This window comes from Hibiscus syriacus, unplaced genomic scaffold (genome assembly GCF_006381635.1).
Source record: "Hibiscus syriacus cultivar Baekdansim isolate YM2019G1 unplaced genomic scaffold, ASM638163v2 tig00112281_pilon, whole genome shotgun sequence".
Taxonomy (NCBI): domain Eukaryota; kingdom Viridiplantae; phylum Streptophyta; class Magnoliopsida; order Malvales; family Malvaceae; genus Hibiscus; species Hibiscus syriacus.
In genome coordinates, this window is record NW_024063292.1 from 2,614,632 (window position 1) to 2,686,720 (window position 72,089).

General features: G+C 34.8%; 3 protein-coding genes, 2 long non-coding RNA genes and 1 pseudogene across 6 annotated transcripts; 2 read left to right on the top strand and 4 right to left on the bottom strand.

Moving 5' to 3' along the window:
- Window positions 1–9,958: 9,958 nt before the first annotated feature.
- Window positions 9,959–14,855, bottom strand: LOC120177083. Of its 2 annotated transcripts, none has more exons than XM_039183328.1 (8): window positions 13,919–14,855; window positions 12,515–12,811; window positions 12,044–12,133; window positions 11,607–11,687; window positions 11,034–11,091; window positions 10,886–10,953; window positions 10,714–10,795; window positions 9,959–10,233 (listed from the first exon to the last, which is right to left on the bottom strand). In XM_039183328.1, the coding sequence occupies exons 1-5, from the start codon at window positions 14,733–14,735 to the stop codon at window positions 11,063–11,065; spliced, it is 1,314 nt and encodes a 437-aa protein (XP_039039259.1). In that variant the 5' UTR covers window positions 14,736–14,855; the 3' UTR covers window positions 9,959–10,233; window positions 10,714–10,795; window positions 10,886–10,953; window positions 11,034–11,062. The 2 variants fall into 2 exon arrangements, with proteins under 2 accessions (XP_039039259.1, XP_039039258.1); XM_039183327.1 differs by having other exon boundaries at window positions 10,882–10,953.
- Window positions 14,856–18,131: 3,276 nt separating this feature from the next.
- Window positions 18,132–18,613, bottom strand: LOC120177103. The gene is made up of 2 exons (XR_005521374.1): window positions 18,501–18,613; window positions 18,132–18,301 (listed from the first exon to the last, which is right to left on the bottom strand). It is a non-coding gene; the product is annotated as an uncharacterized LOC120177103 (long non-coding RNA).
- A 29-nt stretch (window positions 18,614–18,642) lies between these two features.
- Window positions 18,643–46,319, bottom strand: LOC120177067. Its single transcript, XM_039183312.1, has 5 exons — window positions 46,243–46,319; window positions 19,466–19,554; window positions 19,270–19,384; window positions 18,919–19,076; window positions 18,643–18,828 (listed from the first exon to the last, which is right to left on the bottom strand). The coding sequence occupies exons 3-5, from the start codon at window positions 19,379–19,381 to the stop codon at window positions 18,643–18,645; spliced, it is 456 nt and encodes a 151-aa protein (XP_039039243.1). The 5' UTR covers window positions 19,382–19,384; window positions 19,466–19,554; window positions 46,243–46,319.
- On the top strand, window positions 26,428–26,820 carry LOC120177068. Its single transcript, XM_039183313.1, has one exon. The coding sequence runs from the start codon at window positions 26,428–26,430 to the stop codon at window positions 26,818–26,820; it is 393 nt and encodes a 130-aa protein (XP_039039244.1).
- A 285-nt stretch (window positions 46,320–46,604) lies between the features above and the next one.
- LOC120177102 lies at window positions 46,605–47,297 on the bottom strand. Its single transcript, XR_005521373.1, has 3 exons — window positions 47,190–47,297; window positions 46,745–46,878; window positions 46,605–46,641 (listed from the first exon to the last, which is right to left on the bottom strand). It is a non-coding gene; the product is annotated as an uncharacterized LOC120177102 (long non-coding RNA).
- Window positions 47,298–50,502: 3,205 nt separating this feature from the next.
- Window positions 50,503–52,270, top strand: LOC120177069 (annotated as a pseudogene).
- The last annotated feature ends 19,819 nt before the right edge of the window (window positions 52,271–72,089 follow it).

Here is a 72,089-nt window from a genome sequence, read left to right on the forward strand (position 1 = left end):
CTTGATACCTGATCACCACTCTGCTACAGTCCGACTATGGAGGACAAAAGGAAGGTTGGTTGGGAAATAGTGAGAAAGCATTGCAATTGCTCTTTCTTTAGCGACTACGACTCGTTATTTATAAGGAAATATCTCCTAGGGCTTTGCATGCTTTTAAAGTTTCCTTAAATAGCCATTATTAAATTCCCATACTTAAAAAAGGAAAAGCGATTGGTGACTATCAGAATAATTAAGGCTTGGTTGCACGTTAAGTAGGTCATCCAGTTGGCGTGTGACATAGGCGGTTTGTCACACCTGCTTCAGAATTCTTCAGATAAACCTTGCCTCGGTGAGATAAATCTTCTCCTCATGTTCTTATCTGTTCCATTGGCCTTCGCAAAGTTACGTTGTCACGACTGAAATATTCTTCCTCTGTAAGTTTCCTGCACAAATATAATCTAAACAACCCTTTCTCCTCAGCTGCATCAGTCAGACCAAATAAATCTTGCCTAAGTAAAGCTTATCCAACCACAAGCTAACATAATCTATATGCAACTAAAATGTTGTGCATACTTTGTTTAGATGAGTATTAACTTAAGTGAAAAGACTGGAAATTGAGTCTTTTTACGGAGTTATCATAATCCCAAACTTATGTTATTGCTTGTCCTCAAGCAATGTATAATAACTAGAAGAAAATTAAAATTGTCATGGCAAAGCAGTGTTAAGAAAATCATATGGTTTGAGATTTCATCCCTCAGCAAAAATATTTGGCCTCAACATGTTCGACAGTCATATCAGTCAAACCCCCTCCCTAGTCAGGATTCCTTGCTATTGTGTGTGTGTGATTGTAACCAGTCTATGTATAAAGGTAATTAGAAAACTTAAAGTAAACACTTCTGGATTGTTAAGGAATCAAATTATTTGTCAGACTTATTTTATACTTCTAGTTATTTATCAACTTTTATTTATATTTTTTTCATAGGGGAGTCAGCTCATCACACCTACCGTCCCACACTCTAGGTGAAATGGAACATACCTTCCACCCGCAAGCTAGTCGGGCAGAGTCATCCTATGACTACTTTCATTCACTTATATGCCTTGGCTACTCTTAATTTCTTATGGAGTTTTTCTGTTTATGGCTTTGCACAAAGGAGTGTCCCTTTTTATTTTTCAAGTTTTTAAACACTAGGGAGCTTCACTTTACCCTTAAAATATTTTTGAAGTCTCGGCAAATAGAAAGTTCTTTCCTAAAAATTTTGCAGATTACCTTAAGCATGGACAACCTACAATCATGTTTGTAAATTTCAAAGAATCAGACCTAGGGTTGGTTCTCTTCCTTAGACAGTCTTACAATAACTCTGGCCGAGGCAATTAAGTTATGCATTCATAATTGGGCATCCCTAATTCATTCCTAACAATAATCTTAACCTACTTATGTCATGAAAACCAAGATTATCAACCAATCATCATCAATTGCTTTTAAACAAAGTATGGCACAATACCTCCCCCAAACTTGAGGGATGCATTATCCTCAATGCATGAAAACTAAAAGTACATGATACTATATGCGAATGCAAAAATAAATAAATAAACTAAAATGGAAACTTATTGTGGTAGGGTGGCTTGACTGAACGCCCTTGTTCAGCATAGTTTGGGAGGAGATGGGATCGCGGACCCCGAGACTACTGCTACTATCGTCGAGGGAGACGGCTAAAGTATATGACTTGCAGTTCTCTTATAGCTTCTTGCTGGTCGAGGCTCGTGCTGGAGTTGGTTGCTCGTCAGTAGGAGTCGATTGTGTTAGAACTGATGCTGGGTTAGGAGCTGCTACTGGGATTGGCGTTACTTGACGGACAGGTGACTGAATGGGATTATTCTGGGGTGAAATCTTCATCTGAGAATAAGTTGGGTGGGGTATATTCGCTGCTATCGGAGGTGGAGAAAGATGAGGACCTAAGAAACTCTTCTGTGTCACCTTGGCCTTCCTCTGGTAGGGGCGAGACATGGGTTTCTAGTTGTGGCACATCAGTTGGTACTCCTGGGGGAACCTCTGGAGGGACATTCGATATCGAGGCGTGGAATGTGCTGCCACCAGTAGTGTATTTAAGGATGACGTTAGGGAAGGGCAGATTGGCGTTTGTGTTCGGGAGTAACTCTTTGAAGAAGGCGTTGAGCTGCGCGTCCCTTTCCTTGACATACTCAAAATAGATCTCTATATGATCCTCTAGGCGCGCGATCTTTTCATGCATTTCTCGCATGTGCGTAGCCACAACGACCATTCTAGTCGTGACAACTGATTTTGCTCCCCGCTCTAAGCCTTCATGCGGGACGTTGTCGTTGAAACTTATCAGCTCGAGTACCTTCTTCTTGGTGATACCCTCATTAGATTTAATGAAATCCTCAAAGGGCTCCTCGAGGACCTTCTTTTTCCTACACAATGTCGTAATCAAGTTGGGAAACAATAGATTTTCTCGGTTATTTTTGGCACACTCGTGGATTTACTCAAAGATGAGTTCGTCAACGTCGATCTTCCTCTCGTATATGATCGAGTGCAAGAGCATCAATCTTTTCACGAGTATAGTGGTGTTGTGAGATGTGGGCATAAGTTTACCCTTAAGAAAGTGGTTCTATAATTTTACGATCGATTTGAGGGCTCGACAATCGACTCTCTTCCTCATTGAGGTATTCCCTTCAAACTTGGCCCACCCGAAGCATAAATATTCCAGCACTTCGTTGTACGTTTCTTGATCCGCCTAAGCCACGAATCGCTTGTGCTCCTCTTCCACTTTCCCTAACTTGAAGTATCTGTTGAGTGTTGAAGGGGAAAATTGAAGGAGTTTCCCTCAGACGTACACCGTGTGGTTTGATGAGTCCTCAAGGTGGGTGTAGAACTCCCTCACCATCCCTGGTGCTATGGCTTTGGGATGGCGAGCAAACTTCTCCCAGTTGTGTTTCTTTATCACGTCCATCACCTCTAGTCCAAACGACTCCTCATCCTCAGCTAGAAAGACGAATCCATCTTCCAAATATACTTATTATTTCTATAGGATTTTGAATTCGTGCTTCCGCTTCGACTATTTGGAAATGTTCAAAACTCTGTGTTGAGGCTGGGATTTCCTTGATCTTACCATTGTACTTGGTTGGTTTGGTGAAATCAATGGTGACGGTGGGGAGGATTTCGTTGAGAGAAAGAAAAGTTTTCTTGTTTGGTAGAGTGAAGCACGATGAAGAAGAAGAAGTTGGGCAATTTTTTTTCTTTGGAAAGTAATGGGTGGTTTCGGGGTAGTTTTGTCCTTACACGAGGGGAAAATATTTTTAAATTCAATGAGAAATATATGATTGGACATAAAGTGGGGGAAATGATCTCTTTCCCTCTTTATTCTACGCCAAAACCATGCATCCTAGGGTTTCCTTTCTTTTCATACATGATCCAACTCCCCATGCTGTCACGTGTTTTTGTATGCCTACAATAAATAAAGAAAATAAAATAAAACTGATAATGAAAATAGAAAATAACTTAATTTATTTATGTACAGATTCAAATTTTCGTTGCCTAGGCAACGAATTTTATTTAAGTAAGAAAAGAAAACTCTTGGGCATCATATGTCAATGATGCTGGTTTGTCATGCATGACTGGGGCTCCTTTGTACTCCTTGAGTCTCTGCCCGTTCACCTTGAAGATGGAACCATCGTTTTGGTTCTAGATTTCAATTGCTCCATTGTCATGGACTTGGTGTACGATGAATGGACCTAACCATCATGATTTTAACTTGCCTGGAAATAACTTAAGACGTGAATTGGTAGAGCAGTACTTGTTGTCCATAATAAAATTGCCTCGGTAATATTTTTCTGTCCATTCTATCGTTTTGTGTTTTCCTTGTACAGGCGGATTCTCGTATGCGTGTTCTCTGAATTCATCCATCTCGTTCAGTTCCAAGAGTCTTTTTTCTCCAGCAAGTTGAGCATTCATGTTTAACTTTTTGATGGCCCAATAGGATTTATGTTCTAGTTCAACAAGCAGATGATATTCTTTTCTGTAGACCAATTTAAACGGTGACATTCCCAATGTGTCTTGAATGATGTGCGATAAGCCCATAGTGCTTTATCTAGCTTCGACGACCAATCCTTTTGATATGAGTTGATTACTTTCTCAAGGATCTGTTTAATTCCCCGGTTAGACACTTTGGCTTGTCTATTCGTTTAAGGTTGGATACATAATCCACTCCCATGAGAATGTACAAATCTCCAAATGATGTGGGAAAAGGTCCCATGAAGTCTATTCCCCATACGTCTAAGAGTTCAATTTCCAGAATATTTGCCATGGCATTTCATGCCGCTTCGATATGTTTCCTGTTCGTTGGCATCTATCACAGGACTTATAGAATTCATGCACATCTTTGAACAAGATTGGGTAATAAAATCCAGACTGAAGAACTTTCGCTACTGTTCTCATTCCACCAAAGTGACCTCCATATGGTGACGAATGGCATTGATGTAGAATATCTTTTTGTTCTTCTTATAGAATGCATCTTCGGATTATTTAGTCTCCACATTGTTTGTATAGAAATGGTTCATCCCACTAGTAATACCGCACATCATGTCAAAACTTCTTTTGGCCTTGGCTAGATAAATCAAGAGGAACAATACCACTAACAAGAAAGTTAACTGTGTGAGCATACAATGGTGCAGCTGTGACAAATAATATTTTCTCATCAGGGAAATCCTCTTTAATTTCTGTTATGTTAGGACAATTAGTTTGTTATATAGCCTAGACAAATGGTCTACCACTTGATTTTCTATACCTTTTCTGTCCTTGATCTCTAAATCAAACTCTTGTAGTAATAATATCCATCGTATTAGTCTAGGTATAGTTTACTTGCATCATTAAGAGTACGACTCGCATAGTATATAACATGAAAGATTTTACTTTTTCGTTTTCCCAGCACTCTGATTGCATAGTCACTAGCGTCGCACATGAGCTCAAATGGTTCGTTCCAATTTGGTGGGAATAATTTAAATTAAATTAAAATTTAAAAATACTATAGTATTAGCAAAATGTCTTGATATATGATTTCCATCCAAACGAAGCAGACATCCTTCCATTTTATAACTACAAAATAAATAAAATAAAATACTAAAAAATTTAAATAATTAAATAATTAAATAAAATACTAAAAAAATAAATATAATAAAATATAATATATTACCTTCTAAAACAAATTTGACTGGGGTTTGGTTTTTTATATGATTTTAGAAGATTTAAGAGGTTTTGAGAGGATTTGATAAGATTTGGTGTGATGAAAATGTTGAGAGGGGGTATTTATAGGATGAGAGGAAGAGTGTGAACGGGCGGATGGGGAGTGTGAACGCTCTAGATTAAATAGCAAAGGTGTGGCTGATGCACCGCGCCTTACCCCACGTGCGCCACATCAACGTAAGGTGCAGTGTATGGGCCACGCCTTAAGAATGCAAATTCTTATGATAATGACGACCCAAATGAGCACGAAAGGAAGAGAGCAAGATGCTCGTATAATTCAAAGACATTTAAAGTGGAGATAAACTTTGTTACCAAGATTCTCATGCCAGCAATCCAAAATGCTCTGCGAGGATAGGAGTCAGTGAATTCACAAAAAACATTGAGGGTGTTCGATATAGTTTTAAGGTGGCATGCCTTCTTATTTGTCGGTCCTTCTTCCATGAGAATCAGAACAATTTTACAAGCATTGGATAAGGTAAACTTTAAGCTCCCAAGGCATGTAAAGGGATCTTTCATGGAATATTAATGATTCAACAAGTTCCAATAGTTAATCACCGATCAAAATGTAAGAGAGCCTTACTCTCCCATCTAAACCAAGGTCGAAAGGGTTTAAGAATCTCAGGACTAAAATAATCCATATGATCAGGAGTAAAAGATCACTGGATTGAGTGAGAAAATGTGCAAAAATCAAATATTTTCTATAAAGTCATCAGTTCTGGGGAAAGATTGATTCCAAGGATGAGGTCGATGGATGAAGAATGAGACTCCGTCCAAGAAATAAAACATAAAAAATGATACATTTTTGCATGCATTTTAGGCATACCTAAGAACATCACATTCATTTTACACATAAACGTATATTTTTGCAATTTTAGAGTCAAGTTTCAATTTCATGGCGAATGGTACTTGAACCCATTTAGAATCGATTGCAATATGGCTAAACTCAGCAATGAAGAGCTAGCTTCTAGTCAAAATATTTTCAATGCCAAATTAAACCCCACAACGGGGATATTGGATCTAAAAGTGCAATCAAATCAATCGCATTCTAGTTTAACTCAACAGTAAGGAACTAGTCTCCATTCAAGGCTTCCGAGTTCATTTTCAAATTCACGATAAAGGATACTCAACCCAAGAGCATACTCAGGATGGATTGTAATTTGGCTTAGCTCAACAATGAGAAGCCATCTTTCAGTTGAGTTTTTTGAAGCCAAATTCAACTTCACAGTGAAGGATATTAGGTTCAAAAGCTTTTCCAAATCAACTTAACTCGTATTTGAGGACTCATCTGCATTCTATCTTAACTCTACAACAAGGAGCTAGTCTAGTTAAAACTTTTGAGCTAAGTTTCAACTTCACGATGAAGGATACTCAACTTGAGAGCATAGTGACCACATTTTAGTTTAACTCAGTGGCGAGGAACTATCTTCCGATTAATATTTTTGAAGTCAATTTCAAATCCATGGCGAAGGATATTGAATTTGAAACCAAATTCAGAATCGACTGCAATCTAGCTAAACTCAGTAGTGAGGAGGTAGTTTCCAGTTAAAATCTTCAAACCAGATTTCAACTCCACGACGGAGGATGTCCGGCCTGAATAACACTTCACCTGGCTTAAACTTGCGAAGGCGAGTCATCTGAAGAATTAAGAACGATTTAAACCTACAAAGGGGAGTAATCCTAAGATCTTTTCACTCGACTTAGAACCACAAAGAGGAATCATCTACAACATAGCTTAAATATAAAATCTATTTTTCAACCAAATCTTTCAAATTCAAAGAGCATATCGATTGTATTTTGTTTAGTTTAGTGGTGATGAGCCATTTTTTTGTCAAAATTTTTGAAGTCAATTTTAACTCCATGACGGAGGATATTGGGTTTGAAAGTCAATTTAGAATCGACTGCATTTTGGCTTAATTTAGTGGCAATGAGCCATTTTCAGTCAACCTTTTCCAGTCATATTTCAACTCCATGACAAAGGATATCCGGCTTGAAGAATGGTCATCTACAACTTTGACTCGGACTATAACTTCGCAATGAAGGATATCAAGTTCGAAGAAATTACAGTTCAGCAAGAGTTTAATCTAACTCTCGAAGAAAAGCTACATGACTCAGCATCAAAAGAGCAAGCATGCTTTTAGAATTCGTTTTCTCTAAGAATCGAACAAAAATTTGTGTTTTTTTCTTTGCCCTATTGTCGTTACACAACAATAGACAAAGAATAAAGGCTGTAGAGACTCATTTTCGTTTGGGATCGTTAAATAATTATGTCATATGCTTCCAATATATATAACATGGTTTTGAAAATACATGACATGTATAGTTTTGAAATTATAATATATATATATATATATATAATTTTGATTCTAATTTGGTAATTAAGGTACTCAATTTGGGAATTAAGGATCTATATTTTGGCCTAATTAGATAATTAGGGTTAAGGTTGAGGTTAGGGTTTGGGAATTAAGGGATTATAAGAAGATTAAATTCGATGGCGACTGCCATACACAGTCAGTCGCGTCTATTGCCGATGAAAGCGCTGGCAATCGATGAGTCAGCATCCGCATGTGATAGCTTAGATGGCAGCCCATGTTTGGAATAAAATAAAAATAAAGAAAACTTACCTTACCAGATTGGTTGTGCGAACGGCAAAGAACGATGGCCACACAGGGAGGAGGAACGATGGTGACTATCTTGCCCACGAAAGAAGTTAATGATGGTGACTACTTCAATGGCAAGGAAAAAATATTTAGGGTTTTTAATTTAGGGGTTGGTATTTGATCCAATTATTATTAAAAAGATTATTGAAAATAATGTAATTAATAATTTATTTTTAAATAGTTTACTTTTAAATTTTTAACTAATTTATAATTATACGTTGAGTATTTTAGAATTTTAATTTTTTATAAATTAAATCAATGGTGCTCAACGATGCTCATCGTTAATGGTGTTCAACACATGTATGCATTCCATATATAGATGAAATTGTTCAGTATAACTCAGATTTTGATGTTGATTTTAGCTTCAGCTATAGTGTTCTTCACCACCACATTTTCCCTCTTGAACATGAAAAGTCATTCAATCTGGTGACAACAATATTTTCATTTTTTTCATATAGACTTAGCCAATCTATTTATATTTCGTATGTGTTTAAATATTAATTATTTGAATTTATCGTATAGTTTCAATGATAAAAGGAAATGTTATTTTTCTTTAAGATCATGGGTTTAAGTAATTGTGTCTGTAGAGTGTATGTGCATTGTCAATAGATTAAAAGAATTTTGAACAAATACTAACTTGTAATCCCCACAATTATTCAAAAGAATATTAATTATTTTTCATATTATATTCATTTAATATAATCATATCATAATCTAACATTACAGATTTTTCTGCAAATAACAAATATAAACCGACAATTAATTTGTTGTTTGAGATTTTTCTCCCTTTCACTCTTCTTTCACAGCAAGGAACTCTTTTGTTTATGAGAAAGAAAAAAAAATAACATTGTTTATAAAATAATGACCATCAATATATTTAATGATTGTTCATCTTTACCGATTGCGAATTGATTTAATGAGATGCGATGTTAGATCTCTTAAATAAAGTTAAAAACTTGAATTCTGATGTTTGTGAATAGAGAACATTAAATTAGGAGGATCATTCATACACTCAGGGACGGAACTAGAATTAGGAATTGGCAAAGGCCGAAATATTGAACTTTTTAAGAAACATATAATGACTTATTAGGTATTTAAACTTAAAGTTCAGAAGATAATGTCTAATTGTCTAATATTTAAACTTACAATGACCTAATTTGTTTAACCAAAAAAACTAGAACATTAGATTATCATTTTTAGTTTAGCCCCTACATGATTGAATAATTAATAAATTCTTGTTTTTTAAGTTGAATACTTATTTTTACATGAACTAAAATACTATTAGATCAAAATCTATTGAACATAAAAAATTACAAGGGCCGAGGCCCCTTAGGCTACAAGAGAGCTCCGCCTCTGCATACAATAGAGCTCCGCCTCTGCATACAATAGACCTATGCAATACTTAATTTGAATCTATCAATAAATAAATCAAATATTGATGATTAAAAAATAATAATAGATCGTGTTTGAAATATTCATTTATATTAATGAGTATACTATAAAATTAAGAAAAGATAAAATGACGGGACAATTAGAATCCTGGTCCTTGACGATGAATAAAAAGAAAACGTCGGAACCGCGAGCGGAGGGCAACCACTCTATGAGGAATCGAGGATTTGCAATTTGTTGAGCTACATACAAAAATTGATGGCCTGTGATACACGTGAATGTGCATGAGCATGTGGTTGTCATCCATCACAAAGAAGAAAAACTAGAAGGTAAGCGGATGTTAATAAGTGGGGGCGTAGGTTTTGTGTTTGTAATGTAGGTTTCACAGGGAGAGGTTATCTCTCCCACCAGTTTCTTTCTCCCTTTCGTTTCATCTTTGAAAATGCCAGATTATCTTTCCAAAAATGTTATATAACCACGTGTATATGTTGGATCAACTCATCCTTAACCTCAACCTCATCATATTTTGTTATCAAGTGACACTAGTTGGATTCTTCATCATTCTCGTTTTGGTTGCAACTTTCAGTTAACTCAATTCGAAAAATGAAGAATTTCACTCAAATTAACTTTGTTAAAAATTATATAAATGTAAAACAACTTAAACATGAACATGAATTAGAAAATCGCCCCTTCAAATTTCAATGCTCAGATGTTGACGCAGTGACTGACCTTTAAAAGAAACACAACAATGGAGTTTGATAAAGGATCATACACACTAGCTGCCATCCTTTTGTCACCTCAGCTTCTCAACAACATAAGGTGTAATTAATTGCATGGTGGCAAAGATGAAATGGACCGATGCAACGACCAAATAGCTTCAGTTGAGGCTTTGATGTAAATGGTGTTTGCAGTAGTTACCAAGATGTGACCCCCTCAGCATCCGAATTGATTCTGTATGTTACAGAAACGTAAATTATAGCTTGATAAAGCAAAAGAATTTTCAACCGTAAGCCATACTTTCACAATCAAACCCCCTCAATTGGCTATGCATGCAATAAGATTCTCGCTATCTAGAGTTTATAAAAATATTTCAGTTTCACAAACTGAATGGGATTAGACTCGACCAATTCGAACCTAATTGGTTCTTGAAACCCAACCATAGTTCCAACTTTCAACTTATGTTACTTGGACTCGAGTGTAAATATCCGATGCAGATGTGTCCAACATGGGTATATTCAATTCTTTTTAAGTTGTCCATATAACTGGACGGTCTTATTATCCTAATCGAATATGCGTTGGACACAAGTTCCAAACCTACCATAAATAACAAGTAGGAACACAATCAAAAATATTTCTGGCCTACATAATTTCATATGTTAAATTACCCAATATTTATTATGATAAACTTTAACTTCATGTTATTATACATACCTTCAAGAGGTCGATGTCCTCGAAGTCTTATGCACCATTAGACACGAGACAACTGCAGATCATGACTTTAGACTCCTTTGTTCTGCAGATGTGAGACAGCCAACTAAATTTCAGGGAATGGCAATCCAGAACCGATTAATAAACAGTTTGAAAAAGAGTTACACGTACTCACTAAAAACTCGGTCTGGGAACAAATCGAGGGTATAAAATCACCAAAACACAACCAGGAACAGAAATTACCTACAAAAAGAATCAATGAAATCAGTAGAAGGGCATCCAACTTCAAAATTATCTTGTACCAAAGAAAGCAAGACACTCACCGCACAAAAAGATATGGTTGCCAACCACTTCAGGAGACTGTATATGCATACAAGCTTCCTGTTCAGTATAGGTAGGTAAATTCAAGAACTTTGAAAACTGAATTATGCAAAGAGCAAAAACATGTTCATGCTAAACTGGGATCAAAGTGAAAAAGGAAAGGGGGAAAGAGTGTGGGGCATATATGAGTAAGCATAACTGTATATGTAATTATGCTTATATGCAATCACATATGTAGCCCCAAGACCAATTCATCGTATATTGATGAGATGTCTTGCACATTCAATTAACTTTATAGTTGTTCGTTGAAAATATGACAGAGATTATATAGGCCAACACTTCCAGTTAATTTCTAATTTCAAGGAGAATTTTTCACAGATAGAATATATGTTCCTCCAACTATTTTCGTGAAGTATCCGTTTCCAATGTTCTTGTTTGACAAATACCTCTAATGATCCTCCAAATAAATGGGGAAAAAAATTAACCATACCATGCCAGACAAATAATTGTATCATCGCACCCAAATCCAAGTAACATAGGATAGAATATCCTTGAAAGAAGAAACAAGGGGTTACCTTGTCCAAGGATCAAAATACTGTTTGCAGCCATAGGTATCATATCTTGGATCTTTTCGCTAGTAAAAATTGCTTGAACAACTTGCAAATAAAACAAGAAAAATAGTAAACCGTCTCTCCTAAATGTTAGGAGAAAAAAACCTCTAAAATTAAATTTTATCACACCATGTAAAGGACAATGAGAACACATCAATCACACACGCACACATATATATATCAGTAATAAAGTGATTGATGAATTAAGTTCTGAAGATCTCTAAACTATCACAAGCAAGAATAAAAACTGTAAGGCCCGCACCATAAAGGAAGCCAAACTATGTTAGAGAACATGAAAGTATTCTCCCAATATAGATAAATGTAGACCGTACAAATGAAAAATTAAATTAATGAAAGCAGAGGATTTATAAACTTGAGATTCATATTGGTGGATTCCTCACTCTCTCTTTTATCAGTTTCATTCACAGCAGAGCTAATGTCCACCACGTGCATGGAATGATGCCCATCTGATATCCAAACAGTCTGCCTTCCTACGAAATTAGAAAAAGTATCATTTAGTGGCATAGATGTGATATAAAGATCGACCATAAAACATTTCCCCAATAAAGCTACGGTCAAATGTCATAACGTTAACAAAGTTCCACAGAACTTTTTACTGACCCATTTTATTTTTCTATTCCTTTTCATTAATATGAGTTGTTTATCATAGCATTTTACTTCTAAGTTTCAACCCAATCTCGCAGTAGCATTTAGCAAAGAACAAGGGAAAGGCTCCACCATCTAATCATTTCCTAGGTATCCAGAATAGTCCCGCATGCAATAATTCTTAGTCACATGCCTTTGTGGACCATGCAAGCATTTCTAACCAATGAAGCCTTTGGAAAGATTAAAAATGAAGTAGAGAAGCTTACTTGAGGAAACATCAGGAAAAACAGCCATTTTATGCACCTTCATAACATGTGGCAATCGCCTCATGTAGCTGGTGACATTTGATCCAAGAGCTGTGTCTGTTACATCCAAGACAAACAAATCTCCAGAAGTATCCAAGACCAAGAACCTCGTCGAGGACAATGGTTGAATTGAAATTGCCTTCAAGGACATAGATGGCACTTTCATAGATGTCAAGCCCTTAACCTCCTGCTCAAATGGCACAAATAACACTCCTGATTCGACCAATCCTTGTCTGTGTTTACCAGACCTTGGGTTCACTGTAAATCAAAATGCCAATCAAAGGAAAAAGGGAACCAACCTCAATGTCAACTTTCTCAGTACTTTAAATATAGATATATATATATATATATATATATTTATAGAGAAAAAGAAAAAATTATTAGCCAAGTACTTAGAATGTGGAAGTGTTGTATATTAATCTTTATAGTAACCTACTATAAATACAGTGAACAGTGTAGTTATCACACCTACTAGTGACTTAAACAAAAGCAAACATATATGAGAGCTCTTAATCAAGCATACTTTATATGTAATTAAATCACTAATTGACCATCTCGACACATCATTAAGATTTGAACCAAATGACAGCATATTTCGTACAATGGTCAACAACTGCTTAGTTAAATAGATACAAAAGCAAATTGTTAGGGAAAATAATGAATTACACATATTTCAGCAGATGTAGTATGAGCCTATGCAAAGGATTTCCGAGTAAAGCCAATTAAGTGAAGTTACACTGTCCTGCCAAATTTTATCACCAGAAGATTCAAGACAAATAGAACTTATTACTCAAATTTATAAGGTCCCGTTAAATCCCCAATCAATTAACCAATATTTATTTTTTGTTTGATAAGGCTCAAGCTAGAATCCTAAAATTGGATATGCTCCTTTAACTAATAATCTAACTCATGTACAGGAAATCGACAGCAGATAGTGTTGACATGTGCCGATTTTTAATTATATTAATTGGTGAATTCCCCCTGCATTATCAGGTATTTAAACTTCTTCTTATAAGATTGTAACTCAGAAATGTTTTTACACCAAGCACTCTTCAGAGTCCAGACCCTCCTCTATCTCCTGTAAACTATCTCTGGATGCCATCCCAAACGAAGCATTGATCTACTTAGCATTCAAAGTTCCTTCTTCTAAAGACCATGCATCCCGATGAACTTCAACATAAAATGCATTAAAAATATGGTAATAAACTCTAAGGAGTTTAATATAAGGATGCCACTATTCTAAATCAATTGAGCCTTGTTGCAAGTAAAATTCCCAACAATTATACAATAAACTACATAATCCATTGTATCTTTCAGAAAACCAATTCATAAGCAAGAAAAGTAAAGCTCACAGACAGAACTTACCTGAAACAGTAGGGTTTTCAATCTTTCCATCCAAATAGCTATTAGGAACAATATCTGAACAACTAGATCTACCATTGTTAGCTCCAATTACACCATCTGAAAGACCGTAATTCTTCACTTTCTTGACCTTTTTCCCTTTCACCAATTCTCTTAAATTCCAAACTTTGACCCCATTTTCCTCCCCTAAAACCAACCGCTCAAATGAAATACCGATTGAAAAAACAGGCTTCAAACAATCAATCACAGCAAATTTCATGAGCTTAAAAGCGACCCCGTCAACAATTTCATCTATATTATCCACCAATTTGACCCCAAAGATCAAAACTTTGGAGCTTGAGACTGAATACAGTGCGAAGAAATTAACAGACCCAGAAATAATGAGTTTCAAACCGTGACTGACATCAATCAAAACCCCAACTTTATCATCAAACTCAATACCCTTTTGCTTGGGAACAACAACTTTAGCCTTCTCAAAAGCCTTCCTACCATCATTCTTATAAAGAAAAAACCTAAGGAGAACCCTGGAACCACCTTTATAAGGACCTGCGACGATGAAAAGGACTCTGGGGTCAGGATTTTTTTGGGTTTTTTGGAGAAGGAAACTGTAGGACGATGAAGGAGAAGGAACGGTAAGGGAGTTTTTGTTGGAAGAGAAAGGGAAAGAAATAGAAGGAAAAAGGGAAAGAGAAGAATCAGAGTGTAGAAGGGCAAGGGAAAAAGAATGGGGTTCAAAAAGGAGAGATATCGGAGCTTTAGAAGAAGAAGGTGAGGAGAAGGGAGTTGGGAGATCGATCTTTGAAGCTTGGCAAACAACCATTTGAGTTTTCTAACACCAAAAAATCGATCTTTCTTCTTGGTCTGTGATTTTGGGTTTTTGGAATGAAAGAAAAGATGGAAAGAAAGCCAACAAATTTATATGATGCAAAGGTTAGATTTTCGACTTCGGGCAAAGTTGGTGGGGGGGGGGGGAGTTTAGAGTTGGTGATCGGCTTGGTCCTAGGTAGAGGTTTAGTAAATCGGGTCGGATATATATATATAAATGATTATTTATATATAATTTATAAATTAATTAATCTAAATCTCCTATTATACAAATTCTTTATAAAGTTAATTCTTTAAATTCAATTTTTCTTTTAAATGTTAATATGTACGTATATGATTATTGATATATAATTTATCAATTAATTAATCTAAATCTACTATTATACAAATTCTTTATAAAGTTAATTCTTTAAATTCAATTTTCTCTTTTAAATGTTAATACATTTTAGTAGTAAAAAACGTTAATATACTTAATTTTAATTATTTATTTTACTATTTTAATTATTAATAAATATAATTTATATTAATCTTAAGAATTTATCTTAAAATTCAAATAATCTTGTAAAATCACTTTTTAAATATTTAATTATATTATATTTATTTAATTTTTTATCAATAATATAATATATCAATAGAAATCAATTAAGTTAAAGTATCCATCAAAAAATTCATTTTAATTTATCTATTATAAAAAAATTCATTGACAGATTTTTTTTAATAATTTCATTGACAGATTTTAATACTAAAAAAATGTTTTTCTTTAAAAATTTAATTTCGACCAGTTATATTTGCAAAGTATGTATATCTTATCATAGAGACATAGACAAATAATACTATATGATTATTTAAAACAATTAAAAATAACATATTAATATAAAACACATCTCATGTATTAACATGAAATATTAATATTATTATAGATTGTTGGGTTCGATGAAGCTCGATTGATCAACTGAAAATGTGCTAAGACGGGGTGAATTGTCAATTTAAAGTTTAGGGAGTAGGGAGTATAAAGATAGGGAAATTTGTACAATGATTTATAGTGGTTCGACTTATCAACTAAGTCTACATTCACTACCTAAGCTCCTCACTTATGATTTTTCAACAAATACACTAATTTGTTCTTTCTTTTTCAATGATCAAGAGTTACATTTACAACTCACTAGTTTTTCACTTGGGTAAACTAAAACCCTTACAAGGACAAGAGATTTAAACAAGAAAACTCTTACATGGTAGATGTTTACAAAGTTTAAGCTCACTAAAACACTAATATTTACAAGAGAAAGAAAAATAGATTAAATAACTCTTCTCTTGTGTTTGATTGCTTGGGTAGGTGTTGTTCACTTTCTTCAAGTGTCTTGAACTTGTTTTTATATGTTGGAATGAGTTACTGACTGTTTCTAACTTTTTGGGAAGGTTTGGAACCGTTGGAAAACGTCTTGTACACAAAGTTTTGAAACTCTAGAGAAAGTTTTGAAACTCTTCGAAAGAGCCGTTGGAAAAAATATGACCGTTGGAGCCAAAGTATCGAAACTTTAGGGAAAGTTTCAAAACTGTTGAAATAGTTTCGAAACTCTTGAAAATTATCAAAACTTTTTGGACTACTATCTTGGAAAGTTTCGAAACTCTTGTAAAAGTTTCGAAACTTCTGGTCAAAACTTGTTCAAAAAGATAATTTATGACATTTTGAGAAATACAAGACTTTGAAAAACATTCTAAAGTATTTGAAAGATATTTTTAATATAATTTGAACTTAAAACTCATTTTAAAGTTTTGATAAAGTTTAGAAACATTGAACACATATCTTTTAAATTTAGTTGGATTTTGAATTATTTTTGAAAATTTTGAATAAATTCAATTTAGTCCAACTAATATTTTACCCTTATTTGTTATATCAAAATATAAATTCTACATAGATAATTTTTAGTTATTCATTTTTAAAATCTAGGTTTAAGGACACTACTTTTGTCACTATAATAGATCTAATTTATCATTTCGTCCCTATGATATTTTCATATCAATTTAACCCTCGAAATTGTTTAATTGTATATTATAAACTCTAAACCCTAAATCTTAAACCTTAAACCTAAACATTGATGCAATTAAACAACTTTAAATGTTATATTGATGCGAAAATATCATAGAAGCGAAAACGATAAATTATATCTACTTCAAGGACAAAAACAACCCTCACCTAAATCATATATATAATAAATTTTACTCATTTTAATCTTGATATACTTCAAAGAATTTAAACCATAAATAAATATCGTGGCATATTACTACGATACTTAAAAAGTGACTTTATACTTATAATTTATTTTTTATTTTAAAAAAATATTCACATCATGCATAAATAAGTAATAAGCATAAAGTAAAACAGATTTAACTAAAGGAGAGCATAAAAGATCTATAAGAGTCATGGCCGGTAGTCATACTATGGCCACCTCATTTTCCACCTGATGGTCTCGTGGGTTCAGGAAAATACAGATTATGTTCTCCAGTACTGTGTATATCTTCAAATATTGGTTTCATGGACCAGGACACTTATATTTCCCTATTTGAAGAAAATCTTCTGAACAAAGTTATTTGTGCTCCAAATGCTACAGAGTACCAGGTTTATGTTCTTAATCATAAGTAGATGGCATACCTGTTCCTTGCACATCCATAAAATGTTTTGTCCTGAGCTTGAGCTTGTCTTAAAGTTCAATACACCAGCAAATGCCATGCCATAGAGTGCTCACAAAGGTATGTTAAAGATATTACCGTTTCATATTAAATACATCCTCTAATATCTGTTGTACCTCCTTTAGATCTCTTTTGCAAATCACACTTGTGATGTAATTCCTCGAAATTTTCAGAACTCCATATCCTCTGATCAATTATGATCCATTGACATGATCAGTGACACATCCACGTGATCTATTAGACAATCAATTCTATTCTCCCTGCCAACCTATAATAATTATCATCATCCTAGACCTGACACCAACACTAATGATCTGTATAAACCACCATAGAAGACTGGAATGACTCTCTCTATTTCTATAGAAGCTTCTCTCACAGTTCATCATCTCCTTATGCTCATCTACCGTCTATCTCCTATACATAACCATCGTTTACAGCTCTACCCAAACCAGAAGGGATGAATCGGCAAACACCACCACAACCCCATTTCTCACGTCATCAGTATCCAAATAAAAAGGAACCAAACAATATTGTTTCTATCATAAAGGGATATCATTGTATGATAAAAACCCAAGTTTACCCATCCTAAGATAAAAAATAATAATTCTCCTTCACTAAGCTAAATTTCAAGCAACAATCCCAAAATTTGTCATTATAAGAAACCAGAAACAACTTTTCCCTCAAACATGTTCATTAAAAAAAAAAAACACACCATGAAGGGCAATTAGTAGTACTAAGTTGTACCCAGGCAAATTCCTGTTTGTAACCTACACCTTCACAAGAGGCTTCACATGTATATACCACGATCGTTGCCCAGTCAAGAGAACCAGCATCATTCTTCACATCAAAGTAATAAAGCAACTGAGGCAATATCTGAACAACAAATATGCAAAGAACTTGCATTAGAAATTTCCTTTCTCCAGCGAGCATAGAGATCTTAAGGAGGAATTAACATTCTAAAATCAACCCAAAAAAATCCACCAAGGATTGTAGTGGAGTATTGATATTTTTTTCTCGCCTTTAAACTTGATGATAGATAATTGGCTTCCATGAGGGTAAGATTACCAAGTACCTGAAATTCGAAACATAGGCGACCACCACAATAGTTGCATAAGGGAATATCAACATTGGAAGGTCGACCACCTAAGATGGGCCACAGTGGATTAGAACCAGCACTCCTAGAAATTCCTCAATATCAGTTTCGGAAGGTGGCGCTATACACCGTTACCCGCTAAATTGCGGGCGCGACAGACTGCTACCAACGTGAATCGGTTACCCACCACGAAGTTCCTCAATATCAGTTTCGGACGGTGGCACGACCATGAAATAACGGCCGCTATAGTTTCCGCTATTTGAATCCCTGGTTGGAAGGAAGCCCAACTCTTTTTGTCACCATCTCCCTTTGCAACAAAGGAAGCAAGCATTAAGAGACTTGAAACAATAATTCATAGACATGCCACTGCACCAGCCAACAGTACAGGGATCAATACCTCGAAATTATCCATAAGTGACTTCATTGTCTCATCATCCCTGTTCCTGGGTATCAATGAATTATTGGCATGTCCCTCGTCTCCAGACATCTCTGTGTCATATTCACTTTCGTGTTCGTTTTGAATCTCATACTCTGTCCATAAACTCTTGCTCGCAGCTGTTTAAAATGCAAAATTTTAGTCAGAGAATCCAGAAATACCCTTGACTAAAATTTGTATTGACTGTGCAGTTCAAATACATGTTCATTCTTAAAAGTTATCCCAGAAAGGCCATTAACATGCCAATTGCCAATTTATGTGCATAGCTGATTCCTAGTCAATATCCCAGGGGTAATATCAATTAATACTTGCCTGTTTGGGCTTTAATTTGTGCAATTCCACCATGACGGCCATTGGAATCAGATGACTGATGTGAAACACTCAGCTGTTGACATTCAAGTTTATGACCTGAGTGCCAGTGCATGACCTGAAATGTAAGAAAACAGAAAAGGTAGGTAAACAGAAATCTGACAAGTGAAAATAAATATAATTTGACATCCGTAAATACCTGGTGCTTTTGTGAGCAATATCGTGTAACTTTGCAACTACAGCAGAACTTATCTCCTTTCCAGGCGCCACACCAGTTACAGAGTGGAGCTGCAACAAGAATACAATGGGATAAAATATGAGTCGTAAATAAGGTTGTTAGAGTTTGTTATTTCCTATAGATTAATCTAATTAGTTTAAATTATCCTTATCCTTAGTTAAAAGGTTAAGATTGTATAGTTATAGGATTCCTTTTAAGAGTAAAACTCTCTGTACCGGAGTCTATTTAAAGACTCGTAGATTTTTGGAGTAAAAATATAAAAAAGGAAACCACTCTGTTTTTTCATCAGATTAGGTTTCGAATTCAAAACCTAGCATGATGACTAATTCATCTTCTTCTCACATCAATTCTGTCACAGAACCTAATTCTGGTTCTGATGAACTTTCTGAATCATTAAATTCCAGTCACTTGCAATAAACTACCAGGACACAATTATCTTCAATGGTCCCAATTCGTGATCCCTTTTATCACTGGACAAGGTAAGCCGAAGTACATCTCGGGGGAGATCACAAAACCTGCCAGCACAGCTCCAGTATATGAAACATGGGTATAAGAAAATGGACTAATAATGTCCTGGTTGATAAACGCAATGGCACCTGCCGTGGGAGAGAATTTTTTTTTATATGCAACAACACGTGAAATTTGGTGTGTTGTTAAAGAAACCTATTCTAGTTCAGATGATATATCTGAATTGTTGGGATTGAAAGCAAATCATTGAATCTTAAACAAAAAGGATGAGTGTTACTCTCTATTATAAAACCATGACTCAGTACTGACAACAAATTGACCGGTATGATGCCAATGGTTGGGAAATTCCAAATGATGCAACCCTTTACAAGCGGATCATGGCCCAAAAGAGAGTTTTTTAATTTTTCAATGGCTTAACCAATGAGTTAGATGCAGTTCGTGGACGGATTCTTGGTACCAAACCCCTTCTCTCAATTAGAGAAGTGTTTTCAGAGGTTAGATGCGAAGAGAGTAGGTAAATGATTTAGCTCCAGTTGATGCCTCAACCCTGCTCACTCCTTCTTCCTCTACAACCCGAAAAAGAAGGGAAAGCATTGGCGTGGTTATAGTAAGAAAATAGGGCACCTTTGAGACCCCTGTTGAAGCTTCATGGCAAACCAGTAGTTCCTCCAGCAGATTTTCCAAAGAGCCTCAGTCAAATCTTATATCTATTGATAATATTAGTAGCTTTACCAAAAATCAAGTTGAGGATTTACAAAAGCTGTTTAGACAACTTAGTGGGACAGGCACCTCCAATCTTGCTTTGAGAGCTCATGATTCTCCAGAAGGTATTTCTTTTTCTACTGCTCTACTCACTGAAAACAATCAACCAGCATGGATCATCGATTCTGGCGCCTCTGATCACATGTCTGGTAGCAAAGACCTGATTTGTGAGTTTAAAAATTCATCTCGTCGATCTTCTATTCGAACAACAGATGGTTCTTTCTCAACTATTACAGGAAGTGGTTTAGTTGTTCTCAACAGGGATTTAAATAGCGATCCGCGACCGTGATAGCGCCCGCTATATAACCCTGATACCCTCAATCCCCGCTATGTCCGTAATCGCGACGCGACCGCTATTTGAATCCTTGGTTCTCAATAAGGATTTAGTTTTACATGATGTGATTTATGTCCCAAATTTAACTTGCAATATTCTTTCAGTCCGTAAATTAGCTAGAGATTTGAGCTGTATTACTAAGTTTACTGATGACACTTTTGTATTGCAGGCAATGGACTCAGGGAAGATGATTGGCAATGCTAGACTATCATACTCCGCATATTCTTTCCTGCACAACTATTTCCAATGGTTTTTCCTTTTTTTTTCTTTCTGAATTCCGATAATATGATGATGTGATGCTCTAGCATACTAAGTTAGGCCGTCCTAGTTTTTATTATTTGGAAGAACTGTTTCCAGTTTTATTCATTAATAAAAAACCTCAATCTTTCCGGTGCTCTATATGCCAACTAGCCAAGCACGCTAAATTTTCATATTGTCCATCTCCTTATAAACCCTCTAAAACATTTTCTCTAATCCACAGAGACATTTGGGGTCGTAAGATAAAGAATATTAATAGTTGTCATTGGTTCATTACTTTTATTGATTATCATACTATTTGGACTTATTTAATGAAAGAGAAGTCTAAAACTAAATAGATTTTTAAAAAATTACAATATGATCGAAAACCAATTTAAAAGTCAAATTCAAATACTTCAATCTGATAATAGAATATAATACTTCGCTAAAACTTTAAATGTTTATTTCCCAAGAAAGATATTGTTCAAATTAGTTCATTTGTTGTACTCCTCAACAAAATGGGTAGTAGAAAGAAAGAATAGACATTTGTTAGAAGTCACTAGGGCTTTGTTGTTTTCTTCTAATGTTCCTACTTATTTATGGGGCGAGGCTCTTTTGACTGATACTTGTGTAAGCACCCTTATTTCAACACCAACCCCCCACAATCCCGTGTTTCTCGCAAGAATTAAAGCAGCTCACCCACTACACCTGCTCCCATCAGTCCTTGTTTCCTGCAGAAATTTGCGCAGGAAACATTGGTAATTTTTAGCTATAAAACGCCAAACGAAATGTATGAAAAAAGAGGAGGGGTTTTATCAGCAACCATTCGAAAGGCAAGAAAAAAATCATCAGAACGCAAGGAAAATATCAAAAGGAAATTTCTTGTAATTGTGATATTAGAAAATTCAGCAACAAATAGCTGTAAAATGGACTAGCAATTGAAATCGAGGAACACCAGTTTTTTTTAGCTTTTGAAGGGTATTTTCTATTTTTCATTTTCACGCTTTTCTTTTCGTTTTTACATTGTTATGTGTGTGCACGCGTATTTGAAATAATTAAGGTATAGGAATGTAATCGAGGCTTGTGTGATAGTATTAGGATTTAGTTTATATTTGGGGTTTCTTTTATCAAAACAGAAGAATAAAAAGAAAAACAGGGGAATAGCGAGTTTACTGTCGTCGGAGTCTTCGTCGGAAAAGACTCTCGGCAGCGTCGTTGGAAGGAGAGTGGGGCGATGTGGCTCGGTGATTAGGTGATTGTTGCCCCTTTGTTGAATGGCTGCTATGGGAGGTGAAGCAAAGAAGAGAGAGCTGGTTGAAGTTGAATTATTTTCGGGCAGAACACAAAATAACATTTTGTTTTGATTTTGGGTAAACAGCGTGTCAGGTCATCCATTTTTAACATGTTTCAAGTTTTAGTTAAGTGTTAGGGTAAATCTCCATTAGGTCCCCTTATCTTTGCCATTTATTTACTAATTTCCTATTTTCATTTTGAATTCGGCATATCAACTTTGTATTGTTTTATTTTGGTACTTTAATCTTTAAAATTCTAAAATTTAATTTCCCTTATGTTTTATATATGCAACTTACTTACTGTTTTATTTTGTTTAGGTCTTACAGTTTATATATGTGCATATACATTCCATTATAAATATAATATATATATATAACAAGTGTCTTTTTTTCCTTTTTTATTATGTGCATTTGTTAATATATAAATCTATATTTGCATGTGAAAAGTCACCATCCTTCTTAACTTTATTGCATTATTCATTAATAAAAGCAAGTAGTGGTGGGCAATGCAGGGAAGCTATCGTATTAGCTGCTGCCAGTGGATTGAGTGGACCGAATTGTGGGTCACATAACTACTGACAACTATATTACCTTCACTGATGATGAGATCCCGGAAGGAGGAATGGGATCCATTAAGGCTTTAAACATCACTGTGCACTGCCACAGTCATGTCCTGCCAGGGCTCTTATAGATAATGGGTCGGCACTGAATGTAATGCCCTTAGCTACACTGCAAAGGATGCCCATTGATATCTCACACATGAGAGCATATCATAACATTGTCAGGGCATTTGACGAAACCAAAAGGACGTGATGGGAAAGATGAAAATACCCTTAATGATCGGGCCTGCTATTTACAATATTGATTTTGAGATAATGGATATCCACCCGACATACAACTGTTTGTTAGGGAGACCTTGGATCCATGCGGCAGGGGCAGTTCCTTCATCCCTGCATCAAAAGCTGAAGTTTGTAATTGATGGAAGATTGTCAATATTGGGGCTGAACAAGAAATCATAGCTTCTGTAACGTTGAGACCCCGTATATCAACATCAATGAGGACACCTTGGAGTGCTCATTCAAGGCTTTTGAATTCATCAATGCAACTTATGTGGCTGAAGGTAGTAGAATTCCACGACCTGCACTGTCAAATTGTACTAAGATGACAGTGAGACAAACCTAGGAAGAAGAGCAAGATCAGTAAAGGACTTGGAAAAGAGCTGCAGGGGCAAGTACGACCCATAATTTTTGAGTGGAAGAAGGACCGTTTCGGGCTCGGATTTAAGCCCACCTTCCAGTAGCGGGGTCAAGAAATGAAGCAAAAGAATGAGGCGAGAAAGGCCAAACTGAGAGGAGAGGATGTCTCGGGAGAACGCATGTCATTTCCTCCCCTGAAGAGATCTTTCAAATTTGGAGTAGTGTACAACGCAGAACAACAGCTAACTAGCACCATCGAAACCGAGATGACATGCGAAGCTCTGAAAGGACTGTCAATCAATATGATTTCTGGGGGCAACCAACCCAGGAAGTTTCTAGCTGGAATCCGTCCGTGCTTACCTATTGAAAAGCTCGACAATTGGACAGCCGAGGACCTCCCCAAAGTTTTTAGGGTCAATCCAAAGTAATGCCCAAAAATAATTTGTATTAGCATCTAAAAAAATATATGTTGGACTTTTTGTAAAACTTCACGCTTATCCCATCAATCAATAAAAGATATTTTCCTCAAATAACAATCATTTTCATTCTTCACATTATTCCATAATGTTCTTCATATCATATTATTTATTCTCCAAATTATTCAATTTTCATTACATCATATTCTTTATTTCTTTACTCTCCAATATATCCGAGTCAAATTTCATGCAGATATTGCAATAATACTAGCATAATTGTTCCTGAGGCCAGTTGCAAGACAAATTTCGAGCGATCACCATGTTTGGAAGAAGTCAATGAATGTGAAGATGAAGAAGATTGTGAAGTCCCTAGTGAGCTATTAAGATTGGTGGAAAAGATGAGAAACAGATTCTACCCCACAAGGAAGAAGTAGAACTTATAGACTTGGGGACCGTGGAGGTGCAGAGAGAAATAAAGATTGACACTACTCTATCCGCATAAATAAAGTTAGAGTGAATAAGTTTGCTCTAGAAGTTCAAAGACGTCTTTGCTTGGTCGTATCAAGATATGCTAGGGCTAAGTACTGATATAGTAGTCCACACGTTGCCCATCAAACCAGAATGCAAACCCGTCCAACAAAAACTCAGAAGGATGAAACCAGAGATGTTATTAAAGATTAAGGAAGAAGTATCGAAACAGATTGATGCAGGTTTTCTTCAGGAGTCAAAATATCCTGAGTGGGTAGCCAATATAGTACCTGTACCTAAGAAAGATGGGAAGGTCCGCATGTGCGTAGATTATCGAGACCTTAACAAGGCTAGCCCAAAGGACAATTTTCCCTTACCTCATATAGACACAATGGTGGATAACACTGCGGGGCATTCATGGTTTTCCTTCATGGATAGCTTTTTAGGGTATAATCAGATCAAAATGAACCCTAAAGACATAGAGAAAACAACGTTTATAACCATGTGGGGAACTTTCTTCTATAAAGTAATGCCATTCGGGTTGAAGAATGCTATGGCAACCTATCAAAGAACCATGGTGACTCTCTTCCATGACATGATGCATAAAGAGATAGAAGTATACGTGGATGACATGATTGCCAAGTCCAGAATTGAAAAAGAGCATGTAAAAAATTTGAAAAAGTTATTCCAACGATTAAGGAAGTACCAATTAAACTCAATCCAGCAAAATGCACATTCGGAGTAAAATCTGGAAAATTATTGGGTTTTATGGTAAGCCAGAAAGGAATCGAGATTGATCCGGATAAGGTTAAGGCAATTCAAGACCTTTCTGTACCACGCACACAGAAAGAAGTTCGAGGGTTTCTAGGAAGGTTAAATTATATATCGCGATTCATTTCTCAGCTTACTGATAAATATGATCCGGTATTTAAATTGCTCAAGAAGAATAATCCTGAGGTATGGAATGACGAATGCCAGGAGGCTTTGCAAGTCATCAAAAGGTACCTGTCCAATGCCCCCATATTGGTATCGCCAGTACCTGGCAGACCATTAATTCTCTACTTAACAGTTTTCGAGAATTCAATGGGTTGTGTACTAGGGTAGCATGATGAATCAGGAAGAAAAGAAAGAGCCATTTATTACTTGAGTAAGAAGTTTACCGATTAAGAGACTCGATACTCACCAATTCAAAAGTTGTGTGGTGCCTTAGTTTGGGCTACTCTAAGACTCAGACAGTACATGTTATACCATACTACATGGTTAATATCAAGGATAGATCCGTTGAAATTTTTGATGGAGTCCCCTGCTTTGACTGACAGATTGGCTAGATGGCAGATATTGTTATCTAAGTTTGATATTGTCTATGTGAGTCAAAAGGCAATAAAAGGGAGCGTTATAGCCGACTTTCTTGCAAGTCGTGCCTCGGAGGATTATGAGTCTCTGAACTTCAATTTCCCAGATGAAGATTTAATGTGCATTTCTACCGAGGAGGAAAGCTCCGAAGGCAACAAATCTTGGACTTTGTACTTTGATGGTGCCTCTAACGCTTTAAGAAATGGAATTGGGGCAGTGTTGATTTCCCCAGAGGAGATTTATTACCCTTTCACAAGCAGATTAGATTTATTTTGCACCAATAACATAGCCGAATACGAAGCTTGCATTATGGGTTAAAAGCGGCCATTGAAAGAAAGATCAAAACGCTCAAAGTATACGGAGATTCCTCGCTAATGGTGTACCAATTAAGGGGAGAATGGGAAACGAAAGACTAAAGCTAGTCGAATACAGAAATTTAATCCTCGAATTACTAAAAGAATTTGAGGATGTCATATTCAGATATCTCCCTCGAGAGGACAATCAAATGGAAGATGCTTTAGCTACCTTAGCAGCAATGTTTAAAGCTAATAAAAGAACATACATGATACCCATAACAATACAAGTATACGAGACCCCAACCTACTGCTATCACCTAGAAGAAGAAATAGATTATCATCCATGGTACCACGATATCCTACAATATATGAGATACCAGACTTATCCTCCCGGTGCATCTGAAATTGACAAGAAAACCATCAGAAGAATGAAAACCAGGTACTTCCTTGATGGGGAAATCCTGTATAGAAGGGCAGTGACCAAGTTTTACTGAGATGTGTAAATGCCAAAGAAGCAAAGAATGTGATGGAAGAAGTACATGGCGGAACATGCGGAACATATGAATGGTTTGTCCATGGCCAGAAAAATTATGAGATATGGATACTATTGGGCCATAATGCATACGGATTACGTCAATTACGTGAGAAGATACCATAAATGCCAGATATATGCAGATAAAATCCAGCACCGCCTTCACCTTTGCACGTTATGAGCTCACCCTGGCCGTTCTCTATGTGGGGTCTGGACGTTATTGGGGCAATCACACCAAAAGATTCAAATGGGTATCGATTCATTTTAGTAGAAATTGATTACTTCATAAAATGGGTAGAGGTTGCTTCCTATTCCAGTATCACGAGATCTACAGTTTGTAGATTCATAAAGAGGGAAATAATATGTCGATATGGATTGCAGAAAGAATCATCACAACAATTCTACTAATTTGAAAAACAAGATGATGGATGAACTTTGTTCGCAGTTCAAGATAAAGCATGCAAACTCTGTTACTTATTGGCCGAAAATGAATGGGGCGGTAGAGGCAGCAAACAAGAACATCAAAAGGATCATTACGAAGACTACAGAAACTTATAGAGATTGGCACGAGAAATTACCTTTTACCCTTTATGGTATAGAACGACCATGGACATCGACAGGGGCAACGCCTTTCTCTCTGGTATATGGAACAGAGGCAGTCGTACCTATTGAGGTTGAAATTCCATCATTTCGAGTCTTGAAAGAAGTGAGTTGGATAAAGCAGAATAGATCCAGTCTCGCCTTGATCAACTGAATCTTATTGAAGAGAAAAAGTTGAATGCTATATGTCATGGACAAATGTATCAAAAGAGGATGATGAGAGCCCACAACAAGAAGGTACGCCCAAGAGAGTTCAAAGAGGGAGATCTAGTATTGAAAAAGATTTTGCCTATCCAGAAGGATTTCCGCGGAAAATGGATGCCTAATTGGGAGGGGCCTATGTTGTCAAAAAGGCCTTCTCTGGGGGAGCGATAATTTTGGCGGAGATGGATGGAAGAGTACTAAAAAACCCTATAAATTCAGACTCTGTCAAGAAATACTATGCCTGAAAAGAAAAAGAAAAAGAAAAAAAGAAAAAGAAAAGAAAAGAAAAAAGGAGAGGTTCGAGGTGAAAACCCGTAAATGGCACTTTGAGACCAAATGAGGATTTGAGTCGAAAACCCGAAAAGGGCAGTCAAATACATTTTGATATGGAGGCATCTGACAAGTAAACCCCTCTAGATAATAGTAGTTCATGAAGGACTTCAAGAGGACCACCTCGGGGTGTCAAATCAAATGGTGCAGGAATAATTGTGCTAGAATTCATTAGGATATATGCTAATATGTTTCCAGAGTTTTTTTTTCCGATTTCCATGACTATGTATAAAACTTCTCTTTTGTCAATAAATTTCATGAGTGTTATTTCAATCTTCAACTCATTTTTTATGTGTGCCACAAGTAACTTAGCATAATACTGTTGAAAACATTTTTTTATTTCGATATAACAAATTAAGTTAAATGAATTTTAAGATTTTCCAAATAGTTTTCTAAGTATATTCGATAGAATTATTCGAATATCAAAACATTACTCCAAATCTTTAAAAGATCATTTTTAATCCTTACTCAAAGTGTAAAATTAAGTTTTAATCTTAAAACAATTTCAAAATAATTTTACAAAGTATTTCGAACCATTTCAAAGCCAAAAATTCCAGATTGCTCAGAGGGAACCGATTCCCCCCAGGGGGTACCGATTCCCCCTTGTATAATGGTCAAAATATTTGAATTTTACACTTAGGGAACCGATTCCCCATAGGGGGTACCGATTCCCCACGCTCCAAACTGTTTTATTAATTGTTTTCACACTAAAACGGCTATATTATTTTCTCTAATCATCCCCAACGTTCAGAAGTGATTCAGGTGTATTTAAGAAAGCTTAGAAGCCATTGATCAACAACAAGAAACATCAAGCAATTAGAATCAAGAGAGAATCAAAGAGAAAGCATCAAACCTCAAGTTTGAGCATTTCAAGCCTATTTTTCATTCAATATTCATTTTGCTTTCAAGAACACTTATTGTGCTCAATTGTATTTATTCTTGAGTGTTCTTTCTTTGTTCTAGAATTGTGCAAACATATTTGCCTTGTGAGGTTTTTCTTGTAAGTTTGCAAATTTGTATTTCTCTTTGAGAAAAGAGTGTTCTCAAGAATTGGGTATATTCTTGAGGGAGTTGTAAGGTTATCTCTTTGGCCTCAAAAGAAAGAACAAATTAGTGAATTTGTTAGAAAATCCTTAGTGTGGATAGTTAAGGTAGTGGACGTAGACTTTGGTTGATAAAGTCGAACCACTCTAAATCGCTATGCAATTTCTTTCAAGTTTCTGCAAAAGCTTTCACAAAATTTTATTGCCAATTCACCCCCTCTTGGCCGATTCAGTCAATCGATTAACTCAAAAATTGGCATCAGAGCCTAACTCATTTGAAGGTTTAATCGCCTCTTGAGTCGATTCGGAAAGAGTTATATCGATAATCAAAGTCATCAATGGCCTCCGCTTTAAACTTCGACTCTGGTCTCGATTCGATGTCCGTCAACAAGCCTCCTTTCTTCAATGGAGCTAACTATGCCTATTGGAAGAATAGAATGATGTACTTTATTCAAGCAAGTGACATGGGAGCATGGAATGTTGTAGAAGAAGGATACATCAAACCTCTCACTCATCCAAGGTTGTGGAGTGAAGGAGAGACAAGAATGTTCCAGCTCAACTCCAAAGCCATTCATATCATTTTTTGTGCTCTTGGACCAGATGAATACGGAAGATTTTCATCGTGTACAACCGCCAAAGAAATATGGGACAAACTTCAAGTCACTCATGAAGGTACCGATGAGGTAAAGAAATATAAAATTAGTATTCTAACGCATAGCTATGAAAATTTCAGGATGAAACCAAATGAAGATATCAAAGCTATAACGGATAGATTTTCAACGATTGTCAATGGTCTCAAATCATATGGAGAGATCATTTCAAATGAAAAGCTTGTGAGGAAGTTAGTCTACTCCCTCCTAAAATCGTGGCAATCAAAGAAGACGACAATCATTGAGTCTAAGGACTTAACATCCTTAACTCTTGAAGAGCTAATTGGGTCACTCCTTACTCATGAAATGATGCTCGAAGATGAGGTAGACCTCGACAAGATTGACGAGACACCAAAGGAGAAGGAGAAGAAGAAAAACATTGGAGTTGCTCTCAAATCCACAAAAGATGAGAGTGATTCGAATGACGATGACGATGACGAGGAAATGGCATTGTTTGCCAAACGGTTCAGAAAAATGATGAGACCTTATCGAGGAAGAAAATTCAAACGAAATGAAGGCCTCAAAAATGAACCGAAAGAGAAAGACCCAATCATTTGCTACGAATGTAAAAAGCCAGGGCATGTCAAATATGATTGCCCACAATTGAAGAAAAAGGGTCAATCAAAGAATAAGCACAGGGCTCATGTGGCTACATGGAGCGATGAAGAAAATTCTGATGAAGAGGAACAAGAAGTAGCTAACTTGTGCTTGATGGCATTTGGGGAAGATTCTAAGGTAACCTCTAACTCATCCAATTTTGATGATTTATCCTATGATGAGTTATTAGAGGAATATAATGGGTTGGCTTCGGATTATGAGAAATTATTTTTAAAATATAAAATGATGTTTCAAAATTGAAAAATGAAAACAAACTCATATCCAAAACCAACAACGATCTTGAAAGTAAAATCAAATATTTGCAAATCAAACTAGAAGAGTTTGAAAAGAAAAATTTAGATTTGCAAAATTTACTTTCAAAGATCAATGATGATCATCAAAAGAAAATTGATGATATTAAAACTTCTTTTGATAAAGTTGGAACAAAACATTTTGAAAAAGGTGGAAATTCAAAATCCAACTTTGTTAGAAAAAGTTTTAGTAACTAAAATCATAGAGGTCCCCAAAGAACCTCTAATGGAAAAATCGTTAGAAGTATGTGGGTTCCTAAAGAACTCATTACTACTAAAGATAAAAATATCCTACACAAATGGATACCTAAGGGGACTAGGATTTTGGAAACTAATGAATATGGACCCAAAAGAATTTGGGTACCAAAAATCAAAAAATTAATCTATGTTTGTAGGGAAAGGAGCATTGCTACAAGGCACGGGAAACAAATTCAAATTCATGGTACCTTGATAGTGGATGCTCAAGATACATGACCGGAGACAAAAGCCGATTCATTGAGCTTAACGCCAAAAATGGAGGAGAAGTGACTTTTGGAGACAATTCAAAAGGTCACATTGAAGGTATTGGTACAATAGGTAATACCTCTTCCATACAAATTAAAAATGTTTTATATGTGAATGGATTAAAGCATAATCTATTGAGTATTAGTTAATTATGCGATAAAGGATTCAATGTCTTATTTGAAATTAATGGTTGTAAAGTCATTGACATTGCATCTAATCGGATTATGCTTGTTGGTCATAGAATAGGAAACATATACATGGTGCATTTAGATTCTTTTGATATGACTAATTTATGCCTAGTTGCTAAGGATGAACATGATAGTTGGTTATGGCATAGGAGACTAGGACATGCTAGTATGAGTGTTTTGCAACTGTTAATTCAAGGAGACCTAGTAAGAGGGTTGCCTAAGCTTAAATTTGATAATGATAAAATCTGTGATGCTTGTGCTAAAGGAAAACAAAAGCGAGTTTCTTTTAAATCCATTAATGATGTATAAACTAGTAGAGTTTTACAATTGATCCATTTAGATCTTTTTAGGCCAACTAGAACTACTAGCTTGGGTAGAAAACAATATGCATTTGTCTTGGTAGATGACTATTCTAGATATACTTGGGTTCTATTTTTAAGTACTAAAGACGAAGCATTAGAACAATTCATCATGTTTTCAAAAGTAATCCAAAATGAAAAAGGTTACTCTATAACTAGTGTTAGGAGTGATCATGGAACTGAATTTGAAAATCTTGGATTTACTGAATTTTGTAACTCTAATGGTATTAGCCATAATTTTTCAGCACCTAGAACCCCTCAACAAAATGGAGTTGTTGAGAGGAAAAATCAAACTTTAGAAGAAATGGCTAGAACCATGCTTTGTGAAAATAATTTGCCAAAATATTTTTGGGCGGAAGCCACAAATACCGCTTGTTATGTTGTAAATCGAGTAATGATTAGGCCAATTTTAAAGAAAACTCCATATGAAATTTTCAAAAATAAAAAGCCTAACATTAGTTATTTTCATCCTTTTGGATGAAAATGTTTTGTTTTAAAAAACGGTAAAGAAAACCTTGGCAAATTTGATGCTAAAAGTGATGAAGGAATTTTTCTGGGTTATTCCTTAAATTCTAAAGCATATGGTGTATTTAATAAAAGAACTTTAGTTGTAGAAGAGTCTATACATGTTGTTTTCGATGATAATCCCCTTCCGAGGAAGGATTCTTGTGTGAATGATGATGTAAGTGTTATAAATACAAATGACGTTAGACATGATGTTGGAGAACCATCATCAAAGGAAGAAACGAAAAATGAGGAAACTCATGATCCTCTTGAGAATCCAACCATTGAAGAAAGGGAAGTATCTTATCCAAGAGAGTACAACTATGTCAAGGATGGTGAAATTTTAGGTGATCCATCCAAAGGGGTAACAACTCGATCTTCTCTTAGAAATATTTGTAATTATGTTGCATTTATCTCATGCATAGAGCCTAAGAATATTAAAGAAGCATTAAATGATGAACATTGGATTATGGCTATGCAAGAAGAGTTAAATCAATTTGAGAGAAGTAAAGTATGGACATTAGTTGAAAGGCCTAGTAATAAATCTACTGTAGGTACTAGATGGGTATTTAGGAATAAGCTTGATGAGAGTGGTAATATAGTGAGAAACAAGGCTAGACTTGTTGCTCAAGGGTATACTCAAGAAGAGGACATAGACTATGATGAAACATACGCTCCCGTAGCTAGGATGGAAGTAATTAGAATGTTATTAGCATTTGCATGTTTCAATGAATTTAAATTATATCAAATGGATATTAAAAGTGCATTTTTAAATGGTTTTATAAAAGAAGAAGGTATTGGAACAACCTCCAGGTTTTGAAGATTCAAATTTTTCGGATCATGTTTAAAATTAACAAAAGCTCTTTATGGTTTAAAGCAAGCTCCTAGAGCTTGGTATGAAAGATTGTCAAATTTTTTAATTGAAAAATGTTTTTCAAAAGGGAAGGTTGACACTACATTGTTTTTGAAGCATAAAGGTAAAGATCTATTAGTAGTTCAAATTTATGTTGATGATATAATATTTGGTTTTACTAATGATGTTCTTTGCCAAGAATTTTCTAAGCTAATGCAAAGTGAGTTTGAGATGAGCATGATGGGGGAGCTCTCATTTTTCTTGGGACTCCAAATCAAGCAAAGAAAAGATGGCATCTTCATCAATCAAGCTAAGTACGTCAAAGATATGCTCAAGAACTTTGGACAGGAAAATGGAAACCTCATGACACTCCAATGAGCTCTTCAACAAAGCTTGACTTAGATGAAGGAGGTAAATGTGTAGATGTTAAATTATATAGGTCAATGATTGGATCTCTACTTTATCTAACTGCAAGTAGACCAGACATTATGTTTAGTGTTTGCTTATGTGCTAGATTTTAATCATGTCCTAAGGAATCATATTTACTAGCTGTTAAGAAAATCTTTAGATACCTTAAGGACACTCCTAGTTTAGGACTTTGGTATCCTAGAGACTCTAGCTTTAGCTTGCATGCTTTTTCTGATGCGGATTATGGAGGATGCAAATTAGATAGGAAAAGCACCTCCGGTACTTGCCAATTCCATGGAAATATGCTAATTTCTTGGTTTTCAAAGAAACAAAATTGTGTTGCATTATCTACCACTGAAGCCGAATACATTTCAGCTGGTAGTTGCTGTGCACAAGTTTTATGGATGAAACAACAACTTTTTGATTATAGAATTGAAGTAGGTACCATTCCTATCAAGTGTGACAATACTAGTGCTATTTGTCTCAATAAAAATCCCATCCAACACTCTAGAACTAAGCACATTGAAATAAGACATCACTTCATTAGAGACCATGTCACTAAGGAAGATGTAGTTCTAGAATTTGTTGATAATTTGCACCAATTAGCGGATATCCTTACAAAACCTTTAGACAAGGAACGATTTTGGACACTTAGGAGAGAATTAGGTTTGACCAACCTATCTTCACTGAGTGTTTAAAATAATTTTAGCACTTTTAATAATAAATGAAAAATGCTTATAATAGTAATTTTCGATTGCATTCATTGCTATTAGTTAGGGGGAGTTTATGATCTTGATGAAAAATTAATTTTATGTTCAAATATCGTTTAAAGATTAATTGAATTGTTTGAACATGATTAATTTTCAATATATGAGTTGCCAATACCACTAGAGGAAATTAATTTAGCATTTTGGGTGTTTAAAATCGGATTTTAGCATTTTGGTGCAGAGGGAATCGATCCCCCCTTGAGGGAACCGATTCCCCCTTTGAAGGGGAACCGATTCCCCCCACAGGGGAATTGATACCCCCTGGGGTTCTGGTTATACACGGGCAGAACCCTTATTTTTACTCAAAACCCTCCTTTTCTTCACGCCGTTTCTTCCCTAAACTCTCTCTCTATCTCCATTCTTGCCTCAAATCATCGATTTTAATAGGAATTCACTTCAAATATCATCTCCAAACTTGCAATCATCATTAAAATCGTGCAAACAACATCAAAATCCACTCAATCTCATCCTTCAAGGTAAAATTTTCTAAACTCCCTATTTTATTGATTTTGAACATAGGACTTGTTTTAATTAGTTCTAGGATGAACTTTAGATCGGGCATTGATTGTTTAGTGATTAGAAACTAGATATTACATCCAATTTCATCAAAAACACAAGAATTTTCCAAATTTTTTTAAATTTTTGAAATTATTAAAAAAATGTTAATTTTCAAATTATCGTGTTTTGATTAAATTATGTTGTTGTTATGAAACTATACTTATATTGTTTCTCAAAACCATATTTTTCAAAAGTTTTTCAAAAAATTTTCCCATTAGGATTGATTTAGAGAACCTTGAAATATTGAGGACTCAATTGAGTTTTGGATTGATTAAATTGCATACATGTGTTTTCTAAATTGCAGGTTATCAATTCTATTCCAATTTCCTAAACCATGTCAAATCCTAAACGTGCTAGGTCATCATCTAGTCGCTTACACCGTCAACCAAATCCACCTCCAAATCCTCCTCCATTTCCAATTTCTAATCATAATCCCATTGATCCTAACTTGACTATCCAAAATTCGTGTTTCAATCATCCTGGTCCTAGAAATCATCGTTTTTGGTAATATCAATATTTCGACTCTTACAAAATCCGGGAAGAACGTATTCCTTCTCGTCAAGCTATGTTAGCTATCAATTTTAAATATCTTCCTATTTTACAAGAGTGGAAATTTGATAAACTATTTGACCTTGAACCCATCGTTTACCATCAACTTGTTCGTATTTTATATTCTAATGCCGTTTGTGTTAAAAACCAAACTGAAACGAAACCATAGGAATTCGTTCCTACCTCTAGGACAATTCTTATATATTGACTCGGCTGATATAGCCAATACATTCGGACTAGATAATGATGGTATTTCAAATGAAAAATAGGTTTTAGGATCTCGTTATAAAAGAAGGGATAGTGCAAGTGTCTTAGGCCTTCATGAACGTTTTCTTCATCTAATGATTTCTTGGTGGTTTCGACCATCCGGAGGTCGTTATTCTACTCTTAGAGCCTTAGATCTTTGGTGGTTACATTGTTTCGAAAACAATATTAAAATTAACCTACCTCAGATTATTTTTGCTGAAATTGTTGAAACCGTAAATCTTGTTCCTAACAAGAAACTCTGTTTATCTCTTGTTTACGGTTGCATTTTGAGTAATCTGTTTTCCAAAGCTGGGCTTAGAGTCGGTCTAGATGTCGTTTTTCCCCTTAAGAAACAAATTAACCTTCTTTCCTTAACGAGAGCGGGATGGATTAAGGATAAGGAAACCTGTGAATGGGTTCGATCTTCTGCAAATACTCCGGGAGCTAGTTCTTCACAAGCTTCACCCGAAGCTGACGAAGATCTCGAGCTTGAGCAATTAATGCGAGACATCGATGAAACCGAAGATGAGCCTGAGCAGCCCGAGGAGCAGCCCGAAGAGCAAGCACAACAAACGCATCAAATGCCTCCATATTTCCAATCCTTTATGGAGACATTCGATTTCCGATACGCTACCATGGATTCACGCTTTTCTTCTATAGAGTCCCACTTATCCACAATGGGAGCTCAACAATTAGAAATTCTTCGGGAGATGCGTGCAAACAATGAAGCAACCAACGCGCGTATTAATGACCTCACTCATAAAATGGCCGCTATGCGAGCTCGTTTTCCTCCTCCTGATCCTGATATGTGATTCTATGTTTTGCTTTGAACTCCAAACTTATTGTTTTAACATTTTGAATATTTTGGAATTTGTGGATTGATTGACTTTGAATTTGTTTAGATTTATGAATGGTTAGAAATTATCTATTTAGTGTGATTAAATTTATTCATTATTGCATCATTTACTTCATGATTAGATATATGACCAATTTTGCCATTTCACATTAATTATGAATATTGATTATGAAACTAATGGCTAACGTTTCTCTTGTTTTGTGATCTTAGCAGCTTATAGTATATATAATCAATTGACTAAATGATTTCAAAACCTTGTTTAAATTCTTTAAAATGTCTTTTTGATTTAACAAAAAGGGGGAGAAGTTAAAAATGATAAATGGAGAAGTGTTAGTGTTAAACTAAGGGGGAGTAATTTCAAAACTTGATTTCAAAATCTTAAAATTACTAAAATGTTTTGTTATATCAAAAAGGGGGAGATTGTTGAAAACATTTTGATATTTCGATATAACAAATTAAGTTAAATGAATTTTAAGATTTTCCAAATAATTTTCTAAGTATATTCGATAGAATTATTCGAATATCAAAACATTAATCCAAATCTTTCAAAGATCATTTTTAATCCTTACTCAAAGTGTAAAATTAAGTTTTAATCTTAAAACAATTTCAAAATAATTTTACAAAGTATTTCGAACTATTTCAAAGCCAAAAATTCCAGATTGCTCAGAGGGAACCGATTCCCCCCCAAGGGGGTACCGATTCCTCCTGAATTCCTCCTGAATGGTTTGGCTCCAAGAATTCCAGTATGCTCGGAGGGAACCGATTCCCCCCTTGTATAACGGTTGAAATATTTGAATTTTACACTTAGGGAACCGATTCCCCATAGGGGGTACCGATTCCCCCACGCTCCAAACTGTTTTATTAATTGTTTTCACACTAAAACGGCTATATTATTTTCTCTAATCATCTCTAACGTTCAGAAGTGATTCAAGGTGTATTTAAGCAAGCTTAGAAGCCATTGATCAACAACAAGAAACATCAAGCAATTAGAATCAAGAGAGAATCAAAGAGAAAGCATTAAACCTCAAGTTTGAGCATTTCAAGCCTATTTTTCATTCAATATTCATTTTGCTTTCAAGAACACTTATTGTGCTCAATTGTATTTATTCTTGAGTGTTCTTTCTTTGTTCTAGAATTGTGCAAACATATTTTCCTTATGAGGTTTTTCTTGTAAGTTTGCAAATTTGTATTTCTCTTTGAGAAAAGAGTGTTCTCAAGAATTGGGGTATATTCTTGAGGGAGTTGTAAGGTTATCTCTTTGGCCTCAAAAGAAACAACAAATTAGTGAATTTGTTGGAAAATCCTTAGTGTGGATAGCTAAGGTAATGGACATAGACTTTGGTTGATAAAGTCGAACCACTCTAAATCGCTGTGCAATTTCTTTCAATTTTCTGCAAAAGCTTCCACAAAAATTTTTATTGCCAATTAACCCCCTCTTGGCCGATTCAGTCAATCGATTAACTCAACAAATACAAATTCCAGAAATTTCTCAGTATTACTTTTAATTGACATGTAAAATAATGGGAATCCAAGGTCGTCTATTTGGGTCGATAATTGCACTAATTAAAGCAAAGGATTGATGAAAGGGCGAAACAAGAAATGACAGTAGCCTGAAAAACATAGAGTCGACAAAGACAGGGATTCGACAGGGAAAAATGGAAAAACAAAGGCTTACGAAACCCTAAAAACCCAAAGAACACATCATGTATAGTCATGCATTCATTGAATAGGAGCATATGCATACATTTATATAAAGTTTTGAAAACATGACAGGAACTCAGAGAATCAACGAAAGATTCATTTCTCAACTTCCGCAGAGAATCAGTCCATATCTTTCATGGACTGTAGTCAATTCAAAAACCTTAAAGAGAAGATAAATATTTTCAGTAGAGAATTCGTAATAAGGAGATTGTCAACTTTTTGCTCGATTCTATCACAAAAGGAGGTAGATCGGCATCGACATCTCGTTCGATTCCATCACAGAAGGAGGTGGATCAACATTTTTATTTTCGCTCAAATCCATCGCAGAAGGAGTTTGATCAGCATCAACTTTTTGCTCGATTCTATCACAGAAGGAGGTAGATCAGCATCGACATCTCGTTCGATTCTATCACAAAAGGAGATGGATCGATATTTTATCTTCGCTCAAATCCATCGCAGAAGGAGTTGGATCAACGTCAACTTTTTGTTCGATTCTATCACAGAAGGAAGTAGATCAGCACCAACATCTCGTTCAATTCCATCACAGAAGGAGGTGGATCGACATTTTTATTTTCGCTCAAATCCATCGTAGAAGGACTTGGATCAGCGTCAACTTTTTGCTCGTTTCTATCACAAGAGGAGGTAGATCAGCATCGACATATCGTTTGATTTCCATCACAGAAGGAGGTGGATCAACATTTTTATCTTCGCTCAAATCCATCGTAGAAGGAGTTGGATCAGCGTCAACTTTTTGCTCGATTCTATTAAAGAATGAGGTAGATCAGCATCGACATCTCGTTCGATTCTATCACAAAAGGAGGTGGATCGACATTTTTATCTTCGCTCAAATCCATCGCAGAAGGAGTTGGATCAGCGTCAACTTTTTGCTTGATTCTATCACAAAGGAGGTAGATCAGCACCAACATCTCGTTCGATTCCATCACAGAAGCAGGTGGATCGATATTTTTATTTTCGCTCAAATCCATCGTAGAAGGACTTGGATCAGCGTCAACTTTTTTCTCGTTTCTATCACAGAAGGAGGTAGATCACATCGACATATCGTTTGATTTCCATCACAGAAGGAGGTGGATCAACATTTTTATCTTCGCTCAAATCCATCGTAGAAGGAGTTGGATCGGCGTCAACTTTTTGCTCGATTCTATCACAGAAGGAGGTAGATCAGCATCGACATCTCGTTCGATTCTATCACAAAATGAGGTGGATCGACATTTTTATCTTCGCTCAAATCCATCGCAGAAAGAGTTGGATCAGCGTCAACTTTTTGCTCGATTCTATAATAGAATGAGGTAGATCAGCATCGACATCTCGTTCGATTCCATCACAAAGGATGTGGATCGACATTTTATCTTCGCTCAAATCCATCGCAGAAGGAGTTGGATCAACGTCAACTTTTTGCTCGATTCTATCACAGAAGGAGGTATATCAGCACCAACATCTCGTTCGATTCCATCACAGAATGAGGTGGATCGACATTTTTATTTTCGCTCAAATCCATCGTAGAAGGAGTTGGATCAGCGTCAACTTTTTGCTCGTTTCTATCACAGAAGGAGGTAGATCAGCATCGACATATCGTTTGATTTCCATCACAGAATGAGGTGGATCAACATTTTTATTTTCGCTCAAATCCATCGCAGAAGGAGTTGGATCAGCGTCAACTTTTAGCTCGATTATATCACAAAAGGAGGTGGATCAGCATCGATATATCGTTCGATTTTCATCACAGAATGAGGTGGATCGACATTTTTATTTTCGCTCAAATCCATCGCAGAAGCAGTTGGATCAGCGTCATCTTCTTGCTCGATTCATCACACATGGAGTTGAATCAACAATACCCCTCTAGAGGGATCAACATTTCAAGTGGAAAGACCAGAATGAGAAGAACCCATAATCAGAAGAATTGAAGATGAAGACTCAACCAAGAGAACGATGCAAAGATAACATCATTTGCAGCAAGGACCCGATGAATTTCGTAGGATGAGAAGAATTGACATTTCCAGTGAAGAGTTTGCAGCGCGACAAGAAGAGACCAAGATAAAAAATGGTGCTTTATTGTATTTGCCCCATTCCCGTTTCACAGCAATGAGCAAAGAGGGGCAGTTGTAAGCACCATTATTTCAACACCAACCCCCCACAATCTCGTGTTTCTCGCAAGAATTAAAGCAGCTCACCCACTACACCTGCTCCCATCAGTCCTTGTTTCCTGCATAAATTTGCGCAGGAAACATTGGTAATTTTTGGCTATAAAACACCAAACGAAATGTATGAAAAAAGAGGAGGGGTTTTATCAGCAACCATTTGAAAGGCAAGAAAAAAATCATCAGAACGCAAGGAAAATATCAAAAGGAAATTTCTTGTAATTGTGATATTATAAAATTCAGCAACAAATATCTATAAAATGGACTAGCAATTGAAATCGAGGAACACCCGTTTTTTTTAGCTTTTGAAGGGTATTTTCTATTTTTCATTTTCATGCTTTTCTTTTCGTTTCTACATATGTTATGTGTGTGCATGTGTATTTGAAATAATTAAGGTATAGGAATGTAATCGAGGCTTGTGTGATAGTATTAGGGTTTAGTTTACATTTGGGGTTTCTTTTATCAAAACAGAAGAATAAAAAGAAAAACAGGGGAATAGCGAGTTTACCTGTCGTCGGAGTCTTCGTCGGAAAAGACTCTCGGCAGCGTCGTTGGAAGGAGAGTGGGCGATGTGGCTTGGTGATTAAGTGATTATTGCCCCTTTGTTGAATGGCTTCCATGGAGGTGAAGCAAAGAAGAGATAGCTGGTTGAAGTTTAATTATTTTCGGGCAGAACACAGTTTGGGGGAAGGAAATAACATTTTGTTTTGATTTTGGGTAAACAGCGTGTCAGGTCATCCATTTTTAACATGTTTCACGTTTTAGTTAGAGTGTTAGGGTAAATCTCCATTAGGTCCCCCTATCTTTGCCATTTATTTACTAATTTCCTATTTTCATTTTGAATTCGGCATATCAACTTTGTGTTGCTTTATTTTGGTACTTTAATCTTTAAAATTCTAAAATTTAATTTCCCTTATGTTTTATATATGCAACTTACTTACTGTTTTATTTTGTTTAGGTCTTACAGTTTATATACGTGCATATACATTCCATTATAAATATATGTTATATAATATATATATATATATAACAAGTGTCTTTTATTCCTTTTTTTATTATGTGCATTTGTTAATATATAAATCTATATTTGCATGTGAAAAGTCACCATCCTTCTTAACTTTATTGCATTATTCATTAATAAAAGCAAGTAGTGGTGGGCAATGCAGGGAAGCTATCGTATTAGCTGCTGCCAGTGGATTGAGATTTCATTAATTAAATTGAATAAATAAACTACTTGTACACAAAAGTCGAATGACAAAGGCTGGCAAGTGGAACTGTCTTTTGTAGCTATGAATATAGATTCTTGTTTTATTTATTTTATTTATTTTCTAGCACTTTAAATTATAGCATTTTATCTTTCTTCCCTTTAATTTTGTTGTATTTTATTTCAGTCCTTTTTATTATTTTCAACATTTTTTTTGTATTTGCATTTAAGCATATTAATCTACACTTCATTTTATTTTAATCATTATTTTTTTTACGATTATTCATTTTAGTCTCATTTTAGTTTTGGATTTGGCTATCTTTATTTTCTTGTATTTTAATCATTGTTATTTTATATTTATGCAATTATATCTTTATTCTTTTAAGTCTTTGAACTCGATACTTTAGACATTGACATTTTTTATCCCCAAACTTCGATTAGATTTTTAATATTGACATAATTAAATATTAAATAGAGCCTCCAATTTAGGTTAGATTTCAAACTAGTCTTTAATTTAGGGATAATTTGAATTGGCCCTCGCGTAAACGCTCGAGGGACCATCTCGGTTATTCGATTCAATAATTTATTAAAATCAAATAGGATTAATATTAGAGCCTACGTTTTTAGATTTAAGCCCTTAGATTCTTTAATTTTCATAATTGTCACCGTAAGTTAGAAAAGGTAGCATAATTAGGACAAATAAATTTTTCTTGATCGCGTTGTTTTTATAAATCTAAGGCACTGTTCACTTATTAAGGAATTAATAGTATATCTCCCGCGATCGCGCTCAGGGGGTGACTACTGGTAATTTCCTAAATAAGTCGACATCTTTTTCAGAACCACATCATGTTTTAAAAAAAACGAGACAATGTTCGGTTATTAGACACAATAACTGATCTCCCGGATTTACGCTCGGGGGAGAATGTTATCGGTCTCAATAAACGAATATCCTTTTCAAACTTCGCATCCTTAATGATTTTTAAATTAAATAAAGATCGAACTCAAAATTTCAGATTTTAAATATAGGGTAATCAACTAGGTACCAATTTTTGGGCGCTTGTGGGGGTGCTAATCCTTCCCCACGCGTAACTGACTCCGAACTTGATTTTTGGATTTTTCGCAGACCTAAAGCTCGGTATTTTATTAAAATAAAATGTTTTATTAAAATCACCCAGTTTTTATGGTGTTCCAATCTCACCTTAAATGATTGGTGGCAACTCCTCACAATTTCGAAACGATTCTCAAAGAGAAAACCCCCAAGTCATATCGGTCTTTCCCCCCCGGGCGAAAAACGGTGTCGACAACTTGCTTGATTAATCAACTGCTAGTAAGGTTTTAAACACCAAGGTTTGTTTTTTAGATCAATATCCTACTTTTAAACCTATGTCTTCTACTCTTCCTTTACGAGTGTTTGGGTGTACAATTTTTGTTCACAACAATAGTTTTTCTGGTCTAAGTTAGATCCACGATCTATTCGATGTATCTTTTTGGGATATTCTTCACTAAAAAAGGGCTACAAGTCTTACTCACCTTTAACTCATAAAACATACATTTCTATGGTTATAACATTTTTTGAATGGGAACCATATTTTAAGGAGAATGTAATCCAGGAGGAGTCATTAGATGTATTTCAACCTTTCAACCTTTGAGCATGATCAGCCTCTTTTTAGTTATAGTCATATCTTCCTATCTCACCATCAGCACCTTTAAACACTTTGTCAGTACCTACGCCAGAAATTCAAACAACTTTTATTCCTACAAATGGTGTAGGAAATTCAAACAACTTTTATTCCTACAAATCCATCTTCTGTCATGTCTCTCAAATGCCCTTCATCTCCTCCACTAGCTTCTCAAAATACTCACCATCTACCAAGACTCTAAGTGTCTATAAAGAAGGAACAAACCTATTTTAGAGGCTATTTTATAGTCTGATATTTGTCGAGAAATGACATCGAGTCCATTGCTTCAAAAAATGTAGAAGGTTATGGAGGTAATGAATCTTCTCAAGCTCCTATAAATGGTTTAAATTATGATGAGTTACCTATTGCTAAGAGGAAGGGTGTAAGAGAGTGTTCTAAGCATCCTATTCAAAGATGTTGCTTATAAAAATTTGATGCCATCTTTTAAAGCTTTTACAGCCAACTTAGATAAGGTGCAGCTCCCAACAACCATTGAAGAGGCTTTACAATATCCTAAATGGAAGAAGGTTGTCGAAGAAGAAATTGGAACACTAGAGAAGAATGACATGTGGGTCTTGACCGATTTACCACAAGGAAAGAAGCCCGTAGAGTGCAAATGGGCGTTTATTGTTAAATATAACTCGGATGGTAGCGTTGAAAGGTACAAAGTTAGACTTGTGGCTAAAGGTTTTACTCAAACCTATGGAAGCGACTACAAGGAGACTTTTGCACTGGTAGCTAAGCTTAGTACAGGGAGAGTTCTACTCAGCTTGGCTGTTAAAGATTGGGATCTTCATCAATTGGATATAAAAATGCCTTTTTGAATGGGTGCTTAGAAGAATATGTGTACATGAAGGCTACTCTAGGTTTGAAGATAGTTTCACAAGGTATATAAACTGAGAAAATCTCTCTATGACCTAAAGCGATCTCCAAGGGCTTGGTTCGAAAGATTTTTTATGTGATTGTGAGAGATGGTTATAAGAAATGCCAGGCAGATCATATGTTGTTCATTAAAATTGCACCTTTTTTATAAGAACATGATGCCTCTTTAAAAACCCTTTTATAACCGACACAGTGGAAAGAGGAAAAGAGTGGCTCAATTTTATTGCAACATTTACAGTATATCAATCGTATAATCCAAACTGTTACAACCAAAGAAAACACCCAGAACCTAACATCTATTACCAAGCCTAACAACACAATTGAATTAGCCAATTCCTAACTTAGTTAGCTCATCCGCCTCCCAATTTGCGCTCATAATTGCCTCACAATAACATTCCGTTCCAACACTAAGGCACCTATGTCCTTTACCAAAGACTCGAATAACGGAGTGCAGGATCCCAGATTATTAATCCATTCGAAAGCAACAGAGCAGTCCGATTCTAAAATGAGTCTTCCCCTAGTTCCATAGTCTGACTCCACAAATAATAACATACCCCTCTTGATAGCTAACAATTCTGCAAGAATAGGTGGACCAGGGCCTACACTTTCTGAAAAAGAGTACAACACCACACCCTCACCATCTCTAAGTAAACTGCCAATACCTCCTCTCAACCACCTCTTGTCCATAGCCTCATCCACATTTACTTTGAAGAAGCCCGATGGAGGAGGGACCCACCGCACCGATGATTTTATGGGCCTCTTAGGTCTCATAGTAGAATCTGCTAAAGTCGGGTCCCCCACTAGAATGTCAAAAGGAATCGACAAGTCTGGATATCTAGCTACGAACCACGCAACCAGCATGTATCTTATAAGAAAAAATAAGAGAGTAGGATCTAAGTTCCCCTTCTAAAAAATAATCACATTCCTACACTTCCACACCGACCACAAAAGCGCCCCTGGGATAAAAGTCCAAATGATCGAGCGCGGAACTGGATCTGTCCAAGCAGAGATCAAAGTTGCAGGGCTCTCAGGAACATCAAAAGAGATATTCCATAAGCACATAAACCTACCCTAGAAACCCCATGCCACTTCATAATGCACAAATAAGTAGGAGGCAGACTCTGGAAACCTGCCACACAAAGGATAAAGGGGGTCTACCACCCCTATGATTCCAAGCTTTATTAACTCCTCTTTAACTGCTAACTTCTGATGAACAACCTGCCAAATAAATGATTCCACACGAGGAGGGGCAACTCCTAACCAAACATACCTTGACCAAAAAGGATTCACTTCAGATATCTCGTAATATAGCCTCAAACAGGATTTTACCAAAATGCAGCCTTCCCCATTCCCAGTCCAAATCCAGCAGTCTTCCACTAAGGACGACGATATAAAATTGCACACAACAAATTAAGGTCAAGCCATTGTTCCAGCTCCCAATCGGCAAGGTTTCTTCTCATTTGTATGTCCCAAAACCAGCTCGAAGAATTTATTTTTCTTAAATCAACAAAGGGTTATTTTAATTGATTGCATTTCTACTCTCCTAATCAACAAAGGGTTATTTTGTGTACGTTGATGACATTATGGTTGTTGATGATAATGTTAGTGAAATTGACAGGTTGAAAGGGCTTCTAAGCAGTGAATTTGAAATAAAATCAAAGACTTGAGAAAATTGAAATATTTCCTAGGTGCAAGCCTGCTGAAACCCCAATGAAAACAAGCTTGAAGAATGATATTGGTATGAAGGATGAAGAAGAGATGGTGAAATAATGAAAAGAAATAGGTAGAAGAGAGGAAACAAGTTTGTTTGATGAAAAAGAAAATGAGGAAATTGAGGATGAATTAAACAACTATATTAGAAGTGCTGATAGTTTCCCTCTGCTATCCTTCCATTTATGGATGAACTAAATTTGAAAGATTTTAAATGAAAGGGAAGTCCTTCCTACTTCTATTTTTCACCTAAAGAATGAAGGTAAATGCATTCTCATGCCTTTCCATTTATTCATTTTTTGTTACAACTTCCCCAATTGCACGTTGCCTAGAACAATTCAAACCAAAAGTTGTTAACTTAATGCAAAACTCACCTTTGTAATCAAGCACATAAAGAATGATAAGAGTATACCAACTTAGTTATATTCTCATAAGTAGATGTATTAAACCAAAAAATCTAATTTTTTTCATTATATTTGAGATATATTTCACAACTCAACAGTAAAATTAAGAATCCAAAGCTACCTCCAGGGGTTAAAGGTTTGTCAGTCACATTGCCTTAAGAGGGTTTACTCGAATAATAAGGATTAGCATGAGGAAATATTTTTTTGATAGGAATTTAAGGCCTCGTTAAAAACCCCTTCATGATTTAAGGAACTCATATTGAATTCCTTAATCAGAGGAAGGAGGAAAAGAGTGCCTTAAACTTTATTAATAAAGATGCATAAGATTTACAATATCAAGATAAAACCCTTACAAACAACCTAATAACCCAAAATAAAATACCCCAACAACAAAGTAAAATTAACCAATACCAGACTTAGCCAACTCATCAGCCTCAATATTGGCTGTCCTAGCCACCCATCTAATAACTCATCAGCCAACTCATTAGCATGAGGCAATTGGCAACGGAAAACCTTAACACTTGAGAAAAAATACATAATTAGCAAGAGAAAGCACATTGAAAATACTACTAACATGGAAATGGGGAAAAAAGCAAGAGCGTGACAGATATTAGTTAATATACCTCCTTGATTGCTTATCCGGATGACGCTTCCATTGTTCATGTTGATCTCGGAGAAGACATTTCATGGACAGACACATGAATACAAATAATTTTCGATGAAATGTTGAGTCTTTTTCAACTAATGGAGCATAAACCTAGGAATTCAACCAATGTGAGAATTAGCACAATCAGCTTACTTCTGCCCCTTACCTCTCAATCATGTGATTAACTCAAATCAAAGAGCAAAACTCCCGAGTAAATGAGTAAAAATATAAGTATCAAATAGTTTCAGCATTTCAAATTCAAGTAACGAATCAAGCAGAGTGACTCAGAAGGGTAATAAAGCACTCGTATTTTTCTAATACAACAAATATATAAAACAAAATACTACATTTATTGGAATTGATTCGGGTTTAAAGTATAACTCAATCAGAAATACATTACAAAAAAACCACAAAAAAGGTACCTGTAGTAGAAATTGTAAAGGTTATCCACATATATCACAAACACAAGACATTCTTGAAGGTAAATTATCTGGGTCCAACCAAGCCTACAAAGAAAACGATATCATACAAATTACAAAAATGTACATGTTTTTACTATTCAAGTAGCTAAGCAAAAAAATGTTTACTGGGTGAGGCCAACAAGTGGTTGATCAAGTAGGGTGAGGCACTAGATCTCTTAAATAAGGTCAGAGGTTCGAACCATAACGTTTGTGAATGGAGCAAATTAGATCTGAATTAGTTAATAGATCGAATACCAGTGATTAATTCAAAAAAAATGTAAAATGAGTAACATTTTCAATTATAACCTAAAATGTTAACTCTCAAATTAAGTTTTAATTAATTTACAAACTTATCTAATCATTTTAAGTTGAAACAAGAAATATTATTAGAATCCATGATATTTTAGGTGGCTCATGTTAATATTTTATGTTGCAATCTAATATTACCCAAAATCATAACAAAGTATATAAAATGAGTAACATTTCAGGTAGCAACCTGAAATGTTAACCCACAAATTAAATTTACATCAGTTCACAAACTCAAATAACATTTTATGTTGCAGTCGTGATTGTTATTGAAATATATAACACTTCAGGTTGATGTCAATAAAATTTTAAATTATAACTTAAAATGTAAGACGAAATCATAATAAATTAGGTAAAGGGGATAACAATTCCTGTTGAAACTTAAAATATTAGTTTCAATAAATTCAAATAAGACTCTAAATTACAACTGAAAATATTATTATAATATATTAGGTTGCATTAATAATATTTTAAATTAATACTTTATTCATAGGATGAGATTACAATACACGTCGTATAGCGTAACATATCATTAAAGTGACGTACTGAAATATATTACTAACTAAATTGTCTTTATTAAGTAAATATTGAATGTATAAATTATACGTTTAGGACTCACACTATCATTTTATTTCGTTTTAGTACTTAAATTTTTTTTTTTCAAAATCATTAACGATAATGTGATTGACATGACATGTCAATTTGTCTTTATTTTTTAATTTTTCACATCATTTTTTATTTCTCTGTATTTTTTAATTAATTTTATTCAACCAATTAAATAGTGATACACTTCACCAATTATGAGAAAAAAATAAAAGAAACTATTCTTACTCTTAGCATGAATTAAACCCAGGCTTCTTATATGAAATGTAAGGCAATCAACCATTGAATTAAGCTAACCATTTATATTAATTTTATCATTTTGTATTTAACTTATATAATAATATCACCACAAAATTAATATTTTCAAACTTAATATTTACTTGTATCATTATTAAATTAAAGAATAGATTTTCACTTTATTTAAAAATAAAAAATAATTAAATAATTACTTTTATGTATTTATAAAATTTATATTAAATTATTCTAAAAAGTTTATTTATAATATTATGAAAATATTTATTTTTTAAAATCATATTATATATTTATTTGAAATATTATTATTTTTAAATTATCTATTTAAATTTGAATAATATTGTATGAACCAAAGTAATAGTTGGATAGTAAATGTATAATTTACCCTAAATTTAAATTATCTAAAATTAAATAGATAATTTAAAAATAATATTATTTTAAATAATTAATTAATTGAATTTTAAAAATAAATAAATATTTTTATAATATTATAAATATACCTTTTATAATTATTTCATTTAATTTTTATAAAATATATGAATTTTTTTAATTATTTTTTTAATTTCTAAATAAAGTGAAAAATAACTTTTAATTTAGTAATAATATAAGTAAGTATTAAGTTCAGTATAATAAAAAAATACACTATAGTTGAGTGACTAAGCTTTACATGATTAATTTAAAGTGTCTCGAATTTGAATCTTATAATTATAAAAATATTGATTTTATGGTGATATTGTTATATAAATTAAATTTAAAATGTGTGAAATTTACCCAAATAACTAACTAGTCTAGCTCAATGGTTGAGTGATTTGTTTCTTATGTAAGATACTCAAGATTGATTCATACTAAAAGTAAAAAATGATGTAGTAATTAAAAGCAAAAAAATATATATTATACCACATAAATATTACGTCAATAATTTTAAAAATTAAAATACTAAAATTAAATAAAAATGATACTTTAAGTATAAAATTTTAATATTTATTTAATAAAGATAATATGCTTTAGTGATACGTTGCCTGATTCAAATTTTCGTTTGACCAATAATCAATCAAACTGGGCACATTATTTTTTAGTCTTATTTTAATTATTGGATGGGAGAATAGAGATGTTTATTTTTCGGTTTTAACCGAATTAACTGATCGAACCGAATTAATTCGGTTAATTAGATTGGTCATCGAATTAGTTCGGTCGAAAAATAATTAATAATTTTTTTATAATTCGGTTAACGGTTAATTAAGTTCAAAATCGGTTAATAACTGAATTAACCAGATTAACCGAAATTAATTTTTAAATATTAAATATATTATGTATAACATATAGACTCAACCTAAATCAATTAAAACCCAATTAATAATTTAAGATCCAATAACTTTTAAATCTAAATCAATATTAATTAATTATAAAATATAGATATTATTTAAATTAATTGTAAACTGTTTTTTTAATTAAAAAATATTCAATTTTAATTAAAAAAATTCAATTGTTATATAAATTAGAAAATTTTAAAAATTTCGATTAGTTCAAAAATTGATCGAATTAACTGAAATTTATTCGGTTTGATTTAATAATTTTCTAATAAATTTCAGTTCGATTAACGGTTAAAAAAATCGATTAATTCGGTTATGATTACCGAATTAACGGATTCAACACTTCTAGGGAGAATCACTAGGCTCATGCTCTGCCTCTAACTACCCGAGTATACGAGACAAAAGAAGCCATTTAATGGAAAAATAAATAAATAAAAAGGCCGTTGTCGTCTAAGAAGCAACCCGGAAAAGATGAAGAGAAAAGCCAAAGTAAATCCGACAGTTTGGACCAACAAAGACTCATCAAGTTCAAACCAAGAGAAGAAGAAAGAAAAGCTTCTATTCTTCTCTCAAAATTGAAAGCCCTTGAGCTTCAATGGGAGATCCATCGGCTTTCTCTATGATGCTTGACTCCTTAGGTGATGCTTTTCGGCTTTCCCAAATTGTCAACCTTATTCACTTTTCTTTTATGTTTTTTTAATTTCTTAAATCTTCAAATTCTTTAGGTAAAATCTAGAATTTAACTGAGAAAGTCATATTCTTGTTTTTGGAAGTTGGAAACATATCAATGATGCTTCTACTTCTTACTTCTGCTGTTCTCAGGATCTTTAATGCAATGTCTGTTAGCAGGATCTATGCCGTGCCGATGGCATTCAGGGTTCATTGGAGATCATACAGCTCGAAAATAGACCTGAAGAAGCTTAGGCCAATGATACTCGAGAGAATTGAGAATCGAGCCAAGGATTATCCAGTGCCTGGAATGATTCCAGCGGCTGAAGAGGTTCTCAAGGCCAGAGAACTGCTTTTCCAAGGAGTCTTCACCCTTCTCAAACGACTCCCCATAGTTGCTTGCAAGTAGGACCCACTGCCCCTCATTTAATCTATATATTGAAATACACCTTAATCTGATTTTGCCTCGTTTATAAATGGTACGAAGTAAGCTTTCATTCATGCTAGACCTAACTGCTATAGCATATGCAAACCAAGACTTTTGGGTAGGCTGACAAAGTGATAAATTTGTCTGGACATTTCAGTAATTGTTGATGACTCCAAAAATAATTCGTTAGAATTACACTTTTAATGTTCTGTGGAAAGACTAAAGGTGTAAATAACTATGTTGTTTGGAGTTGAGTGTGACTGCCGAATATGTCTTCTGGTCTGATTTTCCTTAATTTTTCATGTATTTTGGAGGTATCTTTAGAGGTCATATATTCATATCCATTGTAGTACACAAGTGCTAAACTGGGTATTTCTACAAAAACTAAAGATATTAGCATTGAGATAAAACTTTTTTTGGGTTAATTATTCAGTATTTTTATAATTTATTTTACATTAGATAAGTGTTAAAGTATTTTAACATTAAAAACAAGAAAACATCAAACTGTCCATCAGTTCAATTGGTTGATCCGGTTGTACCAGTAACCAAAGTGCTGACCAGTTTGACTTCTAGTCCTTTCTTTTTTAAACATTTGAGAAAATCCCTCTAATTTTACTGCGTTACTCTATTCTCTAACCTATGTTCATTATTAATTTTTAAAAAACCATTTATTGATATAAATGTTTGCAGGTTTTGTCCAAAGGTATACATTGGTGAGAAAGGTCATTTAATCCAGACTTGTCACGGATATAGGCGCATTGGAAAGAATCGGGTTCATGAATGGGTCCATGGTGGCTTGAATGACATGCTTGTCCCTGTAGAAGCTTTTCATCTGCACAACATGTTTCAGGGTGCTATCAAACACCAGCAAAGATTCAATTTCGAACGTGTTCCCGCAATCGTGGAGCTTTGCATGGAAGCAGGAGCAGATGTAACACATGAAATCTTGAGATCTGGTTCATTAACCACCGAATAAAAATCTTGTGGCGGAATCAGTGGAATTGAGTCTTTTTCCGATGATGATATAAGGGTGGTAGCAAATGGCACCTTCAAGGCATGGGAGACACTTAGATCCGGTGTTAAGAAGCTGCTTATGGTCTATCCCGCAAAAGTTTGCAAACATTGTTCCGAAGTTCACATTGGGCCATCTGGTCATCAAGCCCTTCTTTGTGGAGTATTTAGATATGAGAGTTGGCGTGGCTCCCATTATTGGATGAAGGCCAAGGTTAATGAAGTGGTCCCTCCAAAGATGGTGTGGCGGCGACGGCCTCAGTATCCAAAAGTGCTTTTGAACGAAGATCGGGATTACTACGGGCATGCACCAGCGGTGGTCGATCTGTGTTCAAAAGCAGATGCTATTGTTCCAAGTAAGTATCAATGTATGATGAAAGTGAATGGCTTACCTGGACCTATTACTAGATTGTAACCTTAATATTGCAAGCAAAACCTCAAGTCTGAGGTTGTGCTAGGCCTCATCATTTATACAATTTCCTGCAATAATGATAATTGTTCATTCACCACTGTAGTCTCTTCCAAAGGTTGAGATATTTGTATAGGAAAATACCCTCTCCCCTTTTACTCTGGAAATAGAAAAAGGATATAGAATTTGGAAATATTGTTTTTTAAAAAGATAAACAGAAGGTTGGTTTTGAATTTCTTTAATATTAAACATTATTTCATTTAATCGAATATATAGTTATTAAGTGCTAAAGAGCGAATAGAGGTTGCAACATTCTTCGAGTATAATATGGTGGTCTTTGGCAAGCTAACTTTGTAACATGAAGTTTCGCAAAAGTGATTCAATGTATCACTGATAATAGCTACTTGATCCATTGAAGTTTTAGCAAAAAGTATCACATCTGCAAAAAAATAGGTGAGATGTACCTAAGCTATTATTTGACTTTTTGAATGGTTTCTAATCCCCTAGTGGACCTTAATATGGATCTTCTGTGCGAGCCACTCCATGCATAGTACAAAGAGGTATGGTGAGAGTGGATCGCCTTGCCGAATACCTCTAAAAGGGTGGAATAAATTTGTCACTGCTCCATTCCAAAGAATCAGAGTCGATACTCGAGACTCATTGCATTATGAGGTTTCAGAGTAGAACAAGAATGTCTAAATCTTCCAAGTTGTCAATAAAGTCTCATTCTAGCTTGTCATAAGTTTTCTCCAAATCGATCTTAATAATCATCCATCCAAGTCTTTCCTGATTTTCTTCTCATTAAATGTATCACGTCTTGAGTGATGATGATGTTGTCGGTGATTGCTCTCCCAGGAACGAAGCTTGTTCGTTTCTCTGAGACCATCCTAGGAGGAGAGGTTTCAGTCTTTTAACTATGATCTTGGTCAATGCCTTTTAGATTACGATGCATAGGCTAATCGGTCGGACGGTACTACAACTTTAGGGAGTAATATTAGGAGTGTCTTGTTCAATTCTGATGGTAAGCTTCCACTTTCAAATATTTGGCGTATGCAGGAACATACTAACAGCCCCACAATATCCCAATTTCTTTGAAAGAAGACTGCCTGGAAGTCGTCAATTTCAGGTGCTTTGAGAGGGCCCAAGTTGAAAGAAGTTGCTTTGATTTCATCGTCGGATATAAGAGCGCTAAGGGCCTTCCGTCTTAACTCTGATAATTTCCTAAACTTTCCTCTTGTTTCATAGTTGAGACAGTTGGAACCTGAGAAAGTGAATAGATTTATGTAGAAGTCGCGTGCTATAAGTGCTAACTCGTCTTGGTCTATGCACCAATCTCCATCAATATTTTTCAAAGTTGTGATGGTGTTTGCTCTCCTACGAGTCATTGTCGATGCATGATAGTACATAGTGTTCCTATCTCCGTGCAATGCCCATTAAGTGCAAGATTTTTTGTTTCCATAATGATTCTTCTTGTTCTAGCACATCATTTAGGTCCGCTTGGAGTTGAGCTTCTAGATTTTTAAGGAATACCGATTGTTTACGCTGCAATTGTTTATCTATTCTCCTGAGGTAAGAATAACAATCCGAGGTGTTTGTTAAGGCTATGTGCATCAAGTGTTTAGTATATTAGGATCGAAAGTTTGAAAATCAAGTGTTCCGTATATAGTTTTAGGAAAATGGAGAAGTTGAATGGTTCAACAGCAACTCGTGCAGTTTCGTTGTTTGTGGAAAATATTCCAAGGCCTTACATTGGAAGGGTCTATGGTTCACATTTGCTCGATACGAGAATGTCGTTGGTGCATTCATTGCAAATAAGCTAAGCAGAGGAGGTAAGTGGTTTGGTTTTGTTAGGTTTGGAAGCAATGTAGAAGCAGAACATGTTATGGAGAAGCTTAACGGTTTTCATCGGTTTAGTTTGAAAAGTCTAGAGGATTATCAAGAGTGGGAGGTCTAAGAAACGTTGATAGGGAGACAAGGAGGAGGGGTGGTATGTTCAATCATCCAGAGGCATCTAAGGAGGCATTTCAAAGGAACTTGAATCAAGAGTAGGAATAGGTCTGTAATTTTCAGGCTAAAGAGAAAGAAGTTGGAAAGTTGGGCAGAAGAGAGGTGAGTTCAATGAAGCGAATAAAAAGCTTTGTAAAGAATGAGGTCTTGTGAAAATTGAAAAGATGCCTGGTGGGCAAGATGTCAACGGTCTGCAGCGTGAGGGAGATTAGTTTTCGGTTGCAAAAATGGGGAATGAAGAGTATCAAAGTCCAGCGAATCGGAGGCAAATCTTTTCTATTAAGCTTTGAAGATGACGAATTGTTCATGATGTTAGAAGACTTGAACTGGCATATCTCAAAGAAATCTTCTCGAAGTTTGAGCTCTGGTAGAATCGATGGATAATACAGAGAGGGCGACCTGGATTAAGGTATCTGGTGTCCCATTACAATGCTTGAATCATATTATCCTTAAAAGGTGGCGGAATTATAGGAAATTTTGAATCTTTAGGTGAGAATGCAGATTATTCCATCGATTGTGAGAACGTAACGATTCTGATATCTACAAACCAAGATAAGAGGATCGATGAAACAATGGAGATATAAATTGGAAACTATATTCACTTGATTCGAGTATTGGAAATTGGCATCTCGTATGACGTGGAATATCAAATCAATGGGGAATCAAACAAAATATGAATAGAGGTTCGAATGATCAAAAGGAGGATATTCGGATGAGCCCATCGAAAAAGGATAACTATGGCTCATCATCGACTAAGGTTGAGAGAAATGAAGAGGTGAGGGATCACGCATTAATCACATGTAGCTTTGGAAACAAATTCAATAGAAATGATGACATTCATTTACCCGATAAAACACGCTATCTGAATGAAACAAAATTTAGTGGTGGAGGAATTAATATGGTTGCTCAGGATCCTTCTCGAACTGATGGAAATCGCGAATCCATAAAGAGGTCAAAGGTTGACGACAAGATTGGGTTGGCCGGGCTAGAAGCAAGTTGGGTCAAGGAAGTGATTGTATCTGAATATGGGCTTTCGGTTGAAAAACTTGATAGCAAAAATCAATCCAATTCTGGTGGGAAGTCAGGTTTTCCTTTTGAAGTTGAAGCTAAAAGAGTTGAAGGTTCAATAGGGAAGGTTAAAGTTTTCTTGAGGAGCCCATAGAAAATAATCGAGAAGTTGGCAAGAAGGTTGAGAGTAGTTCCTTGAAAATTGAAGACGCTAGCTTCAATATGGGTAGAGAAATATTTTCTTTAGCAACTAATGTTGTTATGAATCACTTGCAGAATCTAGAAGGAGTGGTTGGTGTGGATTTTAAGGTTGTTGTTGGTTCAGGTGGGCCAAAACTTGTGGATCCAGTTGATAATAAAAATAAATAATAGACCATAACAAATCGAGGGTTCTTAAGGGCATAAAGGGCTTGGGCATTGGGGGGTCGACAGGTGAGGAATCTAATAACAAGTAAGTCCTTGCGAAGAATTTGTGGGTTTTAGAATTGGATGAGTTGAAAAATCAAAGACCTGAAGAAAATCTTCCTAAATATTCTATGTCGATGGGAACGAGCAAAGTTGATTTTATGAAAAATGATTTGGATAATATCTTTCCAGATTTAGAGTAGTTGAGAAAAAACAAAAAATCGAAAACGTATGAGTCTCTATTGAAACTACAAGATCAAGTTTTGTCAGCTCCAAGTAGAAGAAAAAGGGATAGAGCGATTAAGAAGACAAATTGAAGATAAAAGATTTGGAGCCCTCAGAGCTATCGGGAAGGTCGTTATCTGATTCAGATTTAAAAGAAGATGGTTGGATGCGTATAAAGAAGCCGAGGAAACTTTGGCTTTGGGAACAAGTCTAGGAATCCAAATAATTGGAGATGAGCTTGAGGTGGTGAAGGAATTAGCATTGTTAGAAATGAACTAAAGTTGGTTTGAACGGTGTTAGGGTCCACTGGTAGTTAGTAGTTCTGTGATAATAATCCTTTCTATCTTTGTTATACGTTTCAGGTGGGAGCAAAATCTATTGTTTGATGCTTTTTATTATAGGAGTTTAGAGTAGAGATGTTGTTGTCGCATGAGTGTGAAGATGAGGCATTAGACGAGTTTGGCTTCTGTTGCTTTTGGGTGGATATCGTTTCTTAACTCAAGAATCAAGTTCTGATGGAAGCGCAAGGAACTTCACATTAAATTGGTATGTTTCTTTCTTTTTTGTGTATTTAGGTTGTGTTTTGTTTATGAGCAAGTAGTGCTTTGGAATGAACTTTTGTTGTTGAAGAAATATGTTAGGCTCTAAAGATGTTTCAAATTGACAAGAGGCTATATAATTGCAAAAATAGATTCTGGTGGTGTAGCGATAAAAGTGTATTAAGGATTTTTAGTTGGGGTTCTAGTGTTCGATGTAAGTTTGTTTATTGAGGTTATGTGGTATGTAGTTTTTGGTTCTGTGGTAATTTTAGTTTTTTTTATTATCAATTGTGCTTTAATGTAAGAGAAGTTGAGGTGGGTTGATTTATTGGGGAATAGTAGATCATGTAGCCATTACTGAGCTGGTTTTGGGTCGTTTGCTACTTTGGAGTAAGTAAAGATGAAGCGGGTGGATTTATTGGGGAATAGTGGATCATGTAGCCTTTGTTGAAGCTAGTTTTTGGGGTTTTGAGGATGGTTTTCTTTTGAAGACTAAGCAACATGTAGTTGAAAGTTGAAGAATTATTGGGGAATAGTGCCAACATTTTTTGTTTTTTGAATGGAAAAATATAGTTGAAGATGAAAATGTTTGGAGTTGTTATATACTTTATTCGAATGCCTTATCTTTGGTGAGAAACAATTTATTCGCTAAGTGATCTTGTTTTCAAGGGAATTGCATAACTCTTTTCAAATTCAAAGATAAGGGAGTTGAAACAGATTCCCAAGTGGCGTTGATATGGTTTGTAACCCTCTTTGAGTCATTTGCGTTGATGAGATACTTTCGATGAGTTTGATAAATTGTCTCAATATTCCCAGGTTGAAGGGTGGGAAGTCATTGTTATTATGTTGCAATAACATTGTGGTGATTGTTCTCGTTTTGCTTTGTTGCTGATGTTCTTTTAGCGATAGGCTAGGTTGTTTCGTGATGTCCATAAGGGTTGTTGCGCTCTTGGTTATTGTTGCTGGTGCGGAGTTTACTGTCTCTCTTCTAGCTTGGTTGTAGGAACCTTGGGGAATTGGTGGTTAGCGGGGTTGTTTACAAGTAGTCTGTGCACTCAGGTGATTGGATTCTTGTGTCTTGGGGGGGGTTAGAGAACGTCATTGGTTGCTTTGTTGCTACAATTAGCTTATTGCTATGTTTGATTCTAAGTCGGGCTGTGATTTTGGGTAAGGTGGTTTGCAGAAGCTCACATCTTGAGTATTAATTTAGGTACCCTCCTAGACATGGTGTTTTAGTGTTCTTGTTAGATTCACTTTAGTGCTGTAAAGGTAAGTAGTTTGGTTGATATTTGGGATTGACTTCTCGTTGTAATGGTTTGTTAACTTCTTTTTGATTTTGTTCCTTGCACCTAGCTTTGAGTACTCTTTTCCTCTATTTAGGTTAGGGGTGTTTTTAATGAGGCTCTTAACTTACTTAACTTAGGTTTGTTAAATTATTAATAAATTTAATTTACCGAGCAAAAAAAAATCTATTACCTAAGGTGAGCTAAAATGTTATTTTTCCTCTTCCTTATGTGTCCAAAGACTTTGATATTCCATTTATAAATAATCGATTTGAAGTCTCGGATGTTTTCCAAGGCTGAACTGCTGGTTTTCCCTTTAGGGTATTTTCAAAGATTAGTCCCTAAGCTTCAACTATAAATACCCTTACCCATTTAGCTTCAAAATCATTCCAAATCATTTCTTTCTCCCAATACTAGAGAGTTTTATTGTGAGTAGTGAGTGTTTTGTAAACACCTGTAAATTTTCTCTCTTAGTAAAAGATCTGCAGTAGTCCGGAGACGTAGGTATAATTGGCTGAACTCCGTTATCAATTTCGGTATTATTTTTCCGCTTTTATTTCGTATTCTCACTAATCTGGTTATAGGAAATTACTCGTTACTCGGTTAATTACCCAACAACTGGTATCAAAGCTTTTGGTTGTGAATTTTATCAATTTTTTGCGAGATTACTATTCATTACTATTCACATGAATAGTAAAAATTTTGTCGACGGTACAAATTTATCGACGGAGGTGTTCTAATACACGGTGGTTCGCAAGAATTATCAGAAACGATCCAAACGAAGCCAGATTCGAGTGGGAGCGATGGCTGCAGACGAAGGGAATGTGAAAATTGAAAAGTTTGATTGTGCGGACTTTGGCTTTTGGAAGATGCAGATTGAAGATTTTCTGTACCAGAAAAATCTATATCAACCTCTCTCAGGAAACAACCAGAGGGCATGGAGAATGAAGACTAGGCTCTTCTCGACAGACAAGCACTCAGAGTTATCCGACTAACGTTATCCCGCAATGTTGCTTTCAACATAGCAAAGGAAAAGACCACGACGTGTCTTATGACGACTCTCTCTAGTATGTATGAGAAGCCATCGGCCTCAAAAAAGTTCATTTGATGAGGCGGTTATTCAATTTGCAAATGGAAGAAGGGGCATTAGTGGCTCAATACCTAAATGAACTCAACACTATCACAACCTAGTTGAGTTCCGTGGAAATTGAGTTCGATGATGAACTTCGAGCTTTAATTCTCTTATCATATGTACCAGATAGTTGGAATGCTACTGTTACAATAGTCAGCAACTCGTCGGGAAACAATAAATTAAAATTCGATGATGTTCGGGATCTGGTATTGAGCGAAGAAATTCGACGGAGAGAATCGGGTGAAGCATTAACCTCCTTAGCCTTGCACACGGAGTCTAGAGGGAGAACTTCATATAGAAATTCAAATTGTGGCAGATTCAAATCTAGAAGGGGAAAATCAAGAACGGGAAAGAAAGATTTTACCTGTTATAATTGTGGCAAGAATGGTCACTTTAAAAGAGATTACCGAGCACTGAAGAAAGATACTGGCGCACAAGAATCTAACAACATGACAGAGGAGACATGTGATGCCATGATTATAAGCGTCAACAGTCCGATTGAATCATGGATCTTGGATTCAGGGGCATCTTTCCACTCCACCCCATGCCAAGAAATCATGGAGAACTATGTCAATGGTGATTTTGAGAAGGTTCATCTAGCTGATGATGAAACTTTGAAGTACGTCGAAAAATGAGACATTCGATTAAAGTTGCCAAACCAGGCCACCTGGAAGCTGACAGGAGTGAGACATATTCCTGGCCTCAAAAGGAATTTGATTTCTGTAGAACAGCTTGATGGAGAAGGATATAGTACAACCTTTTCAGGTTGTGAATGGAAGATTACCAAAGGAGCACTCGTCATTGCTCATGGTAAGAAGAATGGTACTCTCTATATAACCTCAAATTTAGAGAATATCATTTTGTCGCATATACTGATGGAAAATCAAACCTATGACACCAAAGACTTGGTCATATGAGCGAGAAAGGGATGAAGACGCTTTTGTCAAAAGGGAAGTTTCCAGATCTAAAGAATGTAGATGTCAAACTATGTGAGGATTGCATCTTTGGCAAACAAAAGAAAGTCAGTTTTGCAAATATTGGCAAGACACCCAAGGCAAAAAAGTTAGAGTTGGGTCATACTGATGTATGGGGACCATCTCCAGTTTCATCTCTTGCAGGCTCACTATATTATGTCACATTCATCGATGATTCTACAAGGAAGGTGTGGGTTTATTTTCTGAAGAAGAAATCAGAAGTCTTTGATATATTCAGAAAATGGAAGGCTATGGTGGAAAATGAGACTGGTTTGAAAGTCAAGCAGTTGAGGTCTGATAATGGAAAAGAGTATAAAAACAGTATATTCAGAGATTTCTGCTCAAATAATGGGATCAAGATGGAGACAACAGTTCCCATGACACTGCAGCAGAATGGCGTAGCAGAGCACATGAACAAAACTCTGAATGAACGTGCCAGAAGCATGAGGATACATGTCGGATTGCCCAAATTGCTATGGGTTGAAGCAATCAACACTGCAACTTACCTGATCAATCGTGGGCCCTCAGTTCCCTTGAATGGTTAAATACCAGAGGAAATTTGGAGCAAGAAATAAATAAACCTTTCACACTTAAGAGTGTTTGGTTGTATTTCTTATGTACACATAAATTCTGCTGAAAGAAGTAAACTTGATGTCAAGTCCAACAAATGACTTTGTTGGTTATGGTGGTGATGAGTTCAGTTACCGGTTTTGGGACTATGAAAATCAAAAGATCATAGAAGCAGAGATGTCATTTTCAATGAGAATGTGATGTACAAAGACAGGTCAACCATATAATCAAGTAGCTCCAACATCGAAACTGAAACAAATGAATTTGTTGAGTTTAAGGAGATTTCTGGAAATGATGTTCAGATCAGTCTGAAGCAGTTCAAGAATAACCAGGCACACTAGAACTGAGACACTCCTCCAGAATTCCTAAACCAACCCAACGTTATTCGCCTTCTTTGCACTACTTGTTGCTGACTAACAATGGTGAACCAGAGTGCTATAATGAAGTAATGTAGGTGAAGGATTCAGTCAAGTGGGAGTCTTCCATGAAAGATGAGATTGACTCGCTTATGTCAAATCAGACGTGGGAATTAGCTGAATTACCACCAGGAAAGAAAGCGCTCCATAACAAGTGGATTTACGGGATTAAAGAAGAGCACGATGGGAGCAAACGCCACAAAGAAAGATTGGCTGTCAAAGGCTTTCAGCCAAAAAAAGATATTGACTACAATGAATTTTTTCTCTAGTCGTAAAGATGTCTACAATCAGACTGGTGTTGAAAATTGTAGCTGCAAAGAATCTATATCGTGAACAATTAGATGTGAAGACAGTTTTCCTTTATGGTGATTTGGAGAAGAAATCTATATGAGGCAGCCAGAAGGCTTTATAGAGACAGACAAGAAAAACCTGGTATGCAGGTTGAAGAAGAGCTTGTATGGTTTAAAATAAGCTCCTAGACAGTGGCACAAGAAGTTCGATAGCTTCATGAGTAGCAGTGGTTTTACCAGATGCCAAACAGATCATTGTTGCTACATCAAGAGGTTCGACAACAACTTCATTATTTTATTATTGTACGTTTATGACATGCTCGTTGCAGGCTCAGACATGCAAAAGATTATAAACTTGAAGAAAAAATTGTCGAAGTAGTTTGCTATTAAGGATCTGGGCGCTGCAAAGCAGATTCTTGGGATGAGGATTAAGAGAGACACAAAGTCGGGGACTTTGATGTTATCACAGGCTGAGTACATCAACAAAGTACTCTTCAGGTTCAACATGCAAGATGCTAAACCAGTAAGTACACCTTTAGGTGTTCCTTTTTAGACTCTCCAAAGAGCAGTCACCAAAGATGGAGGAAGAACGTGCACATATGGTGAAGGTGACGTATGCCTCAGCAATTGAGTCTAATGTATGTTATGGTTTGTACTAGACCATATATTGCTCATGCAGTGGGAGCTACTAGTAAGTACATGAATAATCAGTGAGAGTTAGCAAGTACATGAATAATCGGGTAAGGTACACTGGGAAGCAGTCAAATGGATCCTCAGATATCTGCGGGGTACTACAAACAAAGCACTTTGTTTCAAAGGTGGAAATACGATACTGACATGCTATGTAGATGCTGACTTAGCCGTAAATGTTGATATCAGAAGAAGCACTATAGGGTATGTCTATACTCTATGAGGTACTGCAGTGAGTTGGGTTTCTCAACTACAGAAGATAGTTGTTCTCTCCACAACTGAAACAGAATATGTCGCTGTTACGAAAGCCAGCAAGGAGATGGTTTGGCTCCAAAGTTTCTTGGAAGAGTTAGACAAGAAACAAGAAAACAATATCTTATACTGCGGCAATCAAAGTGCTATCCATCTAGCAAAGAATCCGTCTTTTCATTCCATGATGAAGCACATACAATTGCGATATCATTTTATTCGGCCTCTTTGAAAGATGGGATTTTGAAACTTGAAAAGATTAGTGGAGCTCAAAATCTGGCAGACATGTTGACAAAGACGGTGACTACGGACAAACTGAAGTTGTGTTCAGCTTCAATTGGCATGCTAGAGTAACAAGCCCAGAAATGTTGCTGCATTGATTGAGGTGTGAAGATAGATTAAAATCAGTCTTCAAGTGGGAGATTGTTGCAAAGTCAATTTTGGTGGGTTGTAAAAGCAATAATAATTGTTGAACTGTCAAAGAAAATTTTCGATGGGTTGTTGGCAGAGAAACTTTTGGTGCAAGTGGACGCAATTGTAGAATTTTTGAAATGGGTAAAATGCACTTTAGTCATTGCACTTTAGGGTATTTTCAAAGATTAGTCCCTAAGCTTCAACTATAAATACTCTTACCCATTTAGCTTCAAAATCATCCTAATCATTTCTTTCTCCTAATACTAGAGAGCTTTCTTGTGAGTAGTGAGTGTTTTGTAAAACCTGTAATTTTTCTCTCTTAGTAAAAGATATACAGTAGTCCGGAAACGTAGGCATAATTGGCTAAATCCGTTATCAATTTTGGGTATTATTTTTCCGCTTTTATTTTGCATTCTCACTAATCTGGTTATAGGGAAATTACTCGTTACTCGGTTAATTACCCAACACAATTTACCATTAGAGGTTCTTGGAACTGAGGATGTTCTTACCATGCAGCCATGAATCTAAAGGGTCAGTTATGTTTGTTTCTTTTACAATCAGATAACCGTAGTAATAGTGGTATGTGGTTCAAACCTATTTTGCCGAGGTGAATTACTTGTGAATCCTGAAATTTATTGACCCAGTATGAATTAGCTAGAATGAGGTCCAATCTTTGTTGTAGTTGGCCTCTCTTCCATGTGAATGACAAACCTTGATACCTCATGTCGATAAGGCATGTGTCTTGGATGAAGTCTACAAATAGTTTCTTGCACCTGGAGTACGTGTGGAACCAACCACTCTGTCTTCTAGTAGTAAAGTTATGTTGAAATCTCCATAAATGATCCATGAAATATTGTTTTCGGGGTCTAAGTAAGTTAGTTGATCCCAGATCTTCTTTCTTTTTTAGCTTTGGGGGCTTGCATAAACTGCTGTAAAGTGTACCCATATTTTTGTCTTCTGTTTTAAATTTCCCGTTTATGAATTGGTTCGATATATGGAGTATCTCTAGTTCGACTGAGTCATGCCAAAGATTGGATATAACTTTTTCCACGTTGTAGCCACCGTTTCTTGGCTCGAAGAGTGCAATTAAATCAGGGAGGTGTTCTCATCTAAGGGAATTAAAAATTCTTCTGAAGGTTGGTCTAGATGCACTTTGACAATTCCAGAAAATGACCGACATTGGATTTGTTTAAAGAACGATGGATTTGTCAACTACTAGTCACGACTATGTCGCACAAGTCAGTGGCTGGGGTGATTGCTACTTTGACTATCTGCTTTATTCCTGATGTAGTGACTTCCGCATGCTATTGTGCAGACGAGTCTTGTAGAACCTCTACTTTTTGTCTTATGATCGATTGAGGTTGGTTTGACACGCGTTGTTTTAATTGTCAAATAATTATCCTTAATCTCAAAAGAAATAAAATAGAATAGTATAGTACAGTGAAAGGAATGGTTGATCCAGAAAGACTATAGAAGTTGCTGATGTAGTTGTTCTTGATCTTGATCTGGGTGAAATTTAAAGATAAAAAATGTGGGGAGATTGAAAGATTATAAAGATAATAAAATTAAATCTAAGAAAATAAAGAATGTAGTTGTGATAAAACCTATGTGGTCAAATAGCCTTAACCTTCCGCTTTCCCTCTAATTTCGTTGATCATAGAATAATATTTTTCACTTCGAATTTATGTCAATTACAGTCTACAGCGCCCAACCCCTATAACTTGTTTTTCTCTTCGGTAAACCGACAATCTAAAATCAATCTTTGAATTTTAGTCCTTTTATGAACTAACTGTGATAATCGTTTTGTTAGTGTCAACTCAATTAAAAGATTTGAAAAAACCCAACTCGGACTATGAGAATCGAACCCAAGCTCAATTTCCCTTAGTGGACCACCGCTAAATATGTTCATAGGAAGTCGAATGTGCTGCAAGTCAATCCTTCCTCCCAATTGTTAATCGAAATCGCAATCAAGTCAACGTGCACTTTTTGAAATGAAAACTATTTTTATTTTAAAAGGATGAACAATTGTCAATCCTTGATTCCAGAAAATTAAGAATGTAACTCGAAAGGTATTAAGTGTTTTTCAATTCTCACGATCAAAATTGAGTCATCGTTTCAGATTTTGGCTATTAAAAACTTAGCTAAGTGTGATAGAAATCATACTTAGCATTTTAAAAGAAAACTTAAAGAAAATTTGAAAATAAAGAAAGCGAAGTAAAAGAAAAAGAAGAATTTTTTATAAAACTAGAGAAAGAAAAAAAAACAAGCTAATCTGAGATATGTTTTCATGCTTATCCCGATGTGGTATTTATTGTCCTCTAAATCCCTAAAAATAAAGCAGAAATGACAATAGATAATTCTTGGAAATTGTTTGAATTAAATCCTAATTTAAAATTCAAATTTACGGCTGAATATCTCGTCCTCACAAAACTACTGACTAAACCTTTTAGAAGTTGCTGACTGGATGCCACGTCAGACGTAGTCGTGCCCACTAAGCTGACCTTGATTCCAAAAAATAAAATAAAAAATCTGCAGAATCGTGCCATTTAAGTCATTTCTAGAATCCAACATCCTACACAGAAAAAAAGTGAAAACACCTAAATCAGCAACAAAAACCGATAAATTAAGGATTAATTAACAATAAAATAGTAAATATTTAAAGCACTAATCACTCTACTTTATGATCGGTTGCTGTTGGTTTGGCATGTGTTCGTCCAGTTCCATCGAGAGCTTATTCGCCCACTCTGAAGCTGATATACTTGGCGAGGCTTTAGGATTATAAGGTTTACGAGGCTTAAGACCCTTCTTTATTATAACCTCTTATTGTTTGATAGCAACATTAGGATGCCACGTCAGACTTAATCGTTTCCACTAAACTGACCTTGATTCCAAAAAATAAAATAAAAAAATAGTTAAATCTTTTTTAAAATAACTTTTCTCTCAATATTTTGTTGTTGTTTTTATCTTTTCTTTTGATTTTTTTAACCGGTGACAACAATAATCTTAATATTAATTGTTGAACACATATGATTATTATTTTTCTTATTCTTTTTCATATTATATTCTTTGTTTTTTTTCTTGAATTTTTTTAATTTTAAATAAAAATCTTTGTTTAGTGATGTGTTTTTCTCCTTGTGTTGGTGCTTGCACAAATATCCTCATAATGTTTTTCGCAAAGATTCCTATAGCTTTTAGCAAGTTGTTCGCATAACTTTATGGTTGTGTTGGTGCTTGCACAAAAATCCTCATAATGTTTTCTGATTGATTTGTCGGTGGTAACGTACTGTCAGATCATCTCTTTAGTAAAAGGTTGTTTGTCTATATAATCAGAATTACGTAGTGAAGTAATATGTCAAATTGTTTGGTTCACTTACCACTTCTTTATCACTTCGTAGTAAAACGTCTCGTTCGACATGACAAGAGTTTTATAAAGATTATTAGGTTCTTTTGATGTTGGATGTCATTCTAAATGGAATATTTCATTTTTCGTATATTTAGGTTTAATACTTTTGTTTTATGTATGAATTTTTTTGTGACTATTGTCTCTAATTCTCTCTTTAGATGCGTTATAATTTTAATTTTTTTTTTTTTTATTAATAAAATTTAGTTATCATTGCTAAAAATATAATTAAATAAGTTATTATACATAAAAAAATAACTTTAAATTTTAAAAAAAAATTCATTTTACGAAAATGGAGTCTATTTTTACATATTTTAATTTTAATTTTCCAAAAATCATCTTTAAATTTTTAATAAAATATGTCTTCTTCAATATCTTTCATTTTCTAAGAGAGTGATGTGTGTTTCCTTATAGAGTCGTACTTTCTATCCTAATACACATAAAATTATTCTAAATTGAATAATGTTGGCTTAAAATAGAGTGGACTCGTGGCTTGATGATGGTCGGAAAAGTGGCAATCCTGGGATGGAGAAGAACGTTGGCTCGAGACACTCATCATTGAGGTTGGAAAGGGAACTAGAAGACATTAATGATGTTGAGCCAGACCCACTACGTGGAGAACTGAAGCGAGAGAGCAATTTCTCAATAAGCTCTACAGGCTTCTTATGGCAGAGTTGATTCACGATTTCAGATCAGTAGATCCGGTGGTAGACAAAGGATCGATACAACATTCTATCCTAATAGACAAAAATAAAATTATTCTAAATTGAATTGATAAGGTGAAAGAAAATAAGAGATTTATAAGTTTAAAAGTATGCATTTTAAATATATATATATTATATCCTATTATTTTAAACTCTCTTTGATGGCTCCTATGATTCGAGTTGAGGCATTGTTGCGGTTGGAGTCGTTGCTCGGGACCACGAGAGTTGGGTGTTGGGTGGACTTACGTAGACTACAAGTGTTATTTATGATCTTACTTTGGCAGAGATTCACGCGTTCATCGTTGCATTGAATTTGATAATAAAACGAGGTTGAGTTAATGTTCATTTTGAATCCGATTGTCTTGTCTTTGTTAATAAGTTACTTTGCGACGAGGAGGATATATCTACTCCGACAATGTATCTCCAACAGGCCAAAGATCGTTTTAAGTCATTTCCTGGTTTTCATGTTTCTTTAATTCAGCGTTATTGCAATGTGATTGTTTAGCCAAATGAGCTCTTCATTTTTTGTTTTCGTTGTTTTTTGACTGGTTTCTCAAAAATTATCTCGGAGGTATTGAATGATTTGGTTCAGGCCAAAGATCGTTTTAAGTCATTTCCTGGTTTTCATGTTTCTTTAATTCAGCGTTATTGCAATGTGATTGTTTAGCCAAATGAGCTCTTCATTTTTTGTTTTCGTTGTTTTTTGACTGGTTTATCTCAAAATTATCTCTTCGGAGGTATTGAATGATTATGGTTTATTTAATTCAATATAATCTGGACACTCTTTTCCCCTCCTAGAACTAACACTTTGATGGTTGTTATCATCTTTCAAAAAAAAAAATTAAACTATACAAAACAATAATTATAAAAAATTATTTTTCTTTCGATTTTCTCTCTTTTCTAGTAAGTACTCCTAATAGAAAGAGAAAATATATCTTTTTTTTTATCTTTCCAATTTTTTTTTCATTTTCTAAATAAAATTAGGTTATAAATATGAAAATAAAGTAAACATGTTGAAAAATAAAATATTGGGTTAAAATTCTCTATCCAAATCTAATTGGAGTCGGGTCGAACTAATTGTCCGCCTAACCTATGAATAGGTCTATTTTGTAAAAAGGTGTGAAAAAAATAAGATAAATGATCATTTTTAATCTTAATACAAAAAATCAAATTATTTTAAATTAAAAAAGATATTTTAGAAAACGAGTTAGAGATGTAAGTTTAGATTGCTATAAATGTTGGAATATTTTATTTTTTACCTATTTTTCAACACTATCTATTAAATAGAAAAATCATGCGACTGTATTGAATGTTGTTGTTCCTAAGATTTACACAATATCCAATGAACCCAATCTCATGTCTCTCTCTTTTTTGTTTTGGCTCAATTGAAATCGCAACTTGTACAAAGGATAACCAGAAAAGATTGCAGATTTTAAGATTCAAATGCAAACATATTAAGGGTCGGTTTAGGAAGATTTTGGAATGTGACTTTTAAAAGTACGGTAGAAAAGAACTTTTAAAAGTATTGTTTAAAAATGTAGTTTAAATTTTAGTTGTTTGGGATTATTATTTAAAAATGAGTTTGAAAAGATAAAATGTCCATTATAGACATTATGTTGTAAATTAAAGATATATAATTTAAATTATATTTACACTTATCAATACAATGGTATATAAAATAAATCACTTAAATTATGATAAAAATAAAATAAACTAAAATATATTATTAAGTAATCAATAATCAAAATAACTATTAAAATAAATTATTTTTAATGATGTTAATATTAAATTATTAATTAAAAAATTAAATAGAGAATTTAAATTTTATTTATTTTTAAATAATTAAAATAAATTATTAAGTAATATTATTTCTTAGGGATGTTAATATTAAATTATTAAAATAAAATATAACTATATATGAGTGGAGCCATACAATAATAAGGTAAATAATAGTTTTATGGTTGGTTTGAAATCACGTTTTCACCATAATTTTTTATATTTTTACCCGTTTAACGTTAATTTTATGATCAAAACAGGTTTTTTCAACTAAAAGTGCATTTGAAACACGCCAAACAAGGCCTAAATGCTTCCACTAGAAAGGGAGCAAGAACACTTTGGAGCTTCATTTGATTAAACATCTACAATTTGATTTGCATCATGCATAAACATTCATTTCAAAGTAGAAATAATGCAGATTTCCAGTTGCTACTCTACAAGAGCCACATGTATAACAATTAGCAAATCTTGCATCTTAGTTCATAACATGTCACGAGTAATTGCAATGATGACTCCATACAACCACTTCAGCACCAGATCTAAAGTTTCATTTTCTCTATAAATTAAAGCCTAATGTGTCACGGAGGAGGTAATGAAGACGGAACTTACCTTCCTCCATGGCAAATGATACCGCTTCGCCAATTGAAATCAGATGCAATGCATGAGCATATAGTAGTCATCAGACTGCCAACTATGGAAATTTTACATGCACTGTTGATGATTATGTAGTTTCAGTAAGTGTCATAAGTCCTAGTGTCCGCTCCCCACTGGAGCAAAATGGATTGTTTTCTTTGATAATCTTAGCAGGCGAGTCTCAAGGAGAGCTCTTTGGGAGTTATTCAACCACCATGGAAAGGTCATCATGGTTTTCATCCCCTTTTCAACAAAAGGCCTACGTACAGAGATTCCACTTTCGCCTTTGTTCACTTCGAGACTTAGAAAGACATGTTAAAAGCCATTGAAAAGGTAAACCATACTCTGATCAACCGAAAAAGAGTAGCAGTAAGGGTTGCAAAGTATATAAAAACTCAGGATCCAAACGTAAGGGTTAAGAAAGAAGCTGAAGGGTCAAACTGGCGTCAAGTACTACATACCAGGAGTTCCAAAGCAAGAGTAGAGTTTTTCAGCAAGTTTAATGATAGAAGATCGTATAACGATGTATTGGCCAACAAAAGCGCTGCTAGAGAAAGGAAAAATCTGGTGAACGTCTTCATTCCAGCAAAAGAAAAAGAATGGATGAAGTTTTCCCTAACTGAGATTATAAAAGTTGATTACGAGATCGATTTGTCCAGCGAGCTCTCTACAACGATTAAATCGATGTCAAAGTAGTAAGATGAGGTTATGCGTGGAACTCAGTTATTGTCAGTTTTCCTTCAGAAGAAGACCTAAGAGAGACTTGGTCGAACAAGAAGGTCGAACTATCATATTGGTTCAAATGGTTGTATCGTCTGGTAATATAAATAGGAATTCCTATGGCATATTGTTCCGTTGATCTAATCGGAGTCCCATTAAATTGCTGGCATGAATCCTGAAGATATTAGTTTTTTTCATCCATTTGTTTTTATTTATATTTTTATTTATTATAAATGTTATTATAATTATTTTATTATTATTATTATTAATATTATTATTATATTATTATTATTAAATAATAAATAATTTTAATGCATTGCAGGCCCAACAGCAAACTCGAGGCTCATTTTACAATAAACCCACCAAGCCCCGAAAAAACCCTAACCCTTCTAGGGTTTCCTGAAGCTTCCAGCCGTCGTTGTCGACGTTTCCACTGCCAGGTGACCCAACCAGATGTCGCCGACAGTGCTTCCATGATGCCTCCGACAAAGCCTCCAGAAGGTCTACTCCGACCGTCCACGTTGCTGCCTATGGTGAGTCACCGCCATAACTATGGTGACTCACCAAAACTCTTCCTTATAACCGGTCCGAGAGCAGCGGCGGTGGTGGCTGTAAAAGCCACCGATTCCCTGCCAGCAAAGAACCACGGCAAAAAACAGAGAGAGGAACAACGACCAAGAGAGAAAAACGACAACCACCACCAAATATTAAACTAAAAGATAGAGAGACGCTTACCGAAGAGGACCTCACGATCATCGGAGAAACCACGAACATCCACGAGCCACGCAAAGATTCGAAATACCCGAAGGTATTTTTGTAGATCTAGGCAATTTTAAGATTATTTAAGGAAAAAGGACACCGGAATCGACCTTAGGGCGTTTTGATCTTCATTTTAGGGTAAGTTGATATTTTCTAGCCACCGATGGTGGTGGCCGGCGGTGGTGTCGACGGCGGCGTATGGTGCCGACCGACGACCGATTTCCCTCCGACGAGGGAAATCTAGAGAGAGGGCAGAGCATTTTTATTCTCTCTCACTTACAGAGAGAATGAAAAAAAGAGAAATGAAACCAAATGGCTTAGGGGTCGGTTTTGGGGTTTATATACCCCTCCCTAAATGGGGTCGGTTTTGGGGTTTATATACTCTTAGTCATTGTAAGTATAGAACTTTACAATTTGATCCTTAAAAGCATTTTTATATTATAATTTGGTATTCAAATTTCACTTTATTATAATTTAACCCCTAACATAATTATATATATATTAGGTAAAATAACAGATTTAGCCAATGTAATTTTAATAATTAATATTTTAATCCCGAATTAATTTATTATGGTTAAATTACATTTTTAATATTTAGATTTCATAATATTCGAATTATATCCATTAAACTTTGATATTTTATAATTTAATCACTAATTTTTATAATTCTCATTTTTTAACTATGAATTTTATATATGAATATTTTAATTGCTTTAATTTCAATTATTTGTATTTAAAAACTTTCTCAATTTGTTGTCAATTAGCTATTCACGATTAATTTGCCTTTAATGTTTCATTCTCCTTAATTACTTGTAATATTAATGTTTGTGTCTTTGACTTTATTTTTTTCTTACTTTAATTTTCTTTTCATTTATTTATAATTGGTATCTTAAATTTACTTTCCATTCTATCTATTTTAATCATAATAGAAATTAATACTATTTGACTTTATTATATAATTATTTATTAAAATATAAATCTCTTTTAGTATTTATTATTCATTTACAAAGATTGCTTTTATTATTTATATATGGTATTATTAATATAACGTTAAGTGTTTTATATATGTTTTAATTTATTTATTTTATTCATTATTAGATTGCAATTTATTTTATTTAATTATTACCCTTTTAATTTTAATATGTTTAAATTAGTACTTTAATTATTATTTTATTATATTCGATTAAATAATAATGTTTATTTATTTTTAAATATTAAGAAATGGCGTCTTAAAAAACTAGACGTTCTATTCTGGTATTTAAAAATAAATAAATATCTTATATATATATATATACATTTAAGAAAAATTATTATATTCTTATTAATATTTATTTATTTATATTAAAGAAAAGGCAGTCTTAAAGCAACTAGATGTCCTTTTCTGATATTTTTAAATAAATAAATGTCCTATTTACAAAACCCTAAATATATATATATATATATATATATATATATATATATATTTAATATTTTTTCCTTAGAAACATCAGATTAAATTTGAAATAACCTGATTGTAAATTAAATTCATATTCGAATTCTTAAATTCTATTATTAGAGACAATTTATAATTGACAGGGACCAATTTTGGGCGTTATGGGGGTGCTAATCCTTCCCCAAACGTAATCGACCACGAATCCCTTTTTATTATTAAAAAGAATGAATTTTTGGTTAAACGCAGAC

Bases quoted from the DNA above. Each gene is read 5' to 3' on its own strand.
- LOC120177083 (XM_039183328.1), bottom strand. From the start codon at position 14,735: ATGGTTGTTTGCCAAGCTTCAAAGATCGATCTCCCAACTCCCTTCTCC. The intron at 12,134-12,514 runs GTAAGCTTCTCT...CTAATTTCGTAG, and splicing joins TTTTCCTGATGTTTCCTCAA to GAAGGCAGACTGTTTGGATA. The intron at 11,092-11,606 runs GTAACCCCTTGT...TATACTGAACAG, and splicing joins TATTTTGATCCTTGGACAAG to GAAGCTTGTATGCATATACA.
- LOC120177067 (XM_039183312.1), bottom strand. From the start codon at position 19,381: ATGCACTGGCACTCAGGTCATAAACTTGAATGTCAACAGCTGAGTGTT. The intron at 19,077-19,269 runs GCAAGTATTAAT...CATTTTAAACAG, and splicing joins ACAAATTAAAGCCCAAACAG to CTGCGAGCAAGAGTTTATGG. The intron at 18,829-18,918 runs GTATTGATCCCT...TTTGTTGCAAAG, and splicing joins CACTTATGGATAATTTCGAG to GGAGATGGTGACAAAAAGAG.
- LOC120177068 (XM_039183313.1), top strand. From the start codon at position 26,428: ATGGGAAACGAAAGACTAAAGCTAGTCGAATACAGAAATTTAATCCTC.